This window comes from Labrus bergylta, chromosome 5 (genome assembly GCF_963930695.1).
Source record: "Labrus bergylta chromosome 5, fLabBer1.1, whole genome shotgun sequence".
In the NCBI taxonomy this organism is placed as follows: domain Eukaryota; kingdom Metazoa; phylum Chordata; class Actinopteri; order Labriformes; family Labridae; genus Labrus; species Labrus bergylta.
Window position 1 is genome coordinate 9,207,544 of NC_089199.1, and position 61,190 is coordinate 9,268,733.

A 61,190-nucleotide genomic window follows, 5' to 3' on the forward strand; every position below is an offset into this window, starting at 1 on the left:
CTGTATGCGCAGATGCAACGCTAAAGTGATCACATTCAATCATACCCTTGAATCTACGCTACTGTGATTGGCGGAATAGGAAGGAGACATCTGATTGGCTACATACATTTCCCTGCTGAAAAAAGTGCATTTGTGAATCTAACCACGGCAGGGGAGTCTCAAAAATCCCACACACAAATGCAGTGAAGTTCACAAATTTCAGTCGTCTGTCTTATCAGGTCTTACAAAGACGACAGCAAGAAGTCTGTCTAGGCAGAATGATCTTCAAACTGATCAAAGGATGTTTAAAATTACATTTTATTACTTATCCTTTTTTTTTTTTTTAACAAAGAATCCGCCTCCTAGTCTTCTGAGTGTGTTTTCAGAAGCCTGTTGAACTTGGAAGCCGTACTGCTTCTGTAAGGACACTCAGGCGTAGATGAAGCGATGATCAAAAGGTTGAAACAGCTTTGGGTGGCCCCCCAAGCTTCCTATTGCAGCATATTGTGTTTTTGAAACACTTTATTTAGCTTGGGGTCTGAGCCTGCGGAGGGCAATGGTGTGAGTCTGGACTTCCTGTTTCCTGATGGGAAGATGTTTCTCTCTTTGATTATCTGTGTTGGGGTGCTGCCTACAGCGCTGGAAAAGCTTAAAGGCCACGACTGTTGATGTTTTTATTTGATAAAAATGCCTGTGTTGTAATTGGACGTGAAATCAAAGAGGCCACCACGGAGAAGCTAATCAGGTCAACATACAGTATCTGAAGCTGTGCTTAGTGTGTGAAATCCTATACAGCAATATAAAGACCACGTCATACATCAATTTAACTTATTTCACCACACATTGTGCTGTGTACCGCAGTTTCTTTACCTTTCAACAGAATTTTACATACAAACTTTTCCATAATAATTCTGTTACTTGTGTCTTTTTTTTCTGACATTAACTTGAATTATATGTCTTTATGATCCAACCCAGTATCATGCCAAAGTGTGTAATAGGCCCGCCAGTCCACTAGTGAATCTGTGTCAGTGTCACGCATTGCCTGAATTCAGAGTGAAAAGTACACACCTGTATGGAGGCGCCATACCAGCAGGGGCAACCTGCATGTTTGACTTCTCGTTCTTGTTAGTGGCTATATTTCAAAATTGAGCAATGACAGATGCAATCATCTACAACTGTATATATGGTTTCATAAAAATGTTTATGTACAATGTAAAATGGGGAGCTGGGTAGCTTTTCCATCTCATTGTTCAGATCAAAGTAATTTCCAGCTGCAGCAGGCAGCTGTGTATAATCAAAAGGCTCTGCATGTACAACATAACATTACCTGACAAACAAAGTGGCATCTGACTGCTAAACATAGTGAAGCATTTAGCAACAGGGGAAACAGATCTATCCCCGAGTAGAGACCGGAAGAGATGACAAGAGTGAGTGAATACCTGACTAATGGTAATCAAATGGACACAAGCATGATTCATAAAAAAATCACATTATTTTATTTCTATTTGGTTTATACATAAACCATCGTGCTTACCAGTCTAATTAGTAGTAATATGCCAGCTTGTTGCAGTGTCCCCAAGTGGCCTAAAAAGACATTGCAGGTTACTGTTTGTGAGTCAAATGTCATCAGCAGTGAAGATACACTAAACTGTAAAACTTTCAGAATAAGACACAACCTGATAATACATATATTATGAAAACTAAAAACTTAAATATTTCTATATATAGTTCTTTAAAATGGGTTAAAACATTTGTTTGCTGAAGTAGGCTGACCAACACAAAAGTCAACCTGTTTGTATCATCTTGAATGAAAACATCAGATCTTAAACTAATAAAAAATAAAAACTGAGTTTTCATTTTGCTTCATATTTGCCAAGTTGTCATGGAGGACTTGAAAATCCAAGTGCGCTCCTGAGCTCTGTGTATAACTCAGTAGGTTATAGATAAGAACACTAGAGTGGGTTCACAGTGACCTCCTGAACCATTTACTAGAAGTTCTCAACAGTAGGCTGCACATCTGAACTGTTTTGATCCTCCTCAGAGCTGTGTCCCTCTCTTCTGTGCAGGTATGTGCACTGCTCTAAAAGACGTCTCCTCAGGCATCCTCTCACCCTCACTCTCTAAAGAGCAGGTTAGGGAGGCAGGAATGTGGTAATTTGAGTTGGTGGCGGTGGAGATGGAGGGGGAAAGTGTGGCTGGGCAGGGTCTCAGGAATTACCTGAGGAATGACAGAACAGGGCTGTTCTCTTCGGCACTGACAGAGTTCATTCTACAGACTGTTACAGTATACACGAGCAACAGCCCAGGTTATAGGGCTTTGAGAGAAATCCCTGGCTTCAGTTAAAGAATAGTTCAAACGTAGAATAACCACTTTCGTTTCGGTTGGAGCGAAACATTATTGCTGGTTACAATATGTTTTCTTTATCCATATGTTGTTGTACCTCGACAGAGTCACAGGGAGATGAGATGTCTGGCACAAGGCATCAGCCTTTGCACTTTAGTGAGGTTATAATCACAGCCTGTCTCTGGGTTTAAAATGAATATACTGATGATGACTGCTAGTGTCCAAAGCAAGGTAGTGCATTTCTTTACAGATGGAAATAAACCTGATTGAAGCTGTATTTCATATCAAACTGATAAAGACAATATGTTTATGATGTATAACCATATTTTAACAGAACAACATGACTCAGACTCACATTGTGAACTTAGATAACAAGCTGTTTTTTAATCATACAAACTCACAGTTTGCAGCCAATAACTATCTGACTCTTACTCCATGACATTGGTTTTAGACATTAAAAATAACCCTATAGAAATTATTCATCTTTATTCTGTTGGTCTCATTTGCTTTTGTAGGTCATAAAGAGGCATCAGTATGAATTTTAGTCTTTTTCATATCCAACTTAGAGTCCTCACAAGGGCTTTAAATTTTCACTGTAAACTTTGTTAGTACTAAGAACAGTAGGAAGCAGTAGCAGGCAGAACAACTGCGTAAATGTATTACAATTCTACAATTCTACAATTCACTTAGCAGACGCTTTTATCCAAAGCGACGTACATCAGAGAGTAAGTACAACACAAGCAAGGATCTAGAAAAAAGGGAACAATGTCAGGAAGAGCAAACGATCAGCTTTGAGTCCGACTGGACACATAGGTGCTGACAGGCATTGCACAGAGTTCTTGAGAGCTCTAATCAGTATAGAAACCATCTTATAAGTCATCGTTATCAAACAAAAACAATCGTCACAACCATCATCATCATCAATGATATCGAGACCATCATCATTAAGTTAGTAGGTATTCATCAAAGAGCTGGGTCTTTAGCTTTTTCTTAAAGACGCAGAGGGATTCTGCAGATCGAATGGAGTTTGGAAGTTCATTCCACCACCGGGGGGCGACAGAGGAGAAGAGTCTAGTCAGAGACTTAGGACCCTGTTGTGAAGGTTGGATCAGACGCCTTTCATTGGCAGAGCGTAGTGGGCGGGAGGGAGTGTAGACCTGGATGAGAGAGTTATTAAAGCTCTGATTATGTTATAAAGCCTTGCTCTTTGACATCTAAAAAGAAAATCATTTAAATTAGTCTGAGTAGTAGATATTCTCTTTAAGGACAAATTCAAAAGGCCTGTATACATAAATACTAAATGACTTACTGTGATGATGATGGATGTGGCATGGTTTGTCTCTTCAAGCTCATTAAAAACTGCAGAAAGTATACAGTGATCTCATGAAAATGGGATTTAAATGTGGCCGCTTACATTTCCAGCTAATTACATGTTGCCTGTCATGCTTGATGTGTTTCTCACTGCAGAGGCCTGAGAGGCTGAGGAGTTCATCTCTGTCTGACAGACATGATCAGCTTGTCTGTCGTCACCTCCCTCCTACTGCAGCCATCAGCTGCCGTCCTCGTCTGATGACAGCTTAATACACACCTGGTCCTGACCTTCAGCTCAACAGATTTCAGGGGAGGGTGTTGCCATGGAAATAGAAGGATGTAAAACACCTGAGGTAATTATTCAGAGGTAATTCTGCGTGGATTAATAAGAGAAATCGTTTACAGACACTTTTTTTGGGAGTAATTTTTGGGGCATCTCCATTTTGGTAAGCAGAAAATCACAGGTTGAGTTAAGTTATGATGAGGCTGAGTGTTTAGTGTAATTAGGACAGAGGCCTTAAACCTGACAGAGATGAGGGGGGACTGGAGGAAGAAAATAAACTGAAATATAGACCAGAGCAGAGTTTTGAGCTCTCATTCATGGCCGGCTGGACGTGAACACTGGCTCTCTGTGTGTTGAGGTGATGTCTGCTGAGAGATGCTATCTTTACCTCTCTGATACAAAGGCCTCATAGACAGCAGACAGTGGGTCAGAGCCACAAGTCTCCATGCTAAGTCACAGCACTCAGCCAGGAAGAGTGCACCACCTACAGGTGGAGACGAGAATAAGAGTGGAGGTAAAGAGCAGTCCTTATGATCAGTTGTTGGTATACTAAGGTTGCCTCTGGGGCTGCTAATATTTGCTCTTTTGGAGAATTCATTAATAGTCTTTTTCTAAAGTTTTATTTTAGGGCTTTTTATGTCTTTTTTTAGACAGTGGACAGAGTCAGAACTGTGGCCTCTCATGGGGAGTGTACACTAACCACTAGGCTCCCCGTCATACCTCTTTTTTATTATTTCAATCAAGAAGAAAAATGTAAATCTCTCAAATAACAACAGTTCCAAAGGTTTACTGTCTTGACAGATATAGCTTTCAATATTTAACGTTTTACATATATTAAACAATATCTTTATAAAACATTTTGGCCAATTATTTAATACAATTCAGGACATCCCTTCTCTGTAGATGGTTAACAGCTCCAAGCCCACTCTAAATCCGTCAAAATTAGTCACATTAATAAAGTTTAACAGCTGGTCTTTGTAGTTTGTAAGAAATGCTTCTCTATTGAAACAAAAAATTGCATTTTGAGTATTTGTAGCTGCACAGTATTACAAATTTTCTTCTCTGACGACTAATAACAGCAGTAGGATCCCTTCAAAAAAACTACAGTTCCCATGTTAATGCCATGTCTTACAGGGAAACACATGACTTATTCACATGTTTATTTTTGTGGACAACAATAGACCTCTGTGGAAAAGACAAGTGAAATGTTCCAGGCTTTAGATTCAATTCAATTCAATTCAATTAAAAAAACTTTATTTGTCCCCGGGGGGCAATTCAAAGGCACACAGAGCAGTAAATTAACAACAGTGCAGGTAGACAAAACATTTTAACCTAAATATAAAGTGTCAACTTAAATACAACTTAAAGCTTAAACTTAACTTAAAATACAAGATATAAAAAGAGTAGATATAAGTGGACAGTGATCGGACTAACAGATGTAAACAGATGTAATGGATTGTTAGATGAATGGAAATGTGTCAGTGGGATCAAATAATTGTTGTTTTTGATCTTTTCAGGGAATTTGAATAAATTCTAATAAAACTTTAGACTAGAGCCAGATTCATTCTTTAATGGTTCACAGGTCAGATAGATTATAACCATATACTACACACAAGATATTTCCAACTGTCATTGGTGGAATATTTGACAGGAATATAGGAGGAGAGATGGTAATAACATGGCAATAAAAAAGCCCACACAATTCACTTACAGAGTTGTGGCTGCAGGGGTGAGTAAAAGTTACAATTCTGTAAAAAATCTCAAATGCAACAAAGAGAAGGCCTCTAAAGAATGTATACTGCCACTTTTTATAGCCCATTTGACTACCATTAAACTTAACACCATCTTCTGCTCTGTCACAGTTATTTTTTTAGAAAGGAGGGATCCTTACTGCTGCAGCTCTATGCAGGTTTGGATGCCGGACTGTTGGAGTTATTTCCTTTTGGCACACCTTCACTATCCTCTCATGACAAGACGTTGTGCAGGCAGGAGAGAGGATGTGAATAAAAATGGTGGAAGAATGGAAAATGCTGCTTCCCCCCTTAATGTACAGATGCCCTGTGTCTTTTTTCACATACAGTAGGAGGTCACCCACATCTATAATAGACTGCAGGATCTCTCTCAGTCACTCGCTAGATTCCATGTTTGGAAGAGTTTTTCAGGAAGAAAACTCCACATCAGTGAAGGAATTTCTCTTCTCCTCCTCTTTTACACTTTTGCCTCCTCCCTGTCACCTACATTTTTCCTTTCTTCCCACCCTCCCTCTCTCTCTTTTCATTCCTCTTTTCTGCTTCCTCTCACACTCAGTGCACACTCAACTCTCTCACTCTCTCTTTGTTTTTTTCCCATAAACTCCTCCCACTGTGATAATGTATTTTTTTCTTTCTTTACTGATCCAGAAATCAGCTGATAAGTGAGTTTTTAATTGTTTTTGAGAGGTGCAGTCTACCCGCAGGTGGTAAAGAAATATACATTTTCTTTAATCTGGAAGAAGTCAAAGATTTCGATACAAGTAGAATAACTCATTGAAGTTCTTTACTGATGTAGTAATAGTAAGAAGTAACATGCCCTGAAATGTACTTAAAATAGAAAAATAAAAGCAGCTGACTAATCCTCACCTCACATTGTGGAGACCATAAAACTAATCAACCTCACCTTAAATACAATAAAATTAGAAGAAACAACAAACTACAAGTGTTTTAAATGATCTTTCTCCGATGTACAAACCAGCTGGATTGTGAATGTATTTTCTGTTCTGCATCTGCTCTGATGTCGGCTTGTTCATTGTGATCCATGATGTTACAAGTTTTTCCTGTCAGTTGCAGACATAAAATTCATCACACACTTCCTATCTTACTGTTGACATTCCCCGTCTTGTCCATTTGATCCTTTCACATCTTTTTCCACTTAGCTCATTTTGATAAGGTTTGTGTGTCTTACACGCATTAAAAGATCTTCCAAGGAGCCGCCTTATCTGATTGTTATTTTAAGGTTACTGGATTCAGTCTTGAGGATGAAAAGTTGGCAAAAAAGAGAGAGGCAAAACAATGACAAACAATAATGATATGATAACAGGTGGGGAGTTGAGGAAAAATACACATTCAGTCGCAACACATTTATGTTCACCAGTGAGTCTGGTTCTGTTCGAGGGTTCTGCCTGTTAAAAAGACGTTTTCTTTGCAGCTGTTGACAAATGTAACAAAGTGTTTGCTCATTGGTGGATTTATGTAGTCTTTGGTAAATAATATGACAAAAAGTACGGTCCAAACCCACTCTTTTTGTAAGGTGTACTGAGATAACGTTATGGCCTAGCTTTTTAGCATAGATAAATACAAATTGACTGATTCATAAAGTATATTCAGCATATATGTGCGTCACTAAAAAGACATGCTGCTATGCCTCCCAAGGTGAACTTATGTTCAGTGGAGACAGTGTTTATTATGTTTTTTTACTGATACTAACACTCCAGGCAAGTCTTCACAGTGAAACCACATCAAACAAACACTACACATCTCCACATCAACTTCTTTAACACACACATCCTAGCTTCCAACCCCTATGCACTTTCTGCTCCAAGTAGCTGTCACAAAGACTTTTCTTTTACACTCAAACCTCGGCTGAGTCACAGTGGTGCTCACTGCAGTGGTCTAAAGTCAAAATTAAAATGTGCAAATGTGTGTAATGAAACAGCTGTTATTTCATCTGAGCTACCAGTTGAGCGACCCGCAGACAGCTGACCTGTTTCCAATGTGAGGCCACGACGTCTGTGAGCAATTTACATTCTTTTCTCTGAGGGTCTGACAACTGTCAGCCTGCTTGTTAATATGATAAAAGAAAATACATCAGCCTCAAAGACACCAGGCGATAATAGAGTTGTCGAACCCACTTTCACTTTGAACCCTTTTTCCTAAATTTTAGGACAATTTTTAACTGTCTCTTGGTCAGCAAACTGGGACAAATAGGTGGAAAATTTAGTGAGGTGGGGATTGTTAAGTGCGAAAAACTGCTCCAATAATACTGCTCCAATTTGTGTTTAAAATGTGCAGTGTGCGGTGAAGGGACACACCCTGGCTTAATGAGCCCTGACAGACTCTCAGAGAAGCCGGAGCAAAGTGCCAGTACAAGGGGAAACGGAAAACAAAACCTTCAGACCTTTTTTTCCTGAGATTAAAACATAATTACACACGTGTGTTCGCTTTTTTTAGTCAAGTGTTAACATGAATTGCACATTTTTGGGGGCAAGTGAAATGCTTTGTTTAAACATTTTGTCAAAAATAGGGCAAAAACAATGTCTCTTTTTTTGCAGCTTATGTAGTTATCACTTGACTATTTGGGGGAATCTTGCAAATACTTGATACATATTCCATCTGTGGGAACATTTCAGCAATTCCATTCATTTCAGAGCTTCTGCCATGAATACTCAACTATCAGTTCTGTAAAGTTTTTCTTTTTCTTTCTTCAGCTGTATAAATGAACATCTTTTCCACTGTCTTCTCGAATCACTTTCTTTCTATATAATGTTTGACCAGACTTTACAGGTCACTTTCCAAGACATGAATCTGAATCAAACAGTTGGTAGCTTAAACCCCCAGCAAGGTGAGGGGATTACTGTCCAACCGCATTCTTCAAAAAGCACTAACACCTCCCCCATCTATTCATTTCTGTCCTCTGACCTGTATTTCTACCTCTAATGCCTCTGACTGTGTGCTGCTTCTCTCTCTCTCTCTTTCTGGTAACTGTGTGAAGTCTTGCCAGGTTATTGGATTTACAAGTCTATGAATGTCACTCTGATGTGCAATAACTGGGGCTGCTCTCTGTTACACCCTGTTGTATTTAGTTAGTGTTTATTTGCATGCATATGCCACACTTCTTGCCATATTTTATCAGGTCTCTGCACCCGCCCTCAGTTCACTGTGTAAATGATTGGACTAACACTGTGGGCGGTTCCAGTGTCCTGTAGTTACTCTCCTCTTGAGTTTGAGGCAACCAGCCTCAGGTCATTTGGTTTTTGGTTTTCTTCCACCTTCAAGCTCTCAGATCTCCCATGCTGTGCCATGTTTTTTCCACATCTTTGTTTCTTAAATTGGGTCTGTATCACCTCACTTCATCCCACTCTCTGTCACTATTGGTTTTTCCACAAATGCAAAGAACTCCTGAAATTTATAGACATCTTTGTGTCAATGCAGACAATTTTTAAAGATGTTTACCAAGATTTTTTTTTTCTGCCAGCCCCCACAGTAAAAGTCTTTGGGCAAATCGTGGTGACCTGATGTGTAAATGCAGCAGGAAATTTTCAGGAAAATTCCTAGCAAGAGAGCACACGATCACATTTGTATCACAATGTGTGCGATTGGTGGGTTACCAGTGCCATTTTTGCATATTTTAAATCTGCAGCATACTCGTTTGTTGATACTGTTAAGATGTCCGATTACGAGCATTGATATAAAGGGAAAAATAATCAGACTGCTTTGCTGCCATTTTTTTAAAACATTTTTTACGTCATGTCTTGCCATTTGAATATTAAGTTATTAAAATTAGTTCCACTTTAATCAACTTGAATTGAAAACTGGGAAACAAAGAAGCCCATCTGAGATATGAGTACTTGTACTTAACCCATACACAAACCTTTGTGCCAATTTGTATAAAGTCAAAATTTCTGGGCACAGTTTTATTTTGCTTTTAATTAAGTAGATTTTGATTCATGGGATATCTACAAGCAAATTTCTGCATACTGTCTAACTTGCAAAGAAAAACAAAAAACATAACTATCCAGATAATCATACATTGTACATGGTCTTAGGTCACTTTTTGTCAAATTAGAACTCTTCTAAAAAGCTATTGTATTAAAACAAAGTAGACTAAACCCTTTAACTCCTACCAGCTGAAAAGGGCAGCTAACAGACTTCAGTTCTCGAGGGGATGGAGTGTAATTACAGTAAATCCAGCCAGCATGCAGAAAAATAAATCACTTACAAATCCTGTTTTCCTCGTAATTCAAATGTCAAGCAAATAAAGTGAGTCTGACTAAGGAGATTATCATCAGTCATGTTTATTTGAACATGCTGCATGTATCCTCACTCATCACATACATACAATGATGCCTCTTACCTGTTAAAGTGTTTTATGTTGTTGCTGCCTGCCAATAGTGTTAAATTCTTTCATCACACTGTATATTATCTGCTGTGTCTTGTTTTCCTTTTTGTTTCTGTACCATGTCCCAACGTGCCAACCAAGAATGCTGTCTCTTTTACCTCCACTATATGTTTAACCATTTAGATGTGTAATTACACGCTATGCAGTAGGCCTGCGTCATAGCCGCGGGTTAAATTTACTCCTATTTTCTTAAAAGAGAGTAAGCCACATCCTCTAACAAGCAAAAGCGTCAAAGGATTAAAAAGTCTTTTAAGTGTTCAAATATCAAAATTAATATTAACGACCACCACTTAATTTAGTTGAATAATCTGTTTCTATCGGCAAAAATTACAACATTGTATTCCCCAAAATACTCGAATGATATCAAGCTGTAAGTACTGTCTCTTTTAATTAATTGATTGTTGATATATGAATAATCTATTTGTGTTACTTTGCTCAAGCTAATTTACCATTAGCTCTAGCATTAGCCTACTAGTAAACTAGCTAACTGAGGGTAAGGTTATGCGAGTAGCACAGCAAAATGTTTATCTAACAAGGTTTTTTTAAACTCTCGGTCAGGATAAAAATTGAAGTAAGGGTGGAACATATTCTGACAGTATTTGAATAGTTTTATTTAACTAAAATATGACAGAGCACAAGCATATAACATGCTCTATTTTACAGGTATGGAAAACCTGCCATAGCTGCATTTTTGGCAAGCCGGGATGAAATGAACTCATGGGTTACTGTTTGTAAGTCACTGAATGAGAGGATAGGTTTTAGCTTGGAAATTGTACGGAGCTGAAAGAAACTGGATTTGACAGCTGTATTTACCTGCCAATCAAATGTAAAGCCTGAGTCGAAGATAAAGCCAAGGTTCCTGGCGTGGGGCCTAATGTGGCTGTATAAGTGACCTAAGCTGTTGGAGACCTGTTTGATGATGTCAGGGGGGGCAAAAAGAACAGCTTCAGTTTTTGACTCATTTATTTGTAGGAAGTTATGGGCCATCCAGTGTTTTATGTCTTCAAGGCATTGTGTAAGAGAGGTGAGTTCTGCGAGATTGTTTGGTTTGACCGGTAGATAAAGCTGAGTGTCATCTGCGTAGAAGTGGTATGAGAGGTTGTGCGTCTGGATAATTTGACCCAATGTTTGCTAATAAGTGCTGGGCAGGTTGTCTGCAGTTCATTTTTAGACTTGAAAATTAAAACAGCTGCACAAAAATATCAAATGAAGAGTGTTACCAGTGAGCGATACAATAATAATTTTCCAAAAGATGTAAGACACTGAAAGGAACTCCAATTTAAAAAGATGAAAAGTTCATCTTCAGTCACATATCTAAAAATACTCACAGATTAATAAAAAGTTTTGCTTTTATACACTTCTATACCACAAGCTATATTATACTTATTGTATGTATTGGACAGGTGCATGTGTTTTGCCAACTCTCTTCCAACATCTGGGCTGCAGCCGGAGCTGTGAGCACTTCCTCAAACTCTTTCTCTTCACAACCTCCTCCTATACAGCCCTGCTGACAGACTGCTTTTGTCAATATGTCTAAGGAAAGTGTCCACATTTATCAGTCTTTTCATGTTTATGTCATTTATGTAAAGTCTTTGTGGAATATCCAGCCCTTAAAAGTTGAAATATTAATCTTAATTCAGTGGAGGAAACGTTTAAAATGTTGGTTACATCTTCAGCCTTATTGCATGACTCAACTCGCTTCAGTTGCTGTCACCAATACCAACAACTGAAGCAATTCAGGAAGCAACAGTTGTCTTTTATTAATGTCATTCCTTCAGGCCCAAACCACTCTCAATTTACCAAAGCATAAACTTCAAACACAAACCACAGACTTACATAACTTTTAATCTTGTTTTTTCTTGCACTTTATATTTCACAGCAATCTATAAATGTGATGTCAGAGTTCCTTGTTGAATCTGTTTCATATGCAAACAGTCCAAACACAACTTCTTCTTTTAAAGGTCATGGTTTTCTGAAATTATGAGTTGGGAGGCCAAACTGTTTCATGCACCTCTCTGTTTCCCAATGAGCGATCTCCTTTTTTCTCTTGGTTCACAGAGTGTAAAGAGATCTACCACCCCCCTGTTCACCAAGCCCCATCCCCTGCTACCCCCCATTCAGCCCTCCTCCTCCCCCTGTATCCACATCCTCCAGCCTGCTTTCCCAGACAGCTTGTTAACAAGTCTACCGCTCTCTGAGCTTCTGCCAGTGAGGAAATACTAAACAGATTATTTCTTCGAGTCTACTTAACATCACTCACGTCTCTGCTTTGCAGTGTGCTCGCTGTGGTTCGCTTTAGTGTCTCTCATTAAGAAAATTACTTTCTCTTAGCTCTAGAGTACCCTAATCTGCCCCTTTTTCTATTTACACTTTACTAAAACCTGTAACTGAATTCCAGGAGGAGTTATGGGGCTCTTCAGGAAAACAGTAAATATCACTTGGTTGCTAAATAACCTTTGGGCCTTTCTAGTTTGCATAACAAAATTAGTCTCAGTCGTTCATATACATGTGAGAATGCCTTAATCTGAAAGTAATGTGACTGTCAGGCTTCGTTCAAGGTCAAAAAAGCTTCAATAGCTGTTCTCAAACCGAAACAACAAGACTTTAAAATTAACTGATTTTTATAGAACTCACTCTAATTATGTTTTTTCTTAAGAGCCATATTTCAGAGAAAAAGTCTGGACTCTTGTAAAATAGACAACTCCATAAAATCCATTTAGATGCCCAATAAGGAGCCACAATTTAAACTACAGATTACAGATTGAAAAAATAATCTTACACTACAGTCTTTTTATACCTCGAAATAATGGTAAAGATGCTAGATCTGTTTATAACTGAACATGTGTGATCATAGCCTACACTTTAACTACTGTCCTATAAGAAAACATCAGGTGGAGAGTCCTTGACATAAAATCTGTTTCAGTTAGTAAACAGTGCCATCTTGTGGAAATTGAGAGACTTTCACTTTTTACTTGTGTAAATGTTTTTCCCTGCAACTGTTTGTCTTTGCTGGTTTGTTATTCTATTCTGTTGAAGTGTTACATTTCACTTTTGAGAAACAAAAACATAATTTACTTTCAGAGCTAAAGAAAGAAGCTAAAGCTTCCCAAAGCAATGGATCTGATATATTATATACAGACAGGAAGTATGAAAAAATTACATATTGATTATTTACTCTGTAGAATCAGGTCACAATGTGACATGATAAAATAATTTCACTTAAAATGTGTACAATGGGACTAAAATACAAAGGTATTTCAAGATATATTTTTTTTAAAAGGAAAACTATTAAATGTATTTTTTCAGATTTTTCCCCTTCAATTTTGGACATCAACATCCCCCCCCCCCCCCCCACCCCCGCACACACACAGTTTTTTTTACATTTTATTTTTTCATCAATTAATTTGTTCCATAACTAAAAAGTAAATAGAAATTGTGATATTTTAACAACTCAGCCCGATTGAAGTCATGGCTCCACCTCCACCATGGGCCCCATGTGACTTGGTGTCAGGGTGAGGCTCTGTGTGCACTTGTTTCGGAGGGTTCAACAGCTACACAAGACCAGGAGGCCAAGGCACGAGTGGAGGTACAGGTGCCACAAAGTCATGGACTACCAACAGAAGCTCGCTGAAAAACTCTCCATCCTCAATGAGAGGGGGAACGGGGTGCTCATACGCATGAACTACATTAAGAAGGTGAGGGAGAAAATTGTGTTAACAGAAACTATAAATAAGGAACTTGGCCGTCATCTCATACGCTTGGGAAATTGTCTCAAAATGTCTTGAACCTAAATACACTTATTCCACTTTATAAAGATACATTTAAGCATTTTAAAAATGTATACTGGGTTATTACGTTCTCTAAAGTAAAGTAATACTGAACTATATTTAAAATGTTCGGCAATCATTTCTATTTTAAGATTCCGAAAGCTTCTTTTAAAGGAAAGAAGAGATCGAATGTCTTATTATTATTATTGAATGTCTAATTCAATAAATAATTAATTTAATTAGCCAAGCGTGTCAAAATACTTGACCTTTAATGCAATACAGTATAACGTACACTATAGAGTCTTATACTGCAGAATACAAAGGACCAATAATAAACTAGTAATACTGGCTATTAAATCAAGAGACTCTCCAGGAGCTATTACAAACTGCAGAGATTGAATAATGATAGATAAAACTGTGTTTTGTTTACAAAGTTTGTGTTAGTGTACACAGGCCTTAGCACAGTCTGCAGCACTGTCCTCCAGCTGCAACAAAGCTTCTTTTACCAAAGAGGAAGTGCAAACAGGAAGTAAGTCTGAGCTGTCAGTCAACTCAAATTTCCGTTATTCTAAACAGAATGTTTTTAGACTCACGCATGAAGAATCGAAACAAACAGAGATGGGCACTGTAATGACCTGACAGGTGGGGGGGTATGATTTATGTTTGATTTGACAACTCACACATTTTTGGATGTGCCATGCAAGACGTGACACATTCTTCATAAAAAAGTTAGTTGTATTTAACCACCTGTTCATTATTTACCTACTTATTGTTTTCAGTGGACACTTCAAAGGACCTCCCTTCACTGATACTTCTAACAGTCTATCATCCTAACTTTGTCTCACTTCTTCAGTTTCCAGTTTACTCACACCGTGCAGTATTTTAGAGACAATGCATATTTACATCACATACTGTATTCAGACTCAAATAATATCTTTATTCCACAACCGTTATAAAATCATCACCATGCACTGCACCTTCCAGTCATGTTTTTTTTTTCTTGTGTTGTTGTTTTGTTTGTCTATTCTTTATTTACACAACTGTCTTAGCACCTGGTCTGTGAAAAATGTCATTTTGATCTCTCCTGTATCTCTTGTATACCTTGAATGAAGATAAATGACAATGTAAAGTTGAACATCACAAATACATTAATGAAGAAAATAAAGAGAGAAAGACGGCGACCACACAACTCTCATGCTGACTCTAAAGCGATGGTGCAAAATCTACTTTTGAGATACATATGTTGAATACATATGCTTTGTTCATATGTGGACATGTTTATGAACTTATTTTATGTAGGAGAAGTAAATATCCTTTATGAAAACCCTGCCCAGTGAAGATTTGTGCATCTGTGCATGGCTACATTTTTTATTTATGCAGTCAGATTTGACAGTTAGGAGCTGCAGCACAGTTTTCTGCTGTCAGCCTGTAAACTGCCCCGCAGGAGCTTCTCCGTGTTAACTATCCTGCTCAAGGTCACCCTGAGGGTGGGTGTTGAGGGAGCTGGAGAAAACATTAATACTCACTCTGCCCACAATTTCCCCAGCTACTCTGAGGACAGAATGACTTTCTTCAGACAGGCTTGTTTTCTCACCATGGGCTGGATGCCACTCAGAATCTCAAAGAAAAAAAAATGACAATTAAATCCCATCAAGACAACCCACAGAGCATGCTGTCAGCTTAAAATGTATTAAATATCATGGATTAAGCTGCCTAAACTGACAAAATCTCATCTTCACAGCTTTATAATTTCCTACCTTGTGTTACAGACCTGTGCAGACCCCAAAACGCGTCCCCCCCTCCTCACAGAGAAAGCCACAGAGCCGGCCATTAAATACATCAACAAGAAATTCCCCAACATTGACTTCAGAGGAAACATCGTGAGTATAAGCAATCAAAAAAGGTCCTTTATACACAACAAAAACTGTTATATTGCAGGATATTTGCTGTATGATAAAGGATCTGTTATTGGGCCTAAAATGATCTTTTATTTTATTATTTTGATATTTTCCTATGACTGACGGTTTTATCAAGTAGCAGGTGAAGCTAATAAACTTCCCCACAAGGACAATAATTCAGGGGATATTCGACCTTTCACACAGTGTGACACATAACTTGAGTAGAAATGAAAAGTCTTCTTGATTGTTTTCTTGCAGCAAAATCTGACCAGCATACAGCGACAGAAATCAGAAGTGTTGGCCGCCACATCGAGCTACTACGACTCTTTCTTGGATGTCATCGAGTTCAGGGTGATTGTTTCTCTCAGCTCTTTATTTATTTCTCCTCAAGTTCAATATTCAAGATTCACATTTTGACACTGCATTACAAAAGGTTCAAAATCAATGCCATAGAGAAAGATGCAGAAGTAATAAATAACAAATACACATTTACGATTAAAGAAGAATACAAAAGAATGAAAAAATTGTTTTTCTTCCAACATTAAACAACAAATCTGATATTAGCGGACTGTGATGATGTTTGCGATTCTCCCTCACTGTCTGTCTTTATGTTTCCTTCTGCACTGGTATTATTTTAGGCGTTTTCATTTACTGAGGCCATTTACATATAGAGTGGTTTATCCTGATATAGAGAGAAATAATCTACTTTACTTCTTCTGGATTTTTTTCACTGTGGTTTGATGCAGTTTGTTGCCTCTCCCTTCACTTTTGCATATTTTCTGTGATGGAGTTCTTAACAAGGCCGGTGATTCATCTGTATTTGTAAAATTGAAAAGACCTCAATCCTGATGGGATATAAATATGCAAATGCACAAAGATTCTAAAGCTACAGGAAGAGATGAAAATTAGGAAAATTATGATGATGATGATGTTGGTGATGAACGACATTTAGGGATAAACATAATTTCATGTATTTTGATTTGGTCTTTGTCTGTTTTCTTATCTAGTTCTTTGTTTCTCCTTCATTCAGGATCACGTTTATGAGTTGCTGAACACGATAGACGCCTGCCAGTGTTTCTTTGATATTGTGAGTATTAACTGTGATGTAGCAGTCAAACATACACAACATCTGTGCCTGTTTGTTCAAAACTAAACTGATTGGAATAGAGCTACAGCTATCGGATAGTATCCAGTCTTGAATCAGGTTTTTTGAAAAAAAAAAAAGTAAAAAGTAAAAAAAAAAACAACAACTTTAGTTTGTGTTGTTCATGACGTTAGAGAAGGATTGGGATCACTTCAATAAAATAAAAAAAATCAGGATTTTCTTGATCATATCAGAGGTTAGTCTTCACAATTTATTATTTATTATTACACAGAATACTGTTATATCAAAGAGATTGTTTGTGTGTATTTTGGCAGAGCACTTTCTGTATTTTCTTTTCGTCTAATAATTCAGTTTTAATCCTAAAAGCCTAACCAGGGATGGGGGTTGCAAATTAGCCAAGGCTAGAAACCTTTTTGCATGGCATCTACTTTGTACTTAACATATGAAGCAATGTTAACTGCATGTGTCCCTGTTAAATAAACGAATAATAACTTGGATTTGGTAATACTTAAAAGTCTGAATCTGGATCAGGTTGATCCTATCCAGTTTTACCTTTAACAAAAAGAGGAGAAGAGCAAAAGTGAGCTGCATTACAAATAAGTGGATTCCCAAATCTAGATCATTCTCATCCAGTTTAAAGCATCTCACAAATATAACTGTAGATCCTTTTGAGGCCATATAGAGAGAGTCTTTACAGTCTTTGGATGATTATTATTGCAGTCATTATTACATACATGTTGCATCCTTTGAGAGCCTTTAAATGATTTACACAATAATTTATTCTCATACAAATAATATTAAAGTGTTATTTTACCTTAAATCTACCATTTTCTGTGTAAGCCTGTGTGCTTAAAGGCTAGCATGCTTGTTGAGGGAAAAGAGCTGTGAAGAATTTCAACTAAGACAGAGTTAAACAAGTTAATGGATTCCAGTGGAGACAGGTTTACAGGTGCGGGGAAAGATAGAAAAATGAAACTGTTACAATCACTCTCTTAATTCTTTTTTTTCCAGAAAATTAGTATCAATGCACTTCAAACATGCATGTTAAACTATAGTTCACTTTTAAAAAGGAACCTACAACTTTCAATCAGCATCTTAACAAGCCTGCAGGGTGTGTGTGCTTCATATAAACACACCTAAGCAGACCATTATAGATGTGTATGCTGGCACATGCTACAGTATAGACCATACAAATGTGTGGGTTTTTTTCCAACCCAAATACCCTTCTTGAAAAATATCAAAAACGGATTATTTTAAACTAAAACAGATAGAGAACAAATAGATCCATTCCTTCAATAATCGTGTCTTTCTTTTATATCCATAAATGCTCAAATATCTTCAGTATCTGTGTCAGACTGAGATAATTTCCGAGTGCCATTACAGTAAATCTAGAGACACTCACTACACTTCAATTTTCTTTTCAGTTGATCAACTTTGACTTCACCAAGAACTACTTGGATCTGATCACCACCTACACGTCTGTCATCATCACGCTCTCTCGCATCGATGATAAGAAGGCGCTGGTGGGCATGTTTAACTGTGCCCATGAAATGACCAATGGGAGCAGGTTAGAAAACATGAAACTGTTGTATGGATGCTGAGGTGATGTCATAGACGGAGGACAATTGTATTTAGTAGTTGGATGTGCTAATCAATAACAGGGTTGTATAAACGTCTGTATTTGCTGAGTGCAGATACAACAACTTCATGTAGGTCCTGTAATCAAATCAAGTCTGAGACATTCCATCTTATTAGCCTAATAACTGGTTAGTATTTTAATTAACACAGACATCAGCTGCTCAGCACTAACCTTTTCAGAGTCCTAAGTGGCATTCTGACATATTGAGTCCTCCTGCTTTGCATGATATCTATTTATACAATGCAAATAATGCAGTATACTTATCTCCATTGAGACTTGAGCTAGGAGCACAAACGCATGCATTTTAATGTCACATTTGAATCGCACACACCGCTAGCCCCTTGAGAGGAAGTGGTCGCAGCAATTCAGTCGCCCAGTAGTGTATTTTATTTATAGAAACCATAACCATTACAGTCTTAAAAAAACCTGCAAATAATCCAAGACATAACAACATGCATTGATTAATTGTGTGCTGTAATGATTCCTGCAGCGACCCCTCCTACCCACGGCTCGGCCAGATGTTTGTGGAGTACGAGCATCCATTGAAGAAGCTCACTGAGGAGTTTGGTCCTCACACTCGGGTAAGCTCTGTGTGTTTTTATGCACTAAGGACAAAATCACATTACCAGTCAAGATGTTACTTAATTTATAATGTGGACGATGTCCCAATAGAGACGTGGTGTTACCAGAATTTTAAACATTGATATGATAGTAGTTCAAAATCAAATGATGTTGACACCTGTTTAGATACCATGGCAACAAATAAAAAAGTCCTAGGCACCAAATCTTGGCTATAGTCTTGTTTTTAATTTTTTTTAAAAATTCAGACGTACTCCTGCACACTGTCTGCGATGCACAAATACACTTCAACATTTTGGTTGAGAAATGGGAAAAAGGAATACATTTTTACAACCCTAGTTTACCATCGAAGTTAGATTGTTAGTAATAAGATGTTTTCTGTGCTGTGAGTCTGAATGTCGTCTGTCTTACACTGAATAAATACAATAGGCTATATTTTTGGCCATAACATCTTGGAATTCATTCAACATCATTTACTGTATGCAAATGTAAATATAAAATCCATTAGCGTTTGCTGAAAAACATCATTAATTTGTACTCTATTCTTTAATAGCAGCTTTCTGCATTCTTTTTAGAACCTGGCTGCAGGGTGTTCTCCATTCAGCCATTAAACCATTAGCACATGATTTTCTAAAATTAAATTATGATCTGTTGAACTACAGGATTAGACTTCCCTTAATGTGTGCAGTCTAACCATGAAACAAAGCTCAGACACAAGTACACAAATGTAAGAGGATGTGCATCTGAGTTCCCCCATTGTGTGGAAGATTTAATAAACAATGACACACCCAAAAGCAAATGATAATGATTAAATCACAGCTTTTGAGCTTTGGAATGTTTTTCAATAATGTACTACAATATTCCTTCTTTGTCCATTAATTTTATTTTGCCTCTTCTCTATCTCTGCCCGTCTCCGTCTTCCTCACCCACATTTTCCCTCCTCCCTCCCTCTCCAAGTCTGTGACGGCGGCGTTGCTGTCTCTGAGGATGGTGTACCCACGCAGGAACCTGCCAGCAGAGCAGTGGCGGAGCGCCCAGCTCCTCAGCTTGCTGAGTGCTCCAGCTGCCATGCTGGACCCGACCTGCTGCGACACTGTGAGAGTCCAAACTCCATCACCTCTCCTCCTGTATTTATCTCTGACAGGGGGAGAAAGAGAGCGAGGAAGGGGGTGTACATGGTTTTCTAGTGATGTCAGGCACAAGTTGTCACAGTTAAAAGAGGCAGTAGCAGTAAATGTGTTGTCTTGGAGGTCACAGATAGTCCACTTTAGTAACACGTTTCCTCTCCTTCCATCATAGAGCTATCATTACAGTAAGACAACGGTTTACTGTGACCTAATACTCCTCCTTGAGCATTTTTCTCTGTCATTCTTCCATTTTGCACAGTTCAGTCCTCTGCTATCCTCGCTGCTGTCTTAAAAATGACTGTTACTCATGAAATTATGTTACCACCCTGTTTCCTGAGATTTCTTCATATAAAACCAACAAAAGGTTAATAGCTTTAGCTATTATATGTAACAGATACAATCTAATTTTTAGGTGGAAAAGTAAACATTTGAACAGATAAAATCTCATTTAGAAGGCTTCAGTTGAAGGTCTAGCTCTCAAAATTGTTTATGACCAACAACAAGAAGAATATAGCATTTTATTTGCGTCAATATTTCACTTAATCATAGCTCCATACATGCAAATATAGAGCTGTACTGTAGATGTTTTTTTTTGGTCAATTAATTCGCTTTATTGTTACCACAGATGGCTTGTGAATACCTGTCGATGGAGGTGATGGAGCGCTGGATCGTTAGTAAGTTACACATTTAACTTAGTCCATAAATTCACCCAATAAATGATCATAAAACTAAGCACTTATACTAGAATATTTCAAATAGGATAGTACTTTATTGATCCCCAGAGGGGAAATTCGGGAAAATCGGTTTGGCATCAGTTTAAGTTTCTGACTATTTGAAATGACATGTAAGGAAGTGCAAAAGAACAGACTATAACAATATAAAAAGGATAGTTCTACGTTGAACGTGATCTTTCTTAAGAGGTATTTCAGTAAAAGATGTTTATAAATGTATATTGGACTTAAAGGAGCACTGTGCTGTCTAACTTCACTTAGATGTTTACATTGAATATCAGTTAATCTAACATTTAAATATACTTATAGTTACATTTGTGGTTTTGCCCATGTCATTTATTTAAAAACTTTGACTTTTGATGCCCTTAATCACAATCTCTGAACATTCAAAGATTCTTTCAGTCACTTTTTAAACACATGCAGCTATGAGAAACCACATCCAAACACTGTACCCTAAATGCAGCTGCCTGTGCTCCCTTTAGTTGGCTTCTTGTTGTGTCACACCAGCCTGAATACAAACCAGGCATCCCAGGAACTTTGGAAGATGGCTCTGCGGAGCGGCCTCTTCCTCACCCTCACCAGAGATGAAGTACTTAACATACACAAAGTCTCTGAGGAGCTCTTCGACAGCTTCAAAGGGTATGTAAGCCGCGCTGCTACAGTGTTCTCTTAATGCACCGTCGAGTGTTAGAAATAGTTTTAGGTGACGAATACAAATTTAAAGAGGCAGATAACAGACCAAGAGTGCAAGATAAAGCGCCCTCTTGTTTCAGACGGTTAGTAAAGGAGAACTGAGTTTAAAATGCCATCCTCATTTCTCTTTAATTAAAGTGTCGTGAACTGTTGAGGACCTCTCGTCTGGTCTCTGTGATTGCTCATTAATTCTGGAAAGGAAGCTCTGTGCTGGGCATTTATCTGCATTCTTAACTGCCTGATACTTAGATATAGATACATTACATATAGGAATGAGTTTTAGCTGGGATTATTATATCAGATTACTACACAAATACTTGAAGTAAAAAATATCCATTCATCCAACTGAACAGAAAAGTAATCATATCTTTGGATTTTTGTAATAAAGAACATTTCTTTCAAACAATTAATACAAAAAAAAAAACAGCAGCAGGGGCCTTAGTGCTGTAAATCATCAAGCCCCGCCCCTTGTGACGTCAAATTCTGACCTGTTTTATTTATAATGTTGAACATTTTTAATACATCTACAGTCCAGATCAAAACTTTAACAGATTTATTTAAGGTAGCGTCTACTGCTAGATAAGTAGCTTTAAGCCTGACCCACTTTAAAGGACTGTTGAAATAAAATAACGTTAGACTATCCCTGATTCATTTCTAAATTACAAAAAAAAATAATAATCATGGGAGCATGAGTTTGTGACATGTGTATCCTAAAATTACAGGAGAAGAAAAGAAAATAGCATAATGAAATTCATGCAAAAAGCCAGTAAAAGTAAAGCAAAGACAAAAATGATAAATAATTGGATTAAATTTAAAAAATGCTTTAATTATCATTATTCTTAATCAGTTGATTATCACATTTGGTTATCAATGTTTTCCTTCATTTTTATCAGATATAGCAAGAGAGTTGCAGACATCAAGGAATGCCGTGAGCACGTTATAGTCAACGGGTGAGACTGGTCAAAACTGACACGTTTTTCCATCACTTCAGTATTCTCAATATGAGCTGTGAATCTCACAAACCCCCTGACCTTTTCCTGCATTATTACCAGAGGAGCTCTGCACCGAGAGCGGAGGCAGTTTCTGAGAGGAGCGCTGAAGGAATTATTCAAAGTTCTGGAGGATGAACCTGGACTTCTGGGACCAAAGGTATAAGCACAGGAATTAGCTACCAGCATTTGAGGAATTTAAATCATTCTATTACTGCAAGTTCTAGGTGCATAATGAATTTGTGGTCATGTGACTTATAAACAAAACTGTGTTTCTGATGTGGCTTCGTCCTGCCCACATATTGGACTCTTGATTGTATTTGGACAGCAGGGGAGAATTCCTTTGAATGACCTCTCATTTCATCATGACTTTTACCAATCTTAGCTCCGACTCCTTCCTAACATTCCTCTTTCTTCTCTGTTCTGTGTGACAATCGAATCCCACAGGCCCTGTTTGTCTTCATGGCTCTGTCGTTTTCCCGTGACGAGGTCCTGTGGCTCGTCAGACACTCTGAGAATATGCCAAAGATAAAAACGCCAGAGGATTACATTGACAAGTAGGTCGCACAAATCTGGCAGCTAAAAAGTTCTCCACCACTGCAACTCCAGCAGCATCTATGAGATATAACTGTCCTTTAGAAAAGATTTGCATTGGCTTTTTTCAGACATTGGTGTTGGTTTGTTCTGTCTGTTCTTCCAGTCAAATGGCAGAGCTGCTGTTCTACATGGAGAAGCTCAGAGGTCTGATGAAAAACTATTACCTTGTAGTTCAACGCTACCACGTCCAATACCTGTCACAGTTTGATGCCCTGGTTCTCAATGACACCATTCAGGTACGTGCAGATATCTAGAAAAAGTCAGCTCACACTCGCACATCACTAATTCAGGTGCTGAGTCGTAAAAATCCCCACTAGATATGATGCACACTCGCAACACTATGGACTCCCAAAGATATCCTTATTTATTTGTTATATATAAAGGCTCTTCTTCAGGTGCACGTTGTAAAGCAAATAAATTAGTATATCTTTGGGAGTCTTTGTGCATCACATGGAGTCACAGAGTCACATGCAGATATCCTACAAAAAATTGAAAGAAATTTAGAAAATGACATTGCACCAATGCAGGTCTTATGGTCCCTGTCCTGCTGCTGCTAGAGAACACACAGGCCCATACACAAATGCACACTCACAATGCAGCACTCAATTATGTGCAGAAATGAAGGTGAATAATAACATTTCTGTACAATTATTAATACATGCAGTACTGTATTTGTAACATAAATCATGAAACCTTTATTTCTCCTCTCCAGAACATGTATGTTTGTCCAGAAGAAGAATCAGTCCTGATGACTTCATTTGTCTCCACGCTGTCCGCTCTGTCAATCAAACAGGGTAATCTCAACAAGATATGGCAGATTATCTAAAACTGAACACACTCCAAATAACCTCTACTTCAAATGCCCCATGAAATATGCAGTTTGAATTATAATGCTCTGAATTTTCCCCTGCAGTGGAAAACAAAGAAGAGTTTGACTTCAGAGGACTTAGACTGGACTGGTTGAGATTGCAGGTGAGTAGAGTTTCATGCTCCAAACAGAAAACTGCAGTGTTTTCATTTATAATTTTAGACACTGAATGGATGTAACCTTGACAGTTTATCTGTCTTCTGTTTAAGGCATACGCAAGTGTGAACAAGGCTCCTCTGCCATTAAAGGACTACCCTGACTTAGCAAAGGTGATGAACGTGATCCAGTTTCACACCAGGATGGTGGACAGTGTGGAGGAACTTCTGCAAGAGACATCTGAGATGTCCATACTCTGGTCAGATTCTCCTCTCCTCTCCTCTCCTCTCCTCTCCTCTCCTCTCCTCTCCTCTCCTCTCCTCCTCCTTTCCTCTCCTCTCCTCTCCTCTCCTCTACTATCCTTATATAAGGGTGTTTCTTTTTATGTTTCCTTTATTAGCTTCTACCCTCGAGTCTTCGAGAAGATGTTCATCCAGAGCAGCGAGTTGGTGTCCATGAAGCGTTACCTCATGGCGTTCCCTATCGCCTGTTCTCACTTTAGCCTTTGTGGACACCCTCTGTGCCCAGAAGAGGTCAGTGTTCAGTTATTTGCTGACCAGGCTTTTACTGTCATCATCAAAATCAATGAATACACCGGTTACACTTAGTGCCAAGTTTTAATTGTAACACTGCATTATGATAGGAAAAGATACTGGATTTTTTTTCAATTGATGACCATTTTCTCATTTTTTTTACTCTGAGATACTGCAATTTTGCTGTATTTGCTTTTTAATAACAGGAAAGTAAGAATAAGTAAAGTTATATCTGCTTGTTTTAAAGTTCACTCACGTGTGTGTGTGTGTGTGTGTGTGTGTGTGTGTGTGTGTGTGTGTGTGCGTATGTGTGCAGATAGGAGCAATGGAGAAGAGGAGTCTGCGTCTGTGTGTGACCTTCTTGGAGCAGATAGCCAAGCTGACCAGCAGTGTTGTGTTGGAGATTTGTGCTGAGCAGTGCAACCTCAATGACCAGGTGAAGTCTGAAACTATTTTCAGTACTGAAAAAAAAACTTCATTATCTAGCCAGGATTGATTCTGCCAAACTACACATCTAAATATAATCTCAGTCGTCACAATTTGGCAGCGGGGCATTTAGCTTCAGGCGGGGGACATATTTGAGACTTTGAATAAAAAGATAAGACAAAGCTAAAACTCTGGACTTGATTAACGTGCTGTTATTTCTCTAATCCCCCTGAGGAAAATATGATGAAGCTGTTTACATTGGGCATGTTAATCAATATCTACTTGGCTGCATTCTTTCTCCCTCTCTCTTTTTTCCTAATACTTTCCTCTCTCCTTCTCTGCATCCATCTCTCTTTCCACTCCATCCCTTTAGTTGATGCCCAAACACTGTGCTGAGAGCATCAGCGCAGCTCGCCACAGGAAGCAGAAGAAGCCGATGCCAAAGAAAGGAGAAGTCCAGAAAGAGAAGCCAGGCGCTGAGAGCCTGAGGAAAGATCGGACCATCGCCACCAAGTCAGATTTTCTTTTTGTTGCCCTGATCATAGCGATCCTTTCTCAACTTATCTCACTGTGTTTGATCCTTCACTAAGTACACAAACCTGGCAGAAGTTTAGAAAAGTAAGTGTGATAAATACATCCCTGACTCTGGAGATGTGCAGAGTTAACAACTAGCACTTCTTCAGATCAAAGGGCAAATAAATAAACATTGCACAGTTTATAGGTCTGATTTGCAAAGGAGGGAGTAAGGTCAATGCAGGTCATGTGGGTGGAAGTACTTTTGCGTCTACTGACACTTCGAAATGACTTCCTTTAACTCGTGACACATTTCTGTCCTTAAGACACCAGGAAGACAGGATTAAATCCTCTCGCCTACAGGCCATTATTTCTTCTGAACTTTATTACCATTCAAGTTGTGTCAGTCACGGCTGACAGGTACTGAATCAAGCTATTAAAAATAAGAAACAAAACGCCTCAGTGTATTAAAAATAAACTCTTCTACTGGCAGCACATTAAATATTGGCATTTTTATTGTTTTTACCTTATTATTTGGAGAGCTACATTTCTCTAATTAAATCTAAAGACTTGTAATTCTGCCTCTATCCTCCGCTCAGTTTACCTCCCTACTGCCTATTTATATAATCCTCAAACACATTCATTACCTTATCTGTGTGAGAAAAGCACTCACATACTACAGTCATTGTCAATAAAATGTGTCTTAACTTGCATTCTCCCCTTCTCTCTCCCTTCCTCTCTTTCTCTTAGTATGGACAAGATGCACATGATGCTGACCGAGCTGTGCTCCACCTACAGCCTCTGCACTGACTTTGTCGTCTTTGACCACATCGTCGTTCCCACAGAGTTCCTCATTTCTCATCTGGAGACACGCCTCTCTGAGTACGCTGAATGTGGGACGGGAGTGTCATAGTTGTTTAAATAAATGTTGGTGATGTAGTGGTTCTAAAAGTTTCAAAGAATTCCGTAAGATGATATCTTGAAGTTTTTTTCTAAGATATCTTTAAACACTAGAATCTGTGCAATTCATATTAATATTTTTCATATTGCATATGTAAAGGCTAATTTATGAAGTGCTTTTACAAAAAAAATGAAAACAGGATATTAAGAAAGAAACACAAATACAGAATGCAGATGATGCAAGACATTATGTTCAATGTAAACAGCAAAATATGTAAAAACAAAGCAGAGAGAAGGCAGAAGGATGATAGAAACATTGAGGAATGTAAAGGAGGCAGTCAGAATTAAATAGAATATTTCAAAAATATATAGAATGAATGAATATAAACATATAAAAGCAAAAAACTAAAGTTAATGTTCTGTGAGGAACTTTTGGTTTGTCTCAATTTTGGCGCCCTCCCCCGTGGACTCATTTTGTCTTATGCATGTATAAGTAATGTTTTCTGACAAATAATCTCATCCTTCCCTTTTTAAACAGCCAAATGTATCACACCCTTTGAGTCTTTCAGGGTGTTCTTAACATCCTCATCTGACACTTACCCCATGGCAGCATTAATAGACATTTTTAATAACATCATCTCTTCTTTAATGGGCTCATTTGTTTTGTAGGTCTTAAAGAGACATCAGCATTCATTTTAGTCTTTTTCATTACCAGATAAAAACTCCTCACAGGAGACATAAATAAAGATAAAGTGTTTGGATTGCTCTACACCTTACTTCAGCATTTTTTATTCAAATTTACAGTCATGGAGAAAGACATAAACACCCACTTTCATATTTTAGGGGCATGCTGTTCATTCAAAATGTTTCCCTCTGCCAGTGTGTAAATGAGCTGTATAATTGTCTCTCATTTTAGTAATGCAATGGCATCATGTCCCTGTTTTTAAATGGTGGAGTCTACATCCAAACTCATTGACTTAATACTTGTGGCTGACATCCACACTGAAGAGAGGCTATAAAAATGTTAAACACTGTGACCAGGATGGTTTAGAGGAATGGGAAACACTTCAAACTTCATTTTCTCCCTTATTCCCACTTTGGTGCACAGTGGTCAATCATTTGGAGCTTTTCTCTTTATAAATTGTCTCCTCCATCACTATTATGAAACCTGCTTTTCTATCCTGTAGGTCAGACTGTGTTGCACCCCCTTAAAAATCTGAAAATACATCCATCATGTCACTCTCTAGTTCTGTTTTAGTGCCTATGGTTATTTAGATTAGGGGATTGGTACCAGGGCAACCCAGTGTTTCTGTGTGCTCTGCTTCATCTCCCTGTCTTAGCTGATGCTTATCTCCCCTGTCACCCTTGAGTAGCAGCATGCTAACAGGGATAGGTCCAAGCAAGGTGAAAAATTGTAAATTCAGTTCACTCTGAGAGGCAAAGAGAAAGTTTTAATTGAAAACATAAATAAGATTGCAGTGAACCTTACAGGAGTGATTGTGCTGACCTATAATGAGCGTACTGTTCCATGCCTCCATGGCTCGTTTAATCTGTTTTAAGGTCCCATCTGTCCGCTCTTAATTATACTCTGACTTGGTGATAAGTGACGTTGGTTAAACATGTTTCTCCAGGATCATCGTGAGAATGGCAAATTACAACCAGGCCACCCAGGAGATAGCCCGTCCCTCAGACCTCCTGGCGGGGCTTAGAGCCTACACGGCCAGCCTGCAAAGCCTCTCCAGCTACATCAACGTGGACGTCACCCGGCTGATGAGGAATGTGCTTCTGCAGCAGACGCAGCCCCTGGACCCTAGAGGAGGACAGACCATCACCACCCTCTACACAAACTGGTGTGTGCGTGTTATACAAAGTATTAACTGTGTAAAGGTGTCCATGTAGAACAAATTTATCCAACTGGATAGTGAATCTTTGACATTTGTAATGTTGCAATCATGCAAAGAAAAGTACTGGAAGCAACATGTAGCTAGCAACCATAAGTACGTCTTTGTGGTTTCTCTCCGTCTGCCTCATTTCCTGTCTTTATTTTTTGTAGAAAGTAAGTTGTTTGAAGTCTGAAGATTTTGCTTTTCTCACTCTCAGGTTCCTGGAGAGCCTCCTGCGCCAGGCCAGTAACTGCCTCATCGTTCACTGTCCCACGATGCACTGCTTCGTCAACCAGACGACTGACAACGACCCGCATTTTAGAGCGGAGGAGTTTTCTGATATATCAGGTTGGCCCCAGTGCTTAATCACAGAAATTTGATTTGAAATGTTTCATTAGTCAATATGAACCTCGAGGTAGATTTTTTGATTACATCTGGATGAATGCTCACATCTTTAATAGCAAAGTTAGACGTGCTGCTTTTTTGCACATCTTGATGTAATTGACTTAGTGTAATACAAAAAAAAGAATTGCAAGACTAATAACACAAAGCTTTCATTGCATGTTGCATCTTATGTAAACTCAGTTCAAATATATCCTAGCCATAGCAACCACAGCCATAGCAACAACTCTCACTTTTAAAGGGATTTACAATAAACATTGCACACTAAATTTATGTATTTAAACTCCCAAAAAGTATGAAGAATGTTTGTCAAGGTATGAAAAATTTGATGTTAGTCTTCTTCTATGAGAAAGTCTGCATGACAGGTGGAAGAAGGCCTTAAAGAGAGAGCTACTGCATGTGTTCCTCCATTTTGACTTTTTTGCAGACAAAAGTTATCATACTTGACAGAATCAAAATGTATCTCTGAACGATTAAAGGTTCTATGATAAAGGGCTGAAAGATTTACGAGACGGCTCCCTGAAGGCACTACTTGCAGATACCTCTCACTGTGACACCACACACGCAGAGGGAGAACTGTTGCTCATGAGGATGTGAAGCCTGTTATTGTTGCGATGTGTGTGATGCTCTCATTCACACTGCCTGTCATACTCTGACTCTGCCTGGCAAATGTAAAGCTCAGTATTGCTTATCATCTCCCCAGCATTTCCCTCCATACCTCATTATAATTCCAGCATCACATATCTCTCCTCCGTGCAGCCTCCACACTATAGGAGCAGTGGACCTCCCTATGACTGTATTACGGCTATATTTACTTCACTCCACACACACATGGTACCCAAGAGTCCACTGCACTTCAATAGACGCCCCCCTCACAATGTCATCATCTTTGTCTATATTTACTCCGCAGTGAGGTATCTGCCTGCCTCACAGTGACTCACTCGCCCATCCATTAACCACCTCCAATTTTAACCACACACGTCCTTATCCATCATCATTCAGGCAGAGATGTTGAGCTGAGTGAAAGGTCTAATAGCTGCAGTTGTCTCTCTCCCACTGATTCAGCTACTCTCAGGAATCAGATCGGATCTGTGTCCTTTGTTGTTTTTGTCATTGGCAGAGAACCAGACCTCTTATTTGATTCATGTCAAAAATCCTCACTACAAGCAAGAAAAACATCTTAATTTTTACCTGGTCCTTTTGTGCATTTTTGTAAACATGTTCAGCTGTTTGAGATCAAAATCTTTTTTGGCTTCATGGTCATCATTCATGTCATCTTCTGAACAGAGTTAAAAGCCCTGGCAGAGCTGATTGGTGCATATGGAATGAAGTTTCTGAGTGATAACCTGATTTGGCACATCACCTCTCAAGTCAGCGAACTAAAGGTACAGTAAGATCAAATCTATTTTCTTAAATCTTCTGTATTTTAAGGATTGGGTTTGAGCAGTGGTCGGCTGAATCACCAAGTTAAATGTATAAAACAATGGATTTTAGCCTACTTGTCTGCAGCTGGAAGACTTTCTGACCCTGAATAAAGAAAATAAAAAGTTGTAATGCCTTCATGTTATGCAATGATTTTCTTTAACCCCTTTAGAAATAATGGCCATGTAACCCACATGAACATCAGATATAAAAATTGGCAGCTTCAATATGCCTTTAAAAACTGTAAGGCCCTCTATGTGAAAGACGTGCAAGGGATAATTGCATAATCAATCACAACTGGCAGCATATCAATTTTTATTGTTCACTTTCACACAAAGAAAAGTCTCTAGGTCGAGGGGGTAGTGTGACAACTTTGAACTGACATTCAATACAAGGAACACAGCATCTCCTTAAACTGTCAAAATATAACTGGTGTCGTGAAATGCGTCAGTCTCCTCAGTTATGATTCAACTAAAGAAAAGCTACAAGATAAGCTACACAAAATGATATAAATATAAAAACTGTCATTAACAACTCGAACAAGAGGATGAAATTTCATTTGAAAAAAAAGGTTAACAAACCAGTCGTTCAGTCAAACACAAAGGATGACAGGAAACAAGGCATAATGAGCTGTGCTACAATTTTATATTGTCATAACAACAAATAGAATATTAAAATGTAATTTAATTTAAATTCAATGCACATACATTTAACAGTTAAAACAGCTTAACCACACAATATTGGATGTGTGCCAGTAGCCTGATGTAGCCACAAAGCTAGTTTGCTATTAGCTTTGAGTTTAACAAGGTTTTTTTCTCTGTCAAGATTGGAGCTTGCTTTAATGTGGAATAACAAACTGTGTTATGATAACATATCCTAAACATGAATAGTTTTCATTGACAGGTAACCGTAAGAGGTGATTTTTTTTTTAGCAAAGGTTAGCCATTTATTTCAAACAAGCTTCCTAGCACTTTGTGTGGTTAGCTCTTTTGTTGTTAGCTGTAGCTAGATTGTTTCAGGTCTAGGTCTTAACAAAGTTTGGAACAAATATTTAAAAAGTATAGTCTGTGTGTTAACATAGCAGTAACAAATGAACTGTAAGTCTTCCATTAAAGATAAATAAATAGACTACATAGATTTACTCATTTAGAAGTGATTTTCTGTAACGTGAGATGTTGTGCTTCAAAGTGATCTTGTCTTTCATAACATCTGATCCACAAGAAGCCAGTTTGTTCTGCTGCACTGTGTCATGCTCCAAGCTTTAACACATTTGACTGTAGCTACTCTTCATGTACTGCCAGCAGATCTATCACAGTTATGACCTCCCTCCATTAGGACTCCCACACGAAGGTGGCTGTATCACTGTCTTTTTTTTTTTTTTTTTTTTTACTTCCCTATCTCCTGTCAGAAAATGGTGATTGAGAATATGGACGTTCTGGTACAGATGAAGAACAACTTTGATAAGCCCGAAGAAATGGCCAACCTGAAGAAGAGGCTGACAGGTGAGAAGTGGAGAGGGGAAGGGGGAAGAGATGAAAGAATGAGAGGTAGGGGGTGGAAAGCAAAGTAATAGATAAAAGGAGTAGGTGTAGAGAAATGGAGACAGGATGAGATCAGGTAGTGAAGATGTATAAAGTGAGAGAAAATGATGTCAGGGGGAGGAGAAACGTGGCAGGAATCTAAAGAGGAGTACGATGGATGAATCACTCAGACCATAATTAGTTACACACGGCCATACACATATATATTTATTTATTTATCAGAACAGCTGGTCCATGTTCTGTTACATAGAGTAGTCATTTATTGCAAGCTATCATATTAGCCTAATAGAAAGATGCATTTTCAGAATATGAATGAGGATTGATGTTAATCTATGGTAATGATCATTATGAGAATAAACTTTACTTATGTAGCACTTTTCTTAACAAAGATCAAAAGTGCTTCACTAATTATACAGAAATATAAAAGGAAAGGAAGCAGATAGAAACAACACAGGAAAAAGTGTTCAAAGAAAGATAAAACAGAAGAAGCCTCCTGGCAACAACTACAACATGCACACCTATCTGTGAAATCAGCCTTGCCCCTATTTATGACAAGTTCTTTACAATTTTATAATGAAAGGGATGATTAAAAAAATCATGGCCGCTAAAGATTTTTACCAATATAGAAATGAGCTTTAGAGACCCAAACTGTTTATTGTGCCATGCTGTAAACATGTTTAACTGGGCTGTAAAAATAAACTTTTTAAAATTGGCTTTAACGGGGGGTTTCTTGGCGTTTGCAGCCAGCCTCAAGTGGACACTCAAGGAAATGTTTTTTTTTTCTTTTTGCACTTGTGCATTGGCCTCATTTTACAACACTGGAAGTTTCTTCCTGGTTTAAAGCCATACATGTACTTTATCTCCTCCTGTGGAGCCCATATAGTCACAAAATACAGCAGTACTCAAATGATCATTTTTATTGAACTCAAATGCTGTAACTAAGCCAGCAATGTAACACCACCTGGCGTTAGAATGACAGTTGATTTTTTCATAGCATCAGAGGTTAATCAAGGTATAAATAACCAGCAAAGCTGTCAGACACTTCACAGTAATAATCTCATCTGCCCAGCCATGACATGTTCTCATACGTTAAAACAGAAATAGTCACACATGCAGCCACGTGTTGTACCATATAAGACAGAGGTTTATCACTTCAAATGCTGATCTGTTTCATCTGCACTTGTAGGAGGAGAGAACGTGCTGAAGAGGATGACAATCGTCGGGGTTATCCTGTCCTTCAGAGCAATGGCTCAGGACGGTCTCAAAGATGTAATACTCAACAACATGTTGTCATCATTCATTGCATACTCCCACCAGGCATAAACAACCAACCAGTGTGAAGTATACTTTTTAAACTCAATTCAGAGTGATAGTATACTCTTTGAACTAGGAGAGGTAAATTCAGAGTGACACTTCATTCTTGAGCTCATGGAGAGTGGAGTGATTATTTAGTTGTATCTCAGGGTTCACTCACATGCTTACAGACCTGCATGTCATGCAACTGAAGTAAGTGGGTTATGTACCAATGAAGTTAGAAGCAATATAAATTGCCAATATCAACTTTGTTATTAACCTATTTCAAAAATCTGAACAGCACAGTTCATCTCAAAGTGTTTTTCAGACAATACAGGTTCATAATATTAACTTGCACTGTCAATCACCTGTCATATAGAGCTAGGAGAAAACCGCCCTAGACTACTAGAAGGTAATTTCTTTATTATGCATGATCATAATAATACTAGTTCATATAATCCTTTTATCTAGATCCTGCATAAGCATTGCCCATACATGATTGGGCCCATCGAGTACCTGAAGGACTTCATCACCCCTGAAGTCGACATCAAGGTAAAACACCATAAAAGATCAATCCATATATTGAGGAATGGGAGTGCTGTATCAAGGTTTCTCTGTGCACAAGTCATCCACAGTTTAACAGAATTAGATCAAGGGTTTATTTTCAAAAGGCAAACTTACTGTGGGAGAATTCAGGTTGATGGTATATATCATATTTTCATTTGTACAAATACATTAACATTAAGGACTTTTGAGAATTGACTGTTTGCCATCAGAAGTTTTGCAAACTGCAGCACAGCGTGTGGCACAATATCATTGATACAGATATGAGACAACTCAGCTGTAGATGTGAGTGGGAGAGTGGCAGAGAAACAGTTTAATTGTTTTTTTCCTGTAGTCCCATACAAATAAAATTCCTTATCTCCCTGTGGAGCCATCAGTGTGACTGTGACTCATGAACTCCCCCTCCTTCACTTACGTCTGGCCTCTGAGTGCAGCATGACAGCCGTGCCACAGCAGAGGCCGGATAACCCCAAAGACGTCAGCAGCCCCCTCATGCCTCCGTGAGAGAGAGAGACTCTGCTGCTTGCTGCAGCTCTGCACTCTCGACCACATCAGTGGAAACTTTCTGCCCAGACAGGCACACAACCAGAAATAGGGCTAGATCAAAACCTGTGTGTCAACACAACGACACTCTCCAATGATTTAATGTGACACAGAGGAGAATATGTGTGGGGCAGGTACATGCAATGAACAGCAGAGATTAGCACTAGGCTGTTTTTAAGGAGTTTGTTAGCAAGAAAAATGAATAAATTACTGTATGACTAAAATAAATAGCATGAAGTTCAGAATGCACTGCCTGCTTCAAACTACATTTTTTTTTTAAAAGTTGGATATCCTTCAAAGCTATCGGAAACACAAATACATCATAGTTTTCTGACCATGTGATATACAGCAGGGTCTTCATGCATGATAGTGAGTATCTAAAAATGCAAGAAAATGTATTTAATATTTAAGATATTGTAATGTCACTCTTTGTAAACTTTTCTGATTTGGTGTGAATATGGTTCATTGAATTTATCATAGGACCAGGAATGTATAATGTAATTTGTTCTGCAATCCAGTCATGGAAAAAAAAAATTCACACAGCAGTTACTAAGCTGTTTACACTTAGCATTAGCTCTGTCGGCCCGGTATCAACCAGGCGTCAACCGCCGGTGTTGAAAATCGAAGGCGATGCAGAAGTTGATTTAATGTAGGATAAGAGTTATGCATAACTAGGCGCGTAGCTGACCTGATTGACAGGCTGACGTGTTGTTAGGTTGACTGAAAGTTAGGTTGAGACAGCATTTTCAGCCATCGATTGGACTTAAAAGCCCCCGGAAGTCACAGATGGGTGATGTAACTTCAGGCTTCGTCCATTCATATTTACCGACAATTGTATTGACAGTGGTCAGTGCTCATTGTCCATCATGGTTGTCTGTTTGCAATGTGGGAGTTTAGTGAGGATTGTTAACTAAAAACTAACTGCAGAAATCATATAATTCATTTCTTTAACAATACGGCACTACCTAACACTATGGAGCCGTCGTTTGGCAGTGCATTTATAGCTTTGAAAACAAGCAGAGGAATCTCAGCTTATGTTTCATGTGTCTGCTTACTACTAACTATGAAATCAATAATGAAGCATTTTCGAACAACATTCAGGGACAAATTGAACTGAATTTGCTCAGATGGCAGGGCTTCTGCTCCCTCCTCTGAATATTACTCAGAGAACTCAACATTACTTCTTCAGTCATGGTCACACGCGGCAATAGTGTGTGCCAATGTTGATCAAAATGTGATGACAAGGCCCACATAGTCAGAGAGAAGCTTTGGAATAAGTTTCTCTAATGGTGACAAGCATTTAATTTCACCCTAATGTTAGTGGATATATAATGTGCAATTGTACTATTTTTAACAGACATTTCCAGAGACTACTGCTTTCTACTACTTTCTGTCCATACAGGTGACTCTGAGCATTTTTGAGCTGGCTTCTGCTGCAGGGCTAAGATGTGATATCGATCCTGCCCTCGTCACAGCTATTGGCAGTATGCAGACAGGTAACACTTATTATTAGTGCCGCTTCTGCAGACAGAGACATCTAAAGTCAGTCTATAAAAATAGTGTTCTTCCATCTCGTTACGCTTTCTTTGTAGATAACACGTCAATTGACGAGGAGTACAAGCTGTCCTGTTTGCTGCTCGTCTACATCGCCGTGTCCCTGCCTACCCTGACCCTGGACCCCAACTCCTTCTACAGCCGGGAGCATGGCGGTGCATATTCATTCATCCATTTTCAGCTCTTACTAACTGCTTGACATTAATAGCTCTCCAGACTGCCCTAACACAAATGCTAATCTTTGCTTCCTCCACTGATTACTTACCCGCTGCTGATAGTGTATCAAAACAGTACTCCACCCTCAAACGCTAAGCCTATTAGCATCATCAGTGTGTTTCCAGTGTGACTGATGTGGTCGGAAGCAAAGTATGGTGGTTAATGAGAAACACATTTCGTCTGAGAGACGCTGTTTACAGATAACTTCTACTGACGTGCATCGATACAGTTACTCTTGGCATGTGGCCCCAAATGTTTGGCCCCGAGCCAGGACTACAAGATCCAGAGAGCGGTTGGCACAGGGCGGCTTTTGTCTCTGATTATTTTCTTTGTCTGTATTTTCCATTGGTATGTTTAAAATAAATGGATCCTGTGAGCCTGAGGAAGTATGCCCAGTATGTGTCCTCTTTAGTGCCATGCATCATTAAAGAAATGTCTCCAATTGTTGGGCCATGAAAAACATCCCATTCCCTGGCTAAAATTACAGGACATGCTAATCTTTTCTTTCTAATTTTTAAGGTTAAATATGTGTGTTTTATATTTTCTCAGGCCACAACAACAACATCCACTGTTTAGCTAAAGCTATCAACCAGCTGGCTGCTGCCATGTTCACATTTCAGAACAAGAACATAGAGCAGCACCTCAAGGAGTTTCTCCTGGTGAGTTGCAAACATTTTTACATTTCTCACATATTAAATGGATTATATAACAGTTTTGGGCTTCAAAAATTGTAGTTTGATACCTGAATTACTCTGGGTTAAATGCAGGTTTACACACATAAATGATTTTACAGTTCAGTTTTTTACTAAGTGTTGCAGTTTTTCAAGGCTTTAAAGATTAAATATAGGTTGAATAGTCCCTCTTCAAATGAGCTCTGATTATCTGATTGACCTGCACCCTTAAAGATGTCTAAAGGAGACCTTGCTTTGTATTACATGCAAGATTAAAGTTTTCTATCACAGAATTATTAATTAGCTTCAAAGAAGCGACAGACGGTGGTGGCATCATGCAGAGAATCTCAGAAAGGCATTAGCAGAAACAGTTCTTATACTGCAACAGATGAATGATTTCTTGGGCAAACTACTCCGACAATATTTATATAATATATAAATAATAATTATAATATGTTTTTTCAAGTTCACTGCTCGCCTTGACTTTGTGTTTGAGGTGAAATCCACCTCTGTTTTATTTCTCAGATGGCCTCCTCCACTCTGCTTCAGCTGGGACAAAATGTGGAGCGAATAGAGAGCAAAAACCGAGAGTCGGTTTATCTGCTCCTACACATGGTAGGTCGGCCATTTCTGATTGTGTATTTTTAATTTAACAATAAGGAATTTCTAGGTTTATAAGCTGACTGATGGAAAAACCTCTGACCCATCATTAATTGAGTTTTTTCTCTTGATTATAAGCCCTTACACCTGCAGTGTTTTCTGTAAAGGATTATTCCTTATCGTCGAAGCACTCGTAAATTAATGATTAAAGTCATTAAGGGCATCCTATTAACCCTTTATAGTAAAGAGGAACTTCTATTTCAAATGTAAGGAGACAACTTGTACCATTTCAAGAAAACAGAAATCTCATAAAGTACAGTATGTGCAGAAAAATGACATCTATTAAAAACCTTTAAAAATCCTGCACACATATTCGAGTTGCCTTTTACGATGGGAAAATTGTGAAGGTGCAAATGTATCATATTAAAGAAAGGACATGATTTATTCAATTTGTATGCAAACAGATACCACAAAAATACAAAAACAAGCAACAAAGTGATCCCACCAGCAATTACCAGTACATGTATTCAAGAATGAATACATGAATGAGCTGAACATAGATACTGTAATCTGAAAACATGGATTAATAAACATTTGTAGCCTCCATGTGTTAATAATGAAGCACATCTCAACTCTTTTTATAGCCAGAAGGTTTTGCAAAAAGGAGCTTGAGTGTAGGTTATTGAAGTCTATGAGAAAATGAACCCACATGTCACTCCAGTTATTCCCTTTCTTAATGCATGTATGGTCTTATTCAAAAGCCTCAAGTCATCGTCCTCTTCCATACATCATATTGCAGGGCTCAACATTATAACCGGTCCACTTGCCAAACAATTCATTTTCCTGTGCTATAGGGTGCTTTGTCAGTGATTCTTGTGACATCATCTCGTTAATTACTGCTACAGCATCAACATTTCATAAGCGCCCGTGTGTGTGTGTGTGTGTGTGTGTGTGTGTGTGTGTGTGTGTGTGTGTGTGTGTGTGTGTGTGTGTGTGTGTGTCATAATTGAAGGCAGTCGCTGTGACAGCTACACTGCTGTCACTCCCACGAGCATGCTCACTACATTCAGATTGTACACCCAACCACAGACTGCAGTGCAGGTTTTCTCTCATGAACTTGTATGGTAAAATGTTTTTAAGAACCACAGGTTGCATGCCAAAAGCTGCGCAAAATCAACATTTAGCCAAGAGAAACATCACAGAGAGGTTGAGGGAGAGTGGCAGATAGTATGAAAACAGTAATGAGAGAAAGTTTTAGCCACACTGGTGAGACTGCTGGAGTTGGCTGGAACACGAAGCAGCTGAGAATTCAATTTTTTGCCAAATCTGCTGATTAATGTAGACATCTGTGGACAAGTAAAGTGAGTATTGAAAAGACAAGGTAAAGACAAAAGTAATGTTCCTGGGCAAGTGTTCACAATAGTGGGGCCGGTGATCTTTAAAATGTAACATGCTGTAGTCAAAGCCTTTACTTACACTTTTTTTTTAACTTTATTTTTATAAACAAACACAGAAAAACAAGATAGAACAAACAATTGTTCCTCCAAACATTATTTTGTTTTACTGACGGAAGTGTCAGTTCATATGTAATCACCTCTCAAGGTTACAAACATGATCTATTTTTTAACGAATTGTCGATACTTTCCTGCCCTCAGATTTGGTGAGAAAGTCTTTCTCTCTATACTTTGATTATTAGTCACAATGTCTATTCAGTCAGACTTTGTTGGAGGTTTGGACTGTTACCATTTTCATGTTGAGAAAGAAATATCAACCCTGATGCCAAAAAGGTTTTGTAGTACCTACCTGTATGTTACCTCCTGCCAGTGTGACCATTTATAGTCCTTTTTAGTGAAATAGATCTAAATCAGTAAAAAGGAGTTGGAACCCTTTCATTCACCTTTGGTAACTTCTTGGTCCCAAAAAAACTCTTACTATCAACTGCAAAACTTGTGGCTTCAAAATAGTACTCAACAACTAATATATGACCTCCACTTCTTCTCAACATGCTGCCTTAAATACTCAGTTTCAAACTTAATAAATCCATAGTTAACATATTTCCCAACAAATTACCAATGTATAAAAATCGTCCATTGGTTTTGGAAAATAATATATTACTGAATTGTTTTTAACAAGTTCAGTCAGACAACTCACAATTGCTTCGTCTAAAATATGTATTGCAGCATAACATAGTTTGTGATTGGCGTCAGAAATTTGAGGTGTGAGTTGATGACATCTTAAACCCCCCTAGAAGGAGCCTGTGTGGATGCTGGGAATGCTAACCCTAACCCTAACCCTGATATGTCCTCAGTATAAGAGAGAAAGCTGCATTTTTTGTACTAACAATAAAAAAATGATAGAGTACCTCCAGTTTCCCCCATTATCTTTCTCTTTTCTTTTTTTTTTATCACTGATTCACTCAGATTGTGGAGGAGTCTCCGTTCTTGAGCCAAGACATGTTGGAGAGCTGCTTCCCGTATGTTCTCCTCAGAAACGCCTACAGAGAGGTGTACAGAGCCTTCATCGTCACTCTGGGCTGAGGACTTGAACTCTTTTAGCTCTATTTGTCCATTTTAAAGTCAATGAATGTTTCATTTTCATTGTTTTTCAGTCTCATAATTAAACAGCTCATCTCAGTCACACTGGGTTAACCATGACCTAGAATAATAATCTGATAATGCTTCCTGTGTGTTTGCACCGTACAAACACTTGCTTTCATGGTGCTTATCTGTTGATTTGTAGATTTACATCGGCCTTTGTTTTACTTATATTTCATTGTCTATTTCAGATAAAACACATCTGTTTCATGACATAAAAGATACATTTAAAGTACTTTTTGGAATCAAACTGAATTTTTAAAGCTTTTAAATGAATAATTGTAGACTGAAAAACTTACAGAAACCTCCCCTGGCAACCTGTTGCTGATGTATACATATTTTTTTCCACAAGCTTATTCAAATAAAGATGATCATTTTGTCGTTTTTGCTTTCTTTTTGTGTTCCTCTTGTATTTGAAGTCCATCTTCCCCCCCAGCTCCCCTCCCGTTCCTACTCCTCCTCCTCCTCCTCCTCCTCCCTCTATTAGAGTCTTGTCCTCATAATTTTTCATGTAGGCCTACAATTTAAATGATTCACTCCAGCTTTGCAGAACCAAAAGTGCTTGCTTCTAATTTTAGACTCATCCTTTTCAGTGATTTTACTTTGCAACACTCTTTCCTTTTGCTTCCTCCTTCTTCCCTCAGCCCTGTTTTCTGCAGCTACATCCGTTTGGTTGCCACATAAGGGATGTGGAGTGTGTGTTTGTGTGTACGTGTGTGTGCAAATTGTATTTAGGGCTCTAGTGTCTGAGGCCAAGAGAGCCAGCCCTCTCAGAAGAGCACAGGAGGTTGAATTCCCAATACAAGCAACGCTTACGTGAATGAACATTCATGAATAAACACATGACGGTTCCCTTCAAACAGCACAATAAACAACCACTTCATGCAAATTGTTGCAAAAGGGTCAAATCTTATCCGAACACTGTGAGCCTAAGAGAGATATTTAAGTACTGTACATAATGGGTCCTTTGTGTGTGTGTGTGTGTGTGTGTGTGTGTGTGTGTGTGTGTGGGTTCCAGCTCCAGTTTAAAAAGTAAAACATGTTTTTTCTCTCATGTATCATTCCTGTCATGTGCAAAGAGAACAGCTATCTAGCTTTTACTTTCATCATGCCTCCCATTAAGACCCGACCTCACTTGTCCCCTTTTCTTGTGACATCTTTAATGCTTCTATCTTTTCTTCCAGCTGTTAAAGCTTTTGATTTTTTTGTCTATGCTGTGGAGGACAGTGCTGTCCTCATCACTATATCTAATTTAAAACAGTATACAAACAATTAATAAACTGTTTATAATGTACTATAATTGTAGTTGTAAGCAAATATACTGTAAGTGTTTATACTCCTCCTTGACTCCAACATCAAGTGAAGGCTGCTGTATAAACAGATATGTAGATAAATAATGTTGTTGTATGATAAATATGTGATAGCAGAGGGTCAAATACTGTGACTACAACAATGTGACAACGCATTATAATAAACACATACAGTATCACATGATGGCATTGTGCTGCTTATCAATGCTTAAAAAAAATTCATATCAATGTTATCAACATTTTCAAATTATGTGTTTGCAAATATTTAACCGTCTAAAACACTGTTTTCTGACCTTTTGGGCCTGTGACCCCACGATGACCTCACGATACTCTGGACACCCCAGATTTCCAAAACACATAGAGCTTTTTTACTTAAATTAATTTGTTTTCAATCATGTGATAGTTTTTCTAGTATGTTGCAAGTAGACATTCATTTTAGACCACACTTAAGGCTTTTTTGTATATTATTGTGAACAGATGAAGAAAGGCTGAGATGACATTTCTGCACAATGGATGCAAGTTTCTTGTTTTGTCATTGGCAATGGCCCTCAGTAGCCTGTGTTCAATATCTTTTAATATACAATATAGATTTTAATTGATCAATAAATAGAAGTTTCAGGTGACCCAATTTGAATTCCATGCAACCCCACATGGGTTTGGGAGCCCAAGGTTGGGAAAGCCTCGTCTAAAACAACACAGTAACAATGTCTTATTAATTGTTAATCACTTGTACATAAAATACATTTTATTTTCAATAATATTACTTTTTAATGTAAGGTGCTTTCAGCTACTTAAAAATATTATTATTCACTTTAAAAACAACCCTGAACATATTGTAATGTTTATACATTGTTACTGTTCTACTCGTTTGTCAATAGTTTTATAAGTTGTACTTCTGTCTGTAGTGTTGTTATAATAGAGTTTGAGATCATTGTGTATTTTAAGGTTTTACATGCAGATGAAGTTTCCCCCTGCAGCTCCACAGATTTTCCTGTCCCGAGACACTGAGGACAGTTAATGGTGGAAACTCTGGTGCTGATATAAAGACTCTCTGCTGATTGTGTTGGTGACACAACCTCTCCTGCTGACACCGGGGATTACACACACACCACCATACACACAAACAAACTGAAAATTACAGTATACACACACTCAGGAAAGGAGTACATGTATCATAGAGTGTACATACAGAGCAGATTTACATAGAAGTCTGTATACAACCAATTCAAACAGAGGACAATTCACACATGCTGGATTTATAGTAACCCACAGATGCTCTATCAGTGAGGTTCACAGTCACATACATGGTGTTCAGCAGTGTTCAGAGGTCATGACACCAACCTGCAGGATTCACAGAGCAGCTGATAGACATCTCAGCCCTATGGCAAGGAGGACCACACTTGAGAGGTAAGAAAGACTGCCTATCTCTGTTTGTTTTTCTTGCACTACACTCCTTGCAGTAAATTACTTAAAACATAAAAACACACACATCACAATGTCTGTGAATCAGCTGCTTGGACAGTTTTCAGTAACACTCTGGTTTTGTGTCGTGAAGTTGCAGAAATGTTACATTTGATTGGGCTGTGAATGGTGTGTTGTTTACTGAGGTGTACTTTATGCAGACATTTGTGGCGTTATAAGTAATATTTGGACAAATTCAGTTATAATGATGATGTCTTTTGTGTCAATAGCCCCTTAAAATGTGCGTCCTTATCCAAATACCAAGTTTTATATAGGCTTACTGCTTGCAGTGTTGCATTCCTGCTACCAGCTCTGTCAGACTGTTTGTGCATAGTCTTTCTTAGCTATAGGCTAACATACTGGCTTTATTCAAAAGACCATTCTTACATGCTAATAAAAACATTTTGCACAATATTAGCATGTTAGCGTGACCATGTTGATGCTAACATCTTACAAGAATTGTTTGCCTTAGCATCTTGTTCTTATCCTGAAGGATTTTTGTTTCCCCTCAAAATACTGGATACATTACTATTTGTACCTGCTGATACAGTCAAAGTGTGTGGGTGTAGCTTTTTCTGTTTTTTATCCTTTAAACAAAGAACAAAAACAAAAGTCTGCTCTGTAAAACTGTTACTGCAAGTATTTTAATTTGCTTAAAATAGGAAGCTAGCATGTAAAATGTGGAAAACCTTGTCTTGCTGACATTAGCTTACCAAAACACAAAGTACAAATGAGGCTGTAGGACATTAGAATTGAAGTTTATTCATTATAAACTAAATTGGGAAATTCCCCGCTGACGTAGCTGGATAAAGGATTATTTACACATGTCAAGGAAATTCCATCTAATGGTTGAGTAGAAATGTAAAAGTCAGTTAAGAGAAAAATAAAAGTCAGTAGATCATCAAAGTCGGTCAGATTATTTCTCGGGGGAACTTGAACGTCGGTACAGAATTTCATGGAAGTTCATCATGTAGCCGTTAAGACCTTTGAGTCTCTGCCAACAAACCAGCGGACTGACATAACTGTCTCAAGAGATTCAACAATTTCCTAGTTATCCTGTATGATCCACACAACACGCTGTCTCCAGTTTTCAGGACATTTTTCTGTTGGTTTATTGAGGGTGTGTTTCATCCTAAAGAAACTTGAAACCATAAACCTTTGAACCTTTCACCATTGTTCACAGTCACAAATTCTTAGATTGGAGTAAAACTGGACGGCCCTGTTGTAAAAAAAAAAGACCACTTTCCATGCCCCTCAGAACCCTAAGGCTCTTGGACATCTAGTTCCCATGCAGAGACACATGACATTAACAAGTGATTTATGGCCCGCAGGCGGTTTTATCTCTTTTATCTAAGTGTGGGGATTGAGGGTAACAATTAGTTCAGGCCTCTGAGTGGACAGAGATATCAGAGGGTGTAGCTTGGTCCGTCATCCTCAAAAACAAAATGTGAGGATGACAGAGGGAAACTTAATAAAGGGAAACCATGTTTGACACTGGATTCATACCGTCTTTAGTGATTAATTAGCCTTTTGAATTAAATGTGTGGCATTGTGAGTGAGAGTGTGGCATTTCTAGGCATTGGCTTCATTATAAACACAGCTCAAAGAGACAGTGGGAGACAGAGAGTCATCAGTCGTAAAAAAGTTACTTCTCTTCATTTCTGCAATACGTGGTGCCATGTCAAAGAGCATGGGAGCGAGAGAGTCAGTCTGACCCGGCAGGCAGAGCAGGACAGGCGAGGAGGGAGGCGGACATGGCAGGGGTTTTCCCAAGCCACACTATTGCCATGCTCTCACAAAACTGTACAAGTAAAATCAGAAAAGTATTGCCTAGTAAAGCCAGACCCCCCCGGCCTGTTCGATGGCCACGTCTGGCCCATGTATTTGAAACACAAGAACATCTTGCAAGGGATGCCTTGCATGTCTTATCTGATTCTTAAAGTTAATGAACTTCACTCTCTTTACTGCTCAGAAAAAATTCAGCTGACATTTACTGATATTTCTATTTTTTTAATTTAAACCTACACAATGATAATTGAAGCTCTGTCTAGTTCTTTTGTCTCGAAAAATGCCAACAGAAGGCTTTGACAAGTTTTTTTTGTTAGTTTTGCATAGGTAAGGCAAGGCAGCTTTATTTATATAGCACATTTCATACACAAGTGTTCTACAGAGTAATGCAACATAATAAAGGCACAGATTTACAATTATAAAGCGAGTAAAAGATTTAAAATTCAAGTAAATTTATCAAAAAAGCCCCGTACATATTGTCATAAAAAATGTTTTAAATGTCATGACAAAAGCATGTTAGATGTATTGCATGGCAGTCTTCTTAAGATTAAGCAGAAAAGTTAAAATATAATAAATAAAAAATGAAAATATATATAGAAGGGAACAGTGTCCATTCTTGGATTTGTAACTTATTTTCTTTATTCAGAGCAGCAGTGAACCTATCATGATTTTGTGGGTGGCTTTCGAGGACAGGCTTTGTTTATGTGTTTTAGTTGGGGGTGACATTGGTGGGTTTCAGTCAGAGACCCTTTGTGTAGTTCCCTAATTTGCGGCTGTGGTGGAAATTCTCATTTGGGATTTAGAGTATACTAACACACACACACACACACACACACACACACACACACACACACACACACACACACACACACACACACACACACACACACACACACACACACACACACACACATACACACACAACCTGAAAGCCTCGCAGTCAACACTTCATCAGCGAGTGAGGTCAACTCTCTCACACTTCACACAAAGTCTGTACACATATACACAAACACTTACTCAATCAAACACACACACTGACACAGTTTGGGCCTGCCCAGCCAATCACAGTGAAGTGGAGTAGGTCCCCCCAGAAGTGGGTGGGAGAGCTGCTGAAACACAAGTCTGTCTCAGGGCACACACAAAGTTTGCGTTGGTGGTTTGGAGACTTTTCTGCTAACAACTTCCCTGTTATATTTTTTTTCATCCTGTTATTGTTTGTTTTTTTGAACTCTGGGGTCCATCAGGGCACGGCTTGAGTGTGGAATGGCTGAACTTGTGAGAATCCGTAAGAAACGACTGCAGATCCCCATCTCTAGGTAAGACAGGGGTAATGATGAGTACAGATTATATCAGAGCTAGTTATATACATGTTTGGCCTTTCTGTGTCTGCATACACAAGGCTGGATAACATATATAAACATGTGAGAGCCTACATTGTAACATGATTTATCACTGTTTAGAGCAGGAAAGTTGTCTGGTTCATATTTTGTTGTACAGTAGGTGTTTCCTTCTTTTGCAGCACTGAAAAGTCAAAAATGCAGCTTGCAGTACAGTGATGAGGGATTATAGAGTAGCCTGAAGTGGCTTTGTGACTCCTTTTATATCTGCAGACCCTGATCCCTGCAGTGTAAACAATCAAAAGAACCTTAGAAAATGTTTTTAAAAAAGATTGTTTCCTTTTATTTTGATTGTCAGCAGATTTTCAAGACTTCACTTTTAATCTAGATTTATTCTGACTAAACTTGGCATCATAAGAGCAAACTCTTTCCCCTCTGACCACTCATCTCATGTGAGCCTTTTCTGCGAAAGGAAAAGCTGCAGAGGTGATGGGTCATGTGGTTAGTGGTTCTTTCGTTACGTGTCACTAAGTTTCAGAGTACTTAACTTTTGAGGTTATTTTTCTCAAAAGTTTGAACATTTCTTGAACCCCTGATATCAATATCAAACTACAATTATCAACACTTTAATAGAAATATGAAGTATGATCTGATTTACATTTCTCAGTTTTGCAATGAAATGTACAAAGAAGTTTAAACATTTTGTAAAAAATAAAGTGCTGACAAAGCTGATATCGTTCAAACTTCTTTGGAATGACATGCATCTCTGAAGGCTGACGCCATGCTGTAGGTTGACTCAAAAAGTCTTCTGCCATTTCTCTCATACACAGAGTGCACTTTATGACAAATTACCTATAAAACGTTGTGTCAGAAGCTACTGCAAACAGTTGAAACAAAAAAGACAGCGTTATCATGGAAGATTAGCTGAGATTAAAAGTGAGCAATGGCATTCAGATGCTATTTTTATGACTCGACAGCTTTTGAAAGGCCCTGCCTGTGTGATAAACACTTGAAAAGCTGTGAGCAACTCCTCCCCAGGAGCTGGCTCCACAGAGCAGCCTGTGATTGAACACAATCAGTCAACATACGTTCAGTTCCAGCGAAATGCTTTAGAGAAATGATCTGTGGCACGTACAAATCAAATAAATCTCTTCGCAAATTTCCTCAGAGAAAATCAAATCACATCAGAGCAGATAGATTCCAGTTGTGTGTTGTTTTATGATGCTATGAAAGCTGTTGGATTTATTACAGAGATGAGATTACATTAACACACAGCAGGTGGTTACACGGGAGGTGACATGTGCTTTTTATTACTCTGCAGGAGATGAATACATTCCTGCCTGTTCCCTATAGTAATATGATTAAAAGTTTCATAATAAAACATGAGACAAGATCAGAAAGCAGCCAACACTGAAAAACATCATGGAGCTCACTTTGACAAAATGCAGGTTACATAAGAGCTAAAGCATGGGAAGTTTTCCTCTCGTGGAAAATTTGGCACTAATGATGCCCTTTTTGCCACTGGCTTTCTTTGGGCAGCGTAAATCACTTCCAAATGAACTCTTTCCTTTCCCGAGGATTTCTAAACCTGCTTTTGAAGCCGCTCTATGACCTCTTTCCACTCACCCCTAACATTATCAAGTGCACTCCTTCATGTTACCTCCAACCATTCTCACCCAGCTGTTCTTTCCTCTCTTTTGAGATGTGAAACAGTAGTTTTAGTACTTTCAAAAAGGCCATTTTATTGTGTTGTGATCACATCCAAACAAACGGTTGTGTTTCCTTCCAGACTGAGGAGCATGCTGAAGCTTCTGGAGGAGAGAGATGTCGACTTTGAAGAAATCAAAAAGAATCTGGATTTCACTGCGTCGTTACTGGAGGGAATATACCTTGATGGAACAAGGTAGGAGAAAAAAAACAGAATGAGAAGACGACCAAAGCTCCAATTTTTTTTTTACATTTTCTGCTTAATACTGACTCGTATACCATTTTTTAAAAACAGTGAATTGTGTAACTCTTTAAAATTAAGAAAAATTAAACAAAAAAATAACTCCTGTAATATATTTTGTTTTGTTTTGCAGAAAGGGTTACATTTCAATTCAATCCATCTTAGTTCTTTGCAGGTCATGTTGTGCTGGAACTTTACTCGGTTCACTTTGGGCTGACAGTGGGGTACAGCTATTACTGGTAACAGCACATAGGGCAACCACATCCAGAAAAAGGTTCAACCAAACAGTTAAGAGCCATTAATCAACCCAGTCATTGGGTCTTTGTGCTAAAATGAATTTATTTAAGGAATTTTAAGAAAACACTTTGCTTGTTGTGCTATTTTACTAATGTGCTCATAACGAGGTTATATCTGTAATTATTGTAACCTGACAGGATTTTTGCCATAAAATAAGGACATTTTCAATATTGTTGGACAATTTTCTTAGTCTTAGTTTCCATCTTTGTTATTTGAGGAGAATCTTAGAACTCTCTCAGTATAAAAATACTTTTGCTTGACACTATCAGACTTTATATTCTGGCAGTGCAGATGTCGTCAGGAGTTCAGATCTTTTGTTGGTGGTCGAGTAACGCGCCTTTGATGTGAGCTTTTTTAAAGATATGACCTTGGAAGTTCACACCCAACTAATGCAGTGATCATTTTCACATCCAGCGTCAATGTTGCCTTTGACACAGGGATAGGACATTGGATAAAAACATGAGCCGGACTCAAACCCTGGAAACCAACATCACCAAGCCCCTGGCCGGGACACTGTGTGTTTTTATATTGCCTGTCAAACAATCTTAGTGTGTGTTGTCACTCTCAGGCAGTGTTTGGAGACTGAGGATGACCTTCAGCAGCTGCAGTCGGATGGGGTGCCTTCAGAGGTCACTGATTGGCTGGCTTCCACCTTTACACAGAGGGTGAGACGACCTGTGCGGCGTTCAGACGAGAAACCAAAGTTTCGCAGCATTGTGCACGCTGTGCAGGCTGGGATATTTGTGGAGAGGTAAATTATCTAATATTTATTGAATCTTTATTTCAGGAGTTATGAGGCTTTAAATCAATAAAATATGGAAAAAACATTTCATAATGTAAATTTCCCATCGTTAACAACTGATTAACATCTCTGTACTATAACTCCAACATAAGATAATTCAGTGTTATTACAATCTAAGACGCAGAAAACAGAGACAGCTGGACTGAAACATGAAACATTAGCCTCCTTCTCTCTTTAAAACATCCTTCCAAAGGGGACAGGGACTTTGGAGGATTTATATAAACAGCTCCTGAGACCAGCTGGCTGCACAGTGTCAACATCTGAACTTTAACTGAACTCAACATAAACAATGCATTATTCCAGGATGTTCAAGAGGGCCTACACAGCCGCCATGCCAGACCAACCTGCACTGGTCGTAAACTGCCTCAGGGTAAGACCACACAACTCTTAAATTTTACTGTGCGTCGTATGTTTGGGCTATAAATCGCACATCAGAGTAGGGGCGGCACACACCTAAAGTATGCATGGATCACACTGTTACTCTTCCTTCTCCTCAGGATGTTGATCGTTGGAGTTTTGATGTTTTTGCTTTGAACGCAGCCAGCTCGGATCACGCACTACAAACTCTGTTCTTCGAGCTGATCACCAGATACGGGCTCAACAGCCGTTTCAAGGTCTTTGCCTCTGAAATTATTACATAATATACAATAATCACTTTCCATATGTTATGTGGATGTAGAGATGAAAGAGGTTCAGGGCTGTGTGTAACATTCTTACAGTAAAACTATGATTTCTGCCTTTTTAGAGTTCATGTTTGTTGGACTATGTATTGTAATTGCAGATATGATGATTCATGTTTTCAATCTTAACCACATTTATAACAACGCTCTGGCTGTTTGTACTTCTCTTTTTCAAATAGGTTGTGCACCTTGGATTTTCAAATAAACCTTCGTTGATTATATGCTGCACTTTTCAGATCCCCATCTCATGCTTGACAGAGTTCCTATGTGCTCTGGAGAGAGGATACTGCAAACACAACAACCCGTACCACAGCCATATTCATGCTGCTGATGTGACTCAGACACTGCACTGCCTGCTGCTGCGCTCAGGACTTGTGGTACAGTGGAATCACTTATACTCATTATTTTGGGTCAAGAACTCCATCTTGGTTTTTAAAACGAAAAGCTGTTTTTATGTATTATGTCTGTCTCAAACAAATGCCATGAGAAAACTGAACAAAAAAAACCCCGCCTCCACTACACATATCAATTGCTGATTGGTGATGTTTCATCCACCGATGTTTTCTGAAATTGATGGTCTGACACTCTCATCCACTTTGCACATTGATTGGCCTGCTTTGAAGAGTTGAGAACATGAACACTTTTCTGGACTTCTTTCCCCAGCCCTTTCCTTATTATTGAATGTGTGAACTTGATTATTTCTGTCACTTTTAATTTGAGCAACAAGGGCAACTATTTGAATGTCTTCTTGGAGAGACTGTTCAAAGCAGGACGCTGTTATTCCCATATTTATCTGGTAATGTGTCTCTCCTTCTCTCTGATAGATTAACTTTTACCCTGTTCCTATTGAGGCCATTTCAAGTAACCATGAACTCTTTCAAATGACAAGATCTGTTTGTGGCTCTTTCTGTTCAAGCACAACCCAACCACAAGTCTGACTTCCTGACATTGTTAGTGACATGTGTTCCTGTTCAATACATATCTATCTTTCAAATCAGGAAGCAAATGTTGAGTCCGTTTAAAAAAGAGAAGCTAAGACATTTCTAAAAAACAGCTGCCCACTGTGACTTTAAGATTACTCAGACTCCCTCATTTAAAGTCTATTTTCATCTTCAGATTTATACACACTGTAGAACAAACTACTGACACACTTATTTACATCTGTAATACTGACTGAAACAAACATTGCATTGATTGTTGATGATCAAACTTAGGAATCCGATAATGCCCTGAAGTAATTAATTATCTTACTATCAGCTTCTGCTACTTTGTGAATTTTGCTAATAGACAAATGTTAACACACTAAGGTTTAAACCTAATTTAGCATCCACAGTCAACATTTCACCTGCTTGTTAAATGTTTTCATATTAAATTGTCATTCTAAGCAACATTAGCATTTACATCGCTAACCACACAGAGCAGATGGCAGCAGAAACTTTCTGTTAATAGCTTTTAACATACATTTTAAGATAATGCTATTTTATATTTGTGTCTCACCCTAAAGCTGCTACTCAATATGCTGCACTGACTGTATGTTTTACATGGGTTTCTTTATCTCTTGTGTCCATCAAGCACTGGCTGACTGAGCTGGAGGTGATGGCATCATTATTCGCTGCAGCCATCCATGACTATGAGCATACAGGAACCACCAACAACTTTCACATCCACACAAAGTAAGCTCCTTTTCTGAAACACATTTTATAAACCCACACTCGTATAGCGTCATCTAAAATTACACAGCATCCTGTTGTGAAATCGTGAAATAGCAGGAGAGATCAGGGCATATTGAAATAGAAAAGCAGTGTCTCTTAAAGGCCTTTGTGCAGTTTTTAGGAGACAGTGGGAGAGAGACAGAGCACTCTAAAGAAAACACGTCTTCATGGAGGGAACACAGTATTTTTAGACGATGATTTTCCACACAGGAGGGCCGAAGAACGCAGTCTCCTGGCACCCATCATCCTGGCCATGCTTTTATTTTGGGAAGAATACTTGTCCACAATAAGAGAACATGTCTTGGTTACAGAAAATAAACACCATTTGTTGAAAGTCATACTCCACCCAAAATATATCTCTGAGTGTCAAAACTCATCAATCTTGAAATACCGTCTGAAAAACGGTCTTTCCTTTTAAAGAGCCGTGAGCCTTGTCCTCTGAAATGAATGCAGGTTGTAAGTGATCCCCGGGATGATGACAGGTTTTCATGTTAGAAAAGTATTTTAAAAATCCAAACCTCTCAACCCACCCTTGCAAGTGAATCACGTCTCCACTGCCGGCCACCTTTTACTTTAAAACCCAATCTTCCCTAAAATTGCGACAAAACATACAGCTTCATGTTGAACAATGTTAGGGCTCCTATTATGGTTTGTATTTAGACCCAAAAGCAGACACAGCAGCGAAATTGAAGGGTTTGAGGTTTTATTGCAGGGCTTGGTATAGGTGGATGGCTGGCTGACTGGCTGGTAGTGACTGCGTGGAGGAGACTTATGGAGTTTATCTGGTTCCGTAGGCAGGCAGGTAATTGGTTGAATTGTCTGACGATGAAGCAGGCTGGAGGAGATGACACCGGTGAAAATCTGGACAAGAGAAAAAAATCTGTTAGGACTTACTGGAATAACACTAACAAATGTTAAGAGCAGCCGATCATAGCTACCACTTCAGTAGACTCAATAATCTGGCCATGAGTATAGTTGAAACCAGGGTCTTGGCCTGAGGCAGATGAGAAGATGAGTTGCAGGTGTGAGTAGTCACCAGGTGTTTGATTGAAGCCACACCCTCCAGAGACACACACACACACACACACACACACACACACACACACACACACACACACACACACACACACACACACACACACACACACAGACAGACAGAGGGGGAGGAGACACAAAGGAACCAGGGATACACAGAGAAACAGGATCACAGCCAGAGACGTTATAGCTCCTCGATTGGTTGTATTTTTGGTGTGTCAATTAAAAAGGGGAAAAGGTCTGTTTCACTGAAGTATTAAATGACTTATTTTAGGGCTTTTATGTAGGTTTTGATGATGTGTACTTGATTTTTGGATAGAATTTGGTTTCCCATATTTCATAAACAGTTCAGTATTGAGTGACTCTACACTCTTCATATGACTGTCGGGGTGATTTGAAAGGAAAAAAGTGTACTCAAGTCATCTGAAGTAAACTCACTATTATCATTTAACAGCAAGTATTAGTGTTTAAGTTAATACTTTGGACTATAAACAACAAGTGGATGTAGCCTTTTAAAAAGCAGAAGTTGATTAAACCTGCTTTATATGTAATTGCCAGTAGGGGGCGACTGCAGTGGTTGCTGAAATTATTGTAAAGAAGTTAATGAGAACTACCTCTTTGCCTCACTTTATTACCTCAAAAAATAAACGTTCAGAACTTTAAATTCATTATTACAGACCCACAGTCATAGTCTTTAAATGATTCCCTGGGCACTCTCTTTTAATGTCATTTTAAATGTGTCTGCTACAGAAACATACAACTAAATTCATTCATGTACTTCCACCCTCTCCCCGTATCTCTGGCCGTCTGTCTGTCAGGTCGGACTTTGCTCTGATCTACAATGATCGCTCGGTGCAGGAGAGTCATCACCTGAGTGCAGCGTTTCGCCTCCTTCAGGACGATCAAATGAACATCTTCATCAACCTCACCAGAGAGGAAATGATGTGAGTGGACAACCTTTCTAAAGAGATGCTGTTTAGTTCTGGTTCAGTGAATATTTTGTTTTCATTGATCATTTAAGTCTGTCACGGAAACAAGGGACAGTATGCTTAAAATAAAGGTTTCGCTTGTGTTAACAGAGTTGAGAGAAAACAATAGGCCTGTTTATCTTAAAAAAAAAAAAGTGAATTGCCAAGATAAAGGAGTTATTGCCATGTCAAATACAAATATCCATCATATCAAAGGGTAGATATAAATTTGCAACAATGATGAAATTATTACAGATAGAAATCCATGAAAGAATTAGCAGGAATCTTCAAATGAACCCAAAAGCCGAGAATGAAATTTGAACACATGACTCACCAAGCTCATTTTCAGAGAAAGACCAAAGTGCTCTCCTCCTACATAACTACACAACGGAATACAAGACGTTTTTTACATTCACTTTCTGATTCAGAGAATTTGCTCATTGAAAGTGAAAAAGATTTAGATTTTTCTTTACAAGAACCTTTCAAAGTTTGTTCAACAACAAATCCATTCATTTGTTTATTATACTTTATGAATTTAGCTAGATATATGTGACTAAATAAAGCAAACAATATTCAATATGTGTCAACATATCCTGTGAAAAGATAAAGTACAAAATGACTTTATTCCACTTACACTTACATGAATTGTTTATGTGTCCAGAGCTAAACTTGGCTCCTTCCTGTTTGCCATATGAGCTCTAATGTCATTAACAGATTGCATCAACACTTTAACACAGGTTCTGGGGTTTCCTTTTCAAAAAACTACGGTGCCCAATGCCCCAACTAAAATAGTTCCACACACACACACACACACACACACACACACACACACACACACACACACACACACACACACACACACACACACACACACACACACACACACACACACACACACACACACACATTAAATAAATAATAGATTGATGTTAAAAAAAATAAGGGTAGGGAAACTGAAAGGAATTACTGGCCATTAGATGCAGTTATATGACTAGTATACAAATATAAAACATATTGCTACAGCATCATTGGTGGAAATAAAAAGTGACTTCTCATGTGCGCCGCAGTTTATAAAAAATGAATGATGAAGTCATGAAGACCCCATGAGGACAATTATCTGTCCAGCTTGAATCCACCATATTGAATTCTGACCGCCTGCATGGCTCCTCCTCTATCTGACCCTGACTTTTGACCCCCTCAGATAACATTTCTCCTTTAGGAATCCATAAAGGATCATGTTACTATCACTGCTAAGTGACTCATTCACTTAGCAGCAGTAGAATAGTGATAGGTCATGTGTACTTCCTCTGACTACAGTGACAAACACTCAGAGATGTAGTCGGAGAGCTAAACTTACAATTCAAACAATTAGAAATGAATTATCAACTGTGATTCATCTTGACTGTTGAACTGAATGGCCATTATTATCTGCTCTCTTTTTATCTCTTTTTTAAATTCTTGTGAGTACAAACATACATGTCCTCTCTAGAAAACAATTTTTGATAAGAAAATATTCAAGCAGTAATATATTCATGGAGGCTGACACTTCATATATCACAGATACAGAACGTCACTGTGTTATTCATGGGCGAGCTCTGCAGATATCGTCAAAGATAAACAGCAGCATACTGTAATGGGCTTTTTTTATGCAGTCAGTGTTACCATGGGAACAAGAAAAAAATCACAAAGAAAGCTAAAGAGGTTACAACCCCTTTGACTCTTCCTCAATGTCCTTTTTAAGCGATAGACTTTATTCCTATCATCAGGGGATGATTCATAAGAAGTGTGTGTTGGTTTACAGGGAGCTGAGATCTCTGGTCATAGACATGGTGTTGTCCACAGACATGTCCTCCCACCTCCTCCAAGTCAAAGCCATGAAATCCTGCCTACAGCAACAAGAACGGTAAAACTAATGGCCTGTGATGATGTTTTCAAGCTGTGCTGCATTATGAAGAGGTTATAAAAATCATGTTCAGAGCAGAAACAGCAGATTAAAAATGTCCTGTATAATAGAAAATAAATGAGCGTCACTCAGGCGGATCTAAAGTCTGATAATTGTCGACATGTCTGAGATGCATCATACAACAAAATCCGGAAGTCAGCGGTGCTTTATCCCACAGGATTGACAAGCCCAAAGCTCTGTCTCTGCTGCTTCACACGGCCGACATCAGTCATCCATCCAAACCCTGGGCTCTGCACTCTCGTTGGACCAAAGCCCTGATGGAGGAGTTCTTCAGGCAGGTAGGACCTCTAAAAGACCTGCACTGACAATGTGGACTGTTTTCTTTTTGTTTTTATCTCCATTTCTAGTCTTTACACCAAGCTAACTTAAAGACAGCTGATGGTAGCTTCGTTTATGTGTTAAGGCCTCGATAGGGCCACACCAAACGGAAGAGTCTGAACACAACCCTGTACACAGTCAACCAAAACCGAAGGATACTTCATGCCAACTAAGTATTTTCCGATGTACATGTATTTTCAAGACATCTAAGCAAGATGCACAAGGAAGAGTAAATTAGTGGTGCCAATCAGAAGACAGAACCAAACCATGTTGACTTGAACATAATTCAAACAATGGATGTATTATCACCATTGTTCAAATTTTCTCAGACTTTTCTTTCAAATTAAATTAATATTTTCAGCTCGTCTGGGAAGTAAACACAATTTTGACCATGTAGTCTTGACAGTTATGCTGATTCATTTAAAGAGCCCATATTATGCCCTTTTTGGGGTTCATATATTTAATCTATGTACCTATTAAAGTATGTTCACAATAGCTAAAGTTCGAAAAAAGTGTCTGTTTTCATGAACTGCTGCTCCATGCACCGGCTCGCTTCTGACTCTCTCTCTAAGGCTCTGAAGTACCCACGTTCAGAGTCCCCACGTGCCAAGTCTGATCTGATTGGTCGGCCTGTCGGCTCTGCCGTAATTGGTCAGTTGCTCAGCACGGTTCTCGGAAATGTCAGGCCCCTTTTTCCATATTGGGAATGCAGCCACTTTGCCTCCGAGTGGAGCATAAACATGAGCACCTTAGCACTACTGTGCTACCGCAGGCTACGGCATGTCGTGGGCGTGCTACAGAAGTTGACGGGCATACAACATGAGCTGCTGGGCTTGCCACAACGAGCCAATGGGCTTAGATCAGTGATCTCACACTGACAAGACGTCACACTGGCAACATTTTATTCGAGGGGGGCTAGAACCGAGCGTTACATGCAGCTAATGCTACAGCTAACAGGAGGACGTAGGAGAAGCTGCGTTTCCACGGACTTTGTATTTTTGCACATAGATGTGCCTAAACATGCACAGGACACATGGAAAACACACTAAAGAGCATATAAAACCATAAAAAGCATAATATGACCCCTTTAAAGAAAAAGAGGATCATTTTTCACAGCAGAAATTTTGTCTTATTGTGTCAGTGTTCTTTGTAAGTTCTCTCACGTATGATCATGAGTATTATAAGTGTACTGAAGTAAATGTAAAGAGAACTAGCCTGTTAATTATTTCTTCTCTGTTCCTGCTGTTCTTTCATGTCATATCTACTTCATATGATGGGTTTTGATCTGTTCTTATCTTTGAATGATGACTGAAAAAAAAGGTTTGGATGTCTTATACCAGCTCTACAATTTGTAAATGACTCATTGAGTCTGAAAGCAGGAAACCTTCAAAGAGTTTTATTACGTCAGAGAAAAGGAACAAGACATAAATAGCACTTCAGGTATGAGGCAGAGACTGTTAACAAGAGGAAAGTTGCTTTGAAAATTGCCCTGAACATTTACTTTGAAAGATGAAGGACCACTAGATCTTACAAACTCAGATTTAATAAAAGCTTTAAGTCTAGAAGACACAGAGAACCAATTCATCCAACAGCCAAAACATTAGTCCTTGTTCAATATGTGCTGTTGCCTTTTAGAACCACCAAATCTCATAAAAATGTATCCTATTTTTTTTCATTCTTAACATTTTGAAACAATCAATTGACAACAAAACAAGTGGAGATTAAGGGTGCTAAAGTTTAAAAGTGTATTATTTTGTTTCACTGGGGCTCAAAATTCATTTTTAACCTTGGAAACAAAATCTGACAAATCATAATAATAATAGTAATAATAATAATTAATAATAATACAAGAATAATACGTCTGCTAATAATTTGATACCATGTTCCTCCTGCTCTCTGCCTGGCAGCACAAACACACTTGTCCTCACTCCATATGAGCATGTGTTTTGACAGACAGATCAGAAGAACAGAGGGGGAAAATATGATGGATTTTGAATGTCAAGATTTAAATCCTTTTTCGTCTCGTTAGAGAAAATAAAAATGTACAATGAGATAGGGAACAATGATGAGGAGAGGTACCAAAAGAGGTACATTGGAACAACACATTTTATTCCTTGAAATTGGCTCAGATTTGTTCTGGTCTGCACATAACACAAAACATTCTGTTACAATATGTCCTGCTTTCTGCTTCACAGAAGCCAAGAAAAAACAAAAGCTAAGCTTATAGATGGAATTGACTATTAATGAATAATGGATTCTGGAGTTTTTTATTTTAATATAACAGCATTTGCTCTGAACAGCAGGTGGGTTGTCAGTGGATCCTAAAATAACTATTTAAGGACCATTTGAAGATTATCAGCTGCATGCATATTATAATTACTGTAACTAAACCTTGAGCTTTTGTCCAACTTCACACAAAACAGGACCATAAGTGTTTGAGAGTTTCATATCATGATGTTGTACTTTGACTGAGTGAATTTTCCAGTAAATACAACAGTCACATCTTACAGTAAGCTGTCTTTATTTTCACTTCAATGAGAAATAAAAGGGAGCAGGTCTTGACTTAGACCTACAGTCTTTGAAAATAAGATGTGAGAAGCCTCTCTTTCTGAAAGGCTCTTTAGAGTTTTCTGCATCTTTAAAAACAAAAGCACCTACAGTATACAGTTTCCTTTGAACAATCTGACAGCCTCAGGTGGCAAGTGTTGCAGTCCAATAACCTTTAAGAAGTTATATTCAGCTTATACATGGGATGCCTTTTATGATATGTTCTCTCTGTCTTTCTATCTTTGTGAGGGCGATAGAGAGGCGGAGCTCGGCCTGCCCTTCTCTCCTCTGTGTGATCGAAACAGCACGCTGGTAGCCGAGTCCCAAATAGGTACGTCTCACAAAACACTTTCAAACACGTTTCTTACTCCTCTTCTTGCTGTTATTCTGTAAATTTGATCTTGTTTCCATACACATCTTTGTTTGGACAAGTCATGAATCTAAAGCAATAGATGTACAGGTGTTCCCCTATAAAGTTCTTAAATAAGTTTGTAGGTACACCAACAACTAATTCTCCATCACAGCAAGTTTTTTTTCTGTTTGTGTTACCTCTAAGAACTTCAATAAACATCATCTTACACCTTATTTTTTGAATCTCTGAATTACATTTAACATTTGAGTCTAACAACATTGCAGCTGAAAGTTGTCCCATATTTGATGACACTTAAATGAAAGTTTTTTTCTTTTCAGGCTTCATTGATTTTATTGTGTATCCCACGTTCTCTTTGTTGACTGACATGGCTGAAAAGATTGTGATTCCTTTGGTGGAGGAGAACCCAGGTCCACCTGATCCCTGCAACAGACACAGGTAACTTTAGAACAGGAACTCTAACTGTTAAAATAGTACTCTGTCTGTGCTACACATTTAGCTAAGCCAAGCTTAGCTCACATGCTGCCGTCTTTATGTTTTGTACAGATAAGATACAAAGGTTATCAATTTTTTAATCTGTCATCAAGACAGCAAGTATAGATCACTTCCAAACGTGTCTAGCTATTTATTAGAGAGACATTTTATAAAGTGATGTATCGACCTAAAGACATTTGCAAGAAAGGAGGAAGACAGAAAGAAAATAGTTGAATAAGGGTTAAACTATGGAAAACATTATTTTTATGACTGTTCTGTTATGTCTCATCAGTAATCTGTGGAAGGAGAGCTCCCGAGGTCTGCAGTGGAGTCTTGCTCATCTCACCGCTGAGCTGGTCAGTTTCCGTTCCACCTGGACGAGACACACTGAAGATAACAAGCTCAAATGGAAAGAAAGCGGCTCTAATGGTAGGCACTTTACATTCATTTAGGTTTCTACTCATGTTATTTACTGTACTATATACATTGTCTGTCATACTCTGTCATATCAATGTACTTACTTTACCTCTTTTAAAATATCCTCTTTGTAGATGTTCCATTTTGCCAGACAACTCCCTAAATATGCCTGGTCTCACTGATTTGATTTGTTCTCTTAATTCATGTTTATGATGTGTTCTCATGAAGACATTAACAGGCACAGATTTTTTTTTTCTTTTTAGTTTAACTAAATTTAAACACTGCTTCCAATCTCTTTCTCTCTCTCTCTCTCTCTCTCTCTCTCTCTCTCTCTCTCTTTCTCTGTGTATCCTCAAGGATTTTCAGAGCAAAGTGTGACAAAAGAGCAGAGATCCAGACAAGAGGAGCTGTCAGATAAATCACCACAGGACTCCGCTACAGATACAAAACAGAAAACTGGACTTTAAGTATGAAAAGTGCTTTTTCATAGAATATCTACAAGGTCACTGTTTGCAACAAAACCACATTGCCTTCTTTACCCTGAATGACTGAGTAAGAAGTGATGAAAGAGGAGGGAGAGTGGTTTATGGTTAACATCATCTTCCCATGGTAAGATGCACAATATGAACTAAAATGTCCTCATGTCTTATTTTCAATATAGTATAGTACCATAATCTCAATGCAAAGTGTACATGCTGGCCATGGTATACAGCATAAGGCATGTTGTTATTAATTTTTATTTGCCACTTAATCACTTGTAGGGAACATTTTACCTTTAAAAGTTTGAGCTGTACACACAAACAATTGTAATATGAAATAAAAAATGAAATATGTCAATATAATAATGGAATAATGTGCCTATTTTCTTTATTTTAACAGATTAAGACATTACACGAGATCATTAAATCATGTTTTAAATAACAGTGTTAATCGATAATGGAAAGAATAAGTTGCAACCTTACTGCAGGATACTTCAGTCCTTCACATTGGTCTAATTCAAAATATACCCTAAAATATTCTTCTCATACCTCCCACAATGCCACTCACTCTTCTTTTGATGCTTTTGTAAATGTTAAAGATCAAGGGCCTCTCAAAACACTGCCATTACTTGTACCCTAATGGTTTCTGCTCCTCCAGCAGGGGGAGCTGTAGAGCAAAGGGAGAGAATTGGCTCTGGGGTTGCCCTGAGGGTTCGGCTTCAAACCCAGTTTTTATTATTCTAACATTTGTCAGTTTAGCAGTTTAAAAGGGCATCTTCCTCATGTACAGCAATCTTCATATTCTAGTCGACATGGTGGCTGTAAATCAGTAAACAGAAGACCGGATTAAAAACATGCTTTAAATTCTGTTGTTATTGCGTGGCTCTAAGTGATGTATGCAGTGCACACACTTTCACCCCAACCAACGCACAAACACACAATCTTCTCATTTCACACATGAACACAACGTGTATGAGATTTTGCAGTACAAAGGCAATACTTACTGTTTGGTAGGCTGGATGTGATTCCATCCTCAAGCGAATGAAAAAGTTATGATCAAAGAGTCTCTCCCTGCAGATTTAGAAATCAACTTTAAGGTTTTACGCTGAAGGGATTCTACAGATACAACTTGGGACATGACTGCAACTTGCTTTCACAGCAGAAATTCTTCCATTTCACATAGATCCATCTCTCCAGGCACGTCTTACTGTAAACTACAGCTGCATGTGGCTGAGTGGATATTACATTTAGAATAATACGCTGCAGCATTATAAAAATACATTTGTGGAAACTAGTCCTCGGTATGAAAAATGTATGTGTTTTTATGCTCGCAGCTCTGACATTGAATTATTTATTGGCAGAGAGTCTATTTTTAGAATAAAGTCAAATTCAGTCTCTACTAAACACATGACCAGTGGTGCAATGATGTCAGATATAATAAGTTCACATTGAAGTTTTGGGAGACTCTCA

General features: G+C 38.4%; 2 protein-coding genes across 2 annotated transcripts; both read left to right on the top strand.

Moving 5' to 3' along the window:
* The first annotated feature begins 13,589 nt into the window (after positions 1-13,589).
* nckap1l (NCK associated protein 1 like) lies at positions 13,590-40,195 on the top strand. The gene is made up of 31 exons (XM_020636764.3): positions 13,590-13,765; positions 15,607-15,717; positions 15,994-16,086; positions 16,766-16,822; positions 18,265-18,407; positions 18,970-19,060; positions 20,016-20,153; positions 20,811-20,859; positions 21,399-21,555; positions 22,503-22,559; positions 22,662-22,758; positions 23,046-23,155; positions 23,299-23,431; positions 23,908-23,989; positions 24,109-24,167; positions 24,273-24,418; positions 24,560-24,692; positions 25,009-25,128; positions 25,492-25,631; positions 26,382-26,513; positions 28,163-28,381; positions 28,632-28,762; positions 30,104-30,201; positions 31,647-31,740; positions 32,966-33,048; positions 33,544-33,624; positions 35,582-35,675; positions 35,772-35,888; positions 36,499-36,608; positions 37,146-37,235; positions 39,641-40,195. The coding sequence occupies exons 1-31, from the start codon at positions 13,676-13,678 to the stop codon at positions 39,755-39,757; spliced, it is 3,372 nt and encodes a 1,123-aa protein (XP_020492420.1). The 5' UTR covers positions 13,590-13,675; the 3' UTR covers positions 39,758-40,195.
* Positions 40,196-43,945: 3,750 nt separating this feature from the next.
* Positions 43,946-60,588, top strand: LOC109986188 (dual specificity calcium/calmodulin-dependent 3',5'-cyclic nucleotide phosphodiesterase 1B). Its single transcript, XM_020636715.3, has 14 exons — positions 43,946-45,689; positions 47,500-47,613; positions 48,524-48,706; positions 49,061-49,127; positions 49,255-49,371; positions 49,674-49,814; positions 51,010-51,110; positions 53,003-53,128; positions 54,954-55,055; positions 55,273-55,393; positions 58,230-58,311; positions 58,671-58,788; positions 59,117-59,253; positions 59,599-60,588. Exons 1-14 carry the CDS (start codon positions 45,637-45,639, stop codon positions 59,706-59,708), a joined length of 1,572 nt encoding a protein of 523 aa, XP_020492371.2. The 5' UTR covers positions 43,946-45,636; the 3' UTR covers positions 59,709-60,588.
* The last annotated feature ends 602 nt before the right edge of the window (positions 60,589-61,190 follow it).

Coding starts and splice junctions, on each gene's coding strand:
- LOC109986188 (XM_020636715.3), top strand. CDS start 45,637: ATGGCTGAACTTGTGAGAATCCGTAAGAAACGACTGCAGATCCCCATC. Junction 55,056..55,272: donor TGCCTACAGCAACAAGAACG/GTAAAACTAATG, acceptor TTTATCCCACAG/GATTGACAAGCCCAAAGCTC. Junction 58,312..58,670: donor GGTAGCCGAGTCCCAAATAG/GTACGTCTCACA, acceptor TTTTCTTTTCAG/GCTTCATTGATTTTATTGTG.
- nckap1l (XM_020636764.3), top strand. CDS start 13,676: ATGGACTACCAACAGAAGCTCGCTGAAAAACTCTCCATCCTCAATGAG. Junction 26,514..28,162: donor CTGGAGACACGCCTCTCTGA/GTACGCTGAATG, acceptor ATGTTTCTCCAG/GATCATCGTGAGAATGGCAA. Junction 37,236..39,640: donor TTTATCTGCTCCTACACATG/GTAGGTCGGCCA, acceptor TGATTCACTCAG/ATTGTGGAGGAGTCTCCGTT.